The sequence below is a fragment of the Zalophus californianus genome, chromosome 5, assembly GCF_009762305.2.
Source record: "Zalophus californianus isolate mZalCal1 chromosome 5, mZalCal1.pri.v2, whole genome shotgun sequence".
NCBI classification, from domain to species: domain Eukaryota; kingdom Metazoa; phylum Chordata; class Mammalia; order Carnivora; family Otariidae; genus Zalophus; species Zalophus californianus.
This window is the reverse complement of record NC_045599.1, coordinates 103,529,010-103,599,137: the sequence shown is the minus strand read 5'-3', so window position 1 is coordinate 103,599,137 and position 70,128 is coordinate 103,529,010. Positions and strand designations below refer to the sequence as shown.

At 41.8% G+C, this 70,128-nt stretch overlaps 5 protein-coding genes and 1 pseudogene across 14 annotated transcripts in view; 2 read left to right on the top strand and 4 right to left on the bottom strand.

Annotated features, from left to right (window-relative positions):
- The window catches only part of C1QTNF2 (C1q and TNF related 2), an 18,720-nt gene extending 12,990 nt beyond the window's left edge, over positions 1-5,730 (bottom strand). Inside the window, exon 1 of one of the 2 annotated variants that reach the window (XM_027606338.1) lies at positions 5,680-5,730. The gene's annotated coding sequence lies outside the window, so the exon portion shown is untranslated. Of the gene's footprint in view, positions 1-5,221; positions 5,281-5,679 lie in introns of those variants that run through there. The other variant, XM_027606339.1, reaches the window with a different exon arrangement.
- Positions 1-5,888, top strand: part of LOC113928504 — a 6,712-nt pseudogene extending 824 nt beyond the window's left edge.
- A 12,837-nt stretch (positions 5,889-18,725) lies between these two features.
- Positions 18,726-28,860, bottom strand: ZBED8 (zinc finger BED-type containing 8). 2 transcript variants are annotated; one of them, XM_027607163.2, is made up of 3 exons: positions 28,433-28,860; positions 23,247-25,076; positions 18,726-19,386 (listed from the first exon to the last, which is right to left on the bottom strand). In XM_027607163.2, exons 2-3 carry the CDS (start codon positions 25,025-25,027, stop codon positions 19,248-19,250), a joined length of 1,920 nt encoding a protein of 639 aa, XP_027462964.1. In that variant the 5' UTR covers positions 25,028-25,076; positions 28,433-28,860; the 3' UTR covers positions 18,726-19,247. The 2 variants fall into 2 exon arrangements, with proteins under 2 accessions (XP_027462964.1, XP_027462965.1); XM_027607164.2 differs by lacking the exon at positions 18,726-19,386 and having other exon boundaries at positions 22,542-25,076.
- A 1,502-nt stretch (positions 28,861-30,362) lies between these two features.
- On the bottom strand, positions 30,363-46,790 carry SLU7 (SLU7 homolog, splicing factor). Of its 2 annotated transcripts, none has more exons than XM_027606692.1 (16): positions 46,675-46,790; positions 44,107-44,292; positions 43,281-43,434; positions 42,633-42,713; positions 42,172-42,336; positions 40,983-41,051; positions 37,944-37,991; positions 37,637-37,768; positions 37,270-37,367; positions 36,264-36,331; positions 35,990-36,129; positions 34,956-35,117; positions 33,314-33,418; positions 33,085-33,156; positions 32,855-32,971; positions 30,363-32,202 (listed from the first exon to the last, which is right to left on the bottom strand). In XM_027606692.1, the coding sequence occupies exons 2-16, from the start codon at positions 44,274-44,276 to the stop codon at positions 32,023-32,025; spliced, it is 1,761 nt and encodes a 586-aa protein (XP_027462493.1). In that variant the 5' UTR covers positions 44,277-44,292; positions 46,675-46,790; the 3' UTR covers positions 30,363-32,022. The 2 variants fall into 2 exon arrangements, with proteins under 2 accessions (XP_027462493.1, XP_027462492.1); XM_027606691.1 differs by having other exon boundaries at positions 46,559-46,697.
- Positions 46,791-46,894: 104 nt separating this feature from the next.
- Positions 46,895-58,824, top strand: PTTG1 (PTTG1 regulator of sister chromatid separation, securin). Of its 7 annotated transcripts, none has more exons than XM_027605895.1 (6): positions 46,895-47,071; positions 51,694-51,794; positions 52,144-52,325; positions 54,027-54,120; positions 57,771-57,929; positions 58,678-58,824. In XM_027605895.1, exons 2-6 carry the CDS (start codon positions 51,704-51,706, stop codon positions 58,752-58,754), a joined length of 603 nt encoding a protein of 200 aa, XP_027461696.1. In that variant the 5' UTR covers positions 46,895-47,071; positions 51,694-51,703; the 3' UTR covers positions 58,755-58,824. The 7 variants fall into 7 exon arrangements, with proteins under 7 accessions (XP_027461696.1, XP_027461692.1, XP_027461695.1 ...); XM_027605891.1 differs by having other exon boundaries at positions 46,903-47,071; positions 52,141-52,325; positions 58,678-58,817; XM_027605894.1 differs by lacking the exon at positions 46,895-47,071 and adding an exon at positions 50,833-51,289.
- Positions 58,825-68,127: 9,303 nt separating this feature from the next.
- LOC113929360 (F-actin-capping protein subunit alpha-1-like) lies at positions 68,128-69,015 on the bottom strand. The gene has a single exon (XM_027606212.2). The coding sequence runs from the start codon at positions 69,005-69,007 to the stop codon at positions 68,147-68,149; it is 861 nt and encodes a 286-aa protein (XP_027462013.1). The 5' UTR covers positions 69,008-69,015; the 3' UTR covers positions 68,128-68,146.
- Between the last annotated feature and the right edge of the window lie 1,113 nt (positions 69,016-70,128).

Genomic DNA, 70,128 nt, shown 5'->3' with positions numbered 1-70,128 from the left:
TGAAAGTAAAGCATGAGGGCACCTGGGTGGCTCAGTTGGTTAAGCGACTGCCTTCGGCTCAGGTCATGATCCTGGAGTCCCGGGATCGAGTCCCACATCGGGCTCCCTGCTCAGCAGGGAGGCTGCTTCTCCCTCCGACCCTCCCCCCTCTCATGTGCTCTCTCTCTCTCTCAAATAAATAAATAAAATCTTTAAAAAAAAAAAAAAAAAAAAAGAAAGTAAAGCATGATACAGAAATTAAGACCTTGTTTAAAATTGTAATTGTCACCAACTGCAGTCCTGATCGCTGAGTCCTGGGGCATTTCAGGCGGAGGCCCCTGCCTTCTTCTCTCTCCATTTTTCATTTAAGCTAGTTTGCTTTGTGATTCCGTCAGTTGCCACCAAAAGCAGGGAGGCTGGGCCTTCGCCCCTGCGCTGGCATTGCATTCTGAGGGAAGGACAGGGGTGCCTGCCTTGGCCCCACACCACTGAGCCACCCGGTGTGTTCATGCTCCATAATACACAGACAGGTGAGTCACCGGGACAGTGTTTAGCTCAGCCAGTAATGGGAGGCCACAAGGGATATCCTGTGCTTGGTACCATGGCTTGGCACGTGCATGCCCATGAATGGTGCATGCCACTTATTGTCCCTGAGGCCAGACACTGGGGTTCTGGAGATGAAAAGATGTGGCTGTCACCCTCACAGGGCACACAGCCTGGTTATACTGAGGGTCCAGCCGGGGTGCCCAGGAGAGAAAGCAAGCCTTGAACCTCCTTTCTCTTTGAAACAGGCCCTCTTTCCAAAGAGCACCCAGGACCAGGCAGAAGGCAAGGGAAGGAGATTGTGGGGCGAGATGATCCCTTGGAATGGTACAGAAGGGACCACCCTTGAAGACCCAGGAACTGAGGCGGGGAGCAAATTCTGAACTCCGAAGAGCTAGGGAGCAAAGGCTAAGTTTGCCTGGACTTCTCTGGGCTGCTGGTCTCCATGGAGCCTGTTCCAGTCAGGCCCTGACAGGCTTTCAGGGAAACTCTAAGGATCTGACCTGGGGCTGGCCTTTGAGAAGCACAGAGTTGGTCTGGTGCTTAGGAGTCACACATGTTCGACCTCTGCTACTGAACCCCTCCGGGCCTCAGTTTCCTTGTCTGTAAAATGGAAAAAAACATATTCTATGGTCTTGTTTAAACCATTTGAATTTGAAATAGCATGATAGAAAAATATTTATCCTTTCTCTTTATGTGTGAAATCTGAAATAACTCAACACCCCCCAAATTAAATTTTGTCAAGAACCTTACAAGGCAGCGTGACTTGTAAATGGTCAACTGTGCATGCGGCGAGAGCCACATGACAACATTATTCTAGTAGGTGAGCAAAATACCTGCCATCCTTCAGCCGGCAAATTTTGAATTACACCAATTCGAATTATTTGAGGTCTTTACTCCCTGAGTAATTAAATTGCTCATCCCTCCCTTATAGAATAATTGTGAATATTAAATGAGAAAATGCAGTAACCAGGTACCAGTAAGCCCCCGGTAATGGTCGTGTTATTCTGATATGATGATAATATGTGAAAACAATGTGAGATAGGCTATAACAGGACCAGGTTAAATGAGCAGACCTGGGTCTGCTGTTGCCTCATCTGTGACATACGAGAAAGGTGAGCTGAACACTTGTGAGCTTTGGGGCAAACAGCTCACAGGCAGTTATAACAGCTGCTACGGGTGGACAGCAAGGCACAAATGCAAAGGTGCAGGACTTCTACATGTGTGACCTACTGTCAAAGAAGTTGTAAAATTCGAATTTACTCATTCAATAGCCAGCTCTTTATTAACAATGTGCAGGGACCTCTGGTTGAAAAGGATAGAAGAGCCAGGGAGGATGGCCTGCCACTGAGGGAATAATAATCTAGACCTGATTGGCTTATCAATGGCCTGAGCTGATGCAAACTACAGACTGCACCATGCTTTTGTTGTTGTTGTTGTTGTTGTTTTAATCTGAAATTGTTGCCAGTGTAAAACGTGGGAGATTTTATGTTAAAATCAAAATTTCCAGGCACAGGCAGCCGACTCTGCGGCTGGAGCCAGGCTCCCGCAAGGTGCAATGCGCTCTCGCCAGCCCCCAGCTTGCCCTGCCTTCTGCCTGAGCTCCAGGTCTCCACCTGCGGCTAGAAATCCCGGCGGCTGGTCCACGCCTCTCCTGCCTTCGAGGACACGGGAGTTCGGAGTTGGAGCTGCACACTGTTTCCAGCACCGAGAACCTGCGACAGCTGGTCTGCAAACTCACCCCGGGGGCACATGAACAAGTCCCCGGAGCAGGTGCTGAGGCATACCCAGTGCCCACGGTGCCAGAGAGCTCTGCGTGAGTATGAACGAAGAGCGTCAGAAGCCATGTATGGAGTGCGTGCCTGCCTGCCCCCGGCACACAAGGAGGAGGAGGGAAGACGAGATGGGCAGCACTGGCCGCCTCGCCCGAGAGAAGCCTCCTGGGAACCCGCTTCCAGCAAAGACGGCTCAGGGGCAAGTGACAGTGACAACAGCATAGCAGACTTGTACCCACTCGAGTTGTTCACCAGAGAGGACCTGGGAGGGACAGAGCATGGGGACAGCACCCATGACTCTTCAACGGAGGAGGAGGGCAAGAGGCCAAGGCGCCCAAGGGAGAAGGGCCCTGGGGCCAGAGAAGAGATGGAAGGGGACCAGGAGCAGGTCCTCAGGCATTGGGAGAAGCAGTTGGGCTCACCAAAGTTCAAAAGTCATGACCATAAACCTAAGAGCTTCAGCTCTTTTAAACAGGTTAATAAAAGGTTGCTGGAAAAAGCAAAAAAATAAAAAAAAATCAAGATCTTCAGGTTTTCTTGAGAATCTGGAGGATCTGGCAACATTTGGCAGGGCACCAACTGGCTGCCCCTTGAGATGGAGTGTTATGGGCTGAAATGTGTTCCCCAAAATTCATATGTTGAAGTCCTAATCCCAGAACCTCAGAATGGGGTGATATTTGGAGGTTGGGCCTTTGAAGAGGTAAAGGGAAATAAAGTCGTACGGATGGGCCCTCTTCCACGATAAATGGCATCCTCATAAAGAGATTAGGACACAACACACAGAGGGATGACCATGAGAGGTCCCAGCAAGAAGGTGACCATCTGCAAGCCAAGGAGAGAGGCCTCAGAAGGAACTAACCCTGTCGTCACCATAATGGTAGACTTCTAGCCTCTGGAACTCGGAGAGAATAACTTTCTGTGGTTTAAGTCACCAGTCTGTGGTACTTTGTTATGGCCACCCTAGCAGACCACGACGCAGCACCTGCATTCCCCAATGTCCACAGCGCTTACCACTCCCAGATGGCATGCCTTCTGCTTGCTTTTGTGTCATGCACAGCCCCTTTCAGCATCTGAGTTGGCAACCCCTGACCTGGAGGGAAAGGGTGTTCTCCACACATGTTATGTGTTCTTACTTCAAAGCTTTGATGTTCATTTCCCCCGTTCGGCTCTCTTCACAGTTCTGTAAGGCTGATACTATCATCCTCATTTGGTAGAAGAGAAAACAGGGCTCAGAAAAGTGAAGTCATTTTTTCCAGGTCCAAGCTGGGAGGGGACCCAGGCCTGCTGACTCAGGGCACGGGGCTCATGTACCTCTGCCATGTGCTTGGGCAGAGGACCCACGAACAGAAAGCCTTAACTCACAGGGCAGCTCCCTGTGTGTGGCTGTGTTACAGAGGTAAGCCAATGCACAGATCCAGGGAGGCTTATTTCCTTGAAAAAAGATTTGGCATAGAATTCCTTTCAAAAGTAAACCTAATATAGAATTTGAACTGAAATTTGTTTTATGCAGGAGTTCATCTCATGGAGGCCAAGCCCGGTTGGCAAGCCTCTGAGCGGAAGGGAGGGTGAGGGAAGCTGTGACTGCGTACACGGACTCTGTTAGCCTATGCCGAACATTTGGGAGCAGAAAGCAGTAGAGACTGGCACAGTAGGAAAGAAGAGTCAGTCCCCGTGTCCAAGCAGCTGATGAGGAACAATACTGAGGTAGGGAAGAAGAGGGGGGTTTGCAGAGAAAGCAGCCACGTCCCGGGGGAACTTGCTGAATATTTGGTGGAGGCAGAATAGCTTCAGAGATGACCCCAGACTTGTGAAAGGAATCTCCATTTACTCGTACAGTGACATAATATGACACCGTTATGAGAGCAAAGTCAGTCCAGACATGCCGACAGAAAGATGGCCAACGTACACAAAGCAAAAAAGGCGTGTTGCAGTATGGAATGTAAAGTATGATTCTTTTTGAGTTAAAAAAAAAGACACACACACACACATATATAATTTCTGAAAGGACACAACTTCTTGATAAATGGGTTTCCTCTCAGAATTAGGAACGGGTGTGTCAGCTTTTACTTTTTACTTTCTCCCTTTTTGTACTGTCCGAATTTCTTATGATGAGCACTGTTAGTTTTGTAGCATTTAAAACAAAAGGTGACCCTAATATTTAAGTATTAGAAGGCAGGCAAAGTTGGTGTCCCTGCTAGGATGGGGAGAAGTCAGACATTTGGGAAGAAGCCAACACCGTGGTGCACTTGATGTGTTAGAATAAAGGGTAGTAGTGATGTTCTAAGAAGTGCAGGGGGTCTGAGGTGTTGGCAGTGGAAAGTGGGCTTAATGGATACAATTACCAGATAACAGAATAAATCAGAAGAGAACTGTATAGATTGGGGGGGGGGCAGAAAGGGAGGAGAGGAGAGGACAGACTTTGAACAATGCTACCTGAGCATCAGCCTTGGGTTGACATATATAAGATGTTGTTGTTATTGCTGCTGGTTCAGTGGGGGTAGGAACACGGGGTCCCTGGGAGATGGCGGGTCTAAGGGGGGAGATTTTGAAGGGTTGCAGGTAGGAGAGTTTTGTGATCAAAGAGCAGAGGAGGATGGTGCAGAGGTTGTGCAAACAAGGACTGGGAGACCACTGGGGGCCACTGCGATCTTTCAGCAGAGAGATACAGTCCTGGAATAGGACCGTGGCAGGGGGGTTGGGGAAATATGAACAAAGTAATTAAGACAAGGCTTAGAGACAAGTAGTTTGGGGGAAGACAGCTGTAAAGAACTGGATGCAAATCTCAACTTGCCACTTAGTACCTTTTGAGCTCAGTCTGCCCATCTAATAATATACTTAAAGAAGTGCTGTGAAGAGTAAATGAGATCATGCACTCCATAAATACCAACTATGATTGTTAGCTCGGGTATTGGACTCAGACTTACCAGGGTTCAAGTCCCTTTACCACCAGTTACTAGCTGTGCAACCCGAAGCAAGTCATTAACGTCTCTGAGCCTGGTTCCTCTTTGGCAGATGGGGATAACCTGTCGTCATGGAAATGAAACAGCACACCAGAGGCTGCCAGAGCCTGGCACAAAATAGGCGCTCAATAAATTGTAGAGGTGTTACTATCAACAGTTAAGCCACTTAGCACAGAGCCTGGCATACAGTGAGCGCTCCATACAGGTTAATTCATGTTATAATTCATAAGGCAGAGATCGGGAGCCAGGAACCCCGGGGTTGCCCGGCCTGCAAAGAGGGGACGTTTGCAGCACTCGACCTCCCACCCGCACAGACCCCCTGTCCCCGCCCCAGCACCACGGAGCCCTCCCGTCCCATCTGAGCTCTCCGCCCCTGCAGGAGGGCGGCGGAGGTGCGGCGCGGGTAGCGCACGGACACTCACCCTCGCAGCCTCGGCCACGTCCAGGGGCTTCCGGAACCACGAAGCTCTCGGCCGAGCTCGGCGTCCCGCCTCCCGCCGCCGCCGCTCTGCCTGCGCCCGCCCCAGGCATACTTTTCCCATCCCGTCATGGGCGGGAGCGCTCCGTTCCCGGTCACGTGGTCCGAGCTCTCCCTTCGGCATCGGTTTGGAAAAAACTTCAGCGCTGGTGACAACTTGAGTGTGTCAATGCAGGTCTCTGTGTGTAGAACTTGTCAGTGCATTGGGAGGCTTACATGCACGAGAGTGATTGCTACCCAGGTGATTGCAAGAGTGTGGGTGCGTGTGTCTGAAGAGACATCTGTATTGCTTGCACGTGAGCATTCATCTCGCTGTGGATCAGAGGGTGCGTGTGGGCAGGACAGCTATAACAGCGTAAATTCCCCAAGTACGGAATTTGCCTGTACTTGAGAGTGATTATGAATCGTGTGTGCATTTTAGTTGTGTGTGTGTGTGTGTGCATTCATAAGTGCAGGTGTCCAAACATTCATCAGGGCTCCTGTATGCACATATACACTCACATGTCCAAGATTGCAGCTCAGTGTGGAACTGAAGTGCACTTCATTTGCTGGGTGTATGCGTTGAAATGGGTGTATGAGTGTGCACAACCACATATCAGTGTGCATGTGCATGATTTCTGTGTGGCGCCTGTTAGTGCAGTGGCTCATTCTGGGTGTGTTTATATGTGACCGTGCCATGGTGTAGATTTTGTGAGTATGCACATACATAATAGTGCCCCTGCGTCCCAGCCCTCATTTCCCTCCTCCCAGAAGGTAAGGCTTCTCTGGCTTCACTGTCTCTGCCCCCTCCTCAGATTGCTGAGAGTCCCAGAACAGGCAGAGTGACCCTGTTGAGGTTGCAAGCAGACTCTAAAGGAAAGAAAAATCATAGAGGCCTGGCTTTAGCTTCTTCCTGTTCTTTCTGCTGCTCTCTTCTATGAGCTACCAGTATTTCACCCCACTGCCACAGCATCTGGCTAGCAGATGATATATGACCCACATTCAGAATTTTAATGCAGATATGCATTTGAACTCTGCTGGTTCCACCACCTAAGACAAGTCACTTACCTCATGGATGGTGTCTTATCATCTGAAAAGTGGAGAGAGTAATGATTATATTATTGTCTCGTCTCCTCCCCTCCCCCAAGTTGGGACACTCACCCATAAAGGTGTTTGGTAAGCCATTGAACTATGTAGAGAATTATTACTAATGTTACATAAACATTATCTGAGGATGGAAGTTAGCAGGCTCAACAGATCTTCATCTGACAAACATTTGATAAACATCTGTTACGTGTCAGTCCCTGAGCTAGGTGCTGGGGATATGGAGGTAAACCAGAAAGCTTTGGTGCCTGTCCTCATGGAACTTAAGAGTCTCATGGGGATGACACAACTGGATACAAGTAAAAGGAGTATTACAGAAGAGGAAAACACTGAGTATGAAACTGGGTGTTCAGGGGGAAGGCCTGGGTCTAGCCCTGAGGGAGGACTGGGACTTGTCTGGTGTAGGGGAGGTGTGAGCTCTAAACACAGAGGAAAGATGACATGTGAAGTAGGGTTTAGTGTGTTGAATCATAGATGGCTGGAAAGGGTACCTCTGTCCTCCACTCCCTCTGGGTACCTTGGTCTGTTCCCAAATATGTCGGGAATGAAAAAGGTAAGGAAACCCTGCCTCGAAGGCATGGATGCCATTCACAATCTAAAGGGCTCTAGGATAGAGTAGAAATCTCCGCGTTTTACCCATGGAAATCCACTGCCATAGAGGCTGAAGTCACTCTTGTTGGTAAGGAGATGGTTGAAGAGAAGTACAGGAAAAAGAAAAGAAGTTCAGGAAAGTGGCACCTGAGAAGCACTTAATGTATGTTTACTGGCTGAATCAATGGGCGTGGATGTTCTTCCAGCTTTTGGGGAAGACTTGGAACCAAGGTCTCCTGAAGCTGAGCAGAGTCCTCGGGGTCTTGTTCTGTGGGTCCCTGCAGTGGTGACGGCTTCATGGAACTGGAAATCCCAAATACTCATGAAATGGCTATTCTAGGAGCTGCAGGAGCTGTTTCAAGATAGAATGGGGCTCAGAACTTCCTCGCTCTAGCCTGTTTCTGTCTTTAATTCAGTCCACAAACATTTGTTACCTATTTCGAGCATGGGGACAAGGAGGTGAACTTCTGGTCTATGGGGAAAAGGAATGAGAACACAAATTGGTCTAAGAGGCATAATGCAGTAAGTGCTATAGGAAACATACAACGTGTCCGAAATGAGGAGGATTTCCCCGTTTGTTTGATTCAATTCAATTCATTTCACAATGCCATTCATGTCTAGAAAACATGCTCAGTGTATTGAGAAGATGAATGACATTCAGACATTTATGGCCATAGAGGGCTTGTAATCCAGCAGGGGCAGCCATGTGCCAGAGGTGGTAGATTGGCTTGTTCCACATCTGCCCAAACCTTTCTTGGTGTGTTTTCCTGTACTACAGAGGGTGCAAAGTTAAAAATCCATTTCCCAAACTCCTTGCTGTTGGGGTTCCCCTCGTAATTTAGGTTTGGCCAGTCCCGTGCGCTTCTGCAAACCTGAATTCAACACTGAGTTAGGAAAAACAACTGAGTTGGGTGGAGAGGAGGCAGCAGCTGGGGAGGGATCCCTTGTGCTGGTGGTGACCTACAAGGGGCAAGATAGCTCTAGAGTTTGGGCAATAACTCCTGGCCCCAGACTACACCTAAAATTATGTGTAGAGACTGGGTCCAGTGACTCCTGGAACCTCAGCTTCCAGATTGTGGCAGAAATAGTGGTTCCCTTGGGCACTCAGTACCGTGTGGTGTTCTGGGAATCATTCTCGGAGGACCAAGCCAGGCCAGAACTTGCTCTACAAGGATTCTGAGTTCACTTGATTCTATTCATTAATCCATGTTTTCTTAAAATAGCTAGAACGGTTTTGCAACTTCACATGAATCCTAACTGATACGTCATGCTGTGAACTAGAGGTGTTGTGAGTGTCAGAGACGGGGCGGGACACGAGTGTGAGCAGAATAGCAGGGAAGACATCCAGACGGCCACCTTTCTTTCCTCTTTCTGTTTCACCTTGACCCCATTCCAATCCTATAAGCAACTTTCAAACCAATTAATCGGTCAGATGTCAAACAACTACAGTGCACAAGGCACTCTGCTTTTCGTTGTGGTCAAGGCAGTGCACAAAACGAGTGAGCCCTCTGCCTCTGTGGTGCTTTTGAGGAGACAAGTGTTGAAGGAGTACTGAAACATAGAACTCACAACCGTGGCAAGAGTTACGAAGGGAAAGAAGAGGGAACTGTGGGAGAGAACAGTGGTGCAGAGTCTGTGAGAGACCTTACTTTCCTGGGAGGTCTGGGAAGATCTCTTGAGTAGGTAACATCGAAGCTGAGTCACGAAGGGTGAAAACGAGCCAGCCCTGTGAAGGTGGCAAAAGAGGAGGGAGAGAGGTGCCAGGCAGAAGGAGCCGTGTGTAAGAGCCACACTAGCCGTGCCCAACAGCTTTCTAATGCTCTCCTGGGTAATAGTCATAGGATAGAGTCTCAGCCACTTAGTGTTTCTGTAGCCTCACTAACTGGAAGCCTCTGTGATTTGACATCTTCCCAGCCACTTCTCCAATTTTTCCTGTGTCAGGATTTCTCACTCTCTGCATTACTGACACTTGAGACTCAATAAGTCTTCACTGGGGGACCTATCCTGTGCATTGTAGGATGGTTAGCAGGATCTTTGGCCTCTGCTCTCTAGATGATCGCAGCGACCCCTCTGCCTCCAGTTGTGACAACCAAAAATACCTCCAGACATTGCCAAATGTCCCAAGATGGGCAAAATCGCCCTCCACTGAGAACCACTGCCCTATGGGTAGCCCGGTTTTGGTCAGGGTCGTCTTGCTGGCTCCCACCTTCACCTTTTATGTGTCTACACCTCCACTCAGGCAGTTTCCTCCAACCACTCTTCTGCCTCTCCACAAAGCCCTACCCACGTGTCTACTAGAAATTCATAGCTTTTATCTGCCCATTATCCCTCTGTCCATTGGGGAATTCCATTTGGGTGATTCTCATGTGTACTGGGTGGTAGGGAAATAGGGGTTCATCTTGGTGCTCTGCCTGCCCTCTGGCTGCAGGAGTAGGGGCATGTGGACCAGGCAACCCTTCCTTTTGTGCCCAGTTAAGAACCCAAATGGTGGGCCTGAGATCCAAGCAGAGATCATCAGAATCTTTCCATGTGATTTCCATGAGATGGCACTTACTTTTCTTCTCAATTGTTAACTGTAAAGATAGAGCCCTGGGCTGCACTAGCCATTTTTCCTGCCATTTGGAGAGAGCCTGCTTGTGGGAGGAGTCAATGACATCAGTATAGAGATAGAAGTAGATGCAAGAAGAACTGAAAGGTGGGAGAGAGAGAGAGAGTGCTCTGACCACATAATTGGAAACATTTGTGCAGATACTTGCACTACAACATTCACAGTCTAATTTTCGTTCTCTTTCTTCAAGCCAGTGTGAGTTGTTCCTGTCAGTTAGACCATGGAAAGAGTCCTACGGCACTGTCCAATGCCTACTTCAAATCTCTCCTCTTTCATGAACGGCCTCTTAATACAGAACAATCTGAAGAAAATGCTGTCCTTGAATTCCTAACTAGTGGTTTGCTGGAGACAGCCACTAATTCTGTGCTTCTGCACTTCTCTTTCCAGTTTTGAGTCAAGGGACATCATATTTGCGTCATAGTGGGAATAATTATGCTACAGAAATCAGCAAATGCTACAAATCAAGACTCTCTTCCCCCAGCAGAGCCTTCAGCCTGTTCACCAACACAGCACTGTCTGAATGCCATCTCAGCTGGACCACCCACTTGGATATTGGTCACATACCGATTTGTAACAACTCTTGCTTTTTGAATACGGTGACGTTGGGAAGGCAAGTGCCCCTGACCCACACTGCATCTGAGTTGCCAAAGGAGTAAAGGTCCTGAGGAGTAATTTGGCCTGTGGTCTTCATTTCACATGTGGGGAAGAAGAGAACAGAGACCTTCGGTGACTTTGCAGTTCGTTGTGAAGTCAAGACAGAGAAAGTCCACAATCTTTTGACTTCCATCCATGATTAAAATGTAGGCCTTCCCAGCCTTCCTCTTTGTCCTTTTTCAGCCCTTTCTTTTCTCCAATTTTGGCACAAAAGAGGGTTTAAAATGATTGTTGAATCATTCCAAAGAGCTAATGGCCAAGACCCAAATTGTCAATGCTTACTTGCAACAGGGGACTTTGGGGCTGTGAAGTTCTCCAGGATGAGATCATTCCAGATGGGGTCTTCCTAATGTGGCAGCACTGGGGAGACAGCTGCTGAAAGAGGGGACTCGCTGCCTTTCCATAGAAAGACCGCGATGTTGGAGTGAGTGTTGTCTTCCCTGTGTATTACGTCACTTAGAATCAAACAAGACAATAGTTGAGCTGCAAGAAAGCTTGCAGATCTGTAAAAATTGAAAACACACAGTTTATTTTTGACATAGCTATGCTATTTCCACAACTTATCCTGGAAGTGTGCATAAAGATATTCATTTCAACTGTGTTTGAACTAATAAAAGACTGGAAACAATCTAAATGTTCACCATCGGGAACTAATTAAATAAATCATTATGCATACATACATAGAGGCAGAACTCTATGTACTACCATGGAATTATCTGCAAGATACCGTGTTTAGTGAGAATGATAAGGAGCGGAACAGCGGGTATAGTTTGCTATCATCCAGGTTAAAAAGAGGTGAGGAAAACACACAGAAACAGACATGAATGTATGAGCATAATCTATCTCAAGAAAGATATATGAAACATGGTGACCCAAAAAGTTGTCTCTAGAGAGGGGAACTGGAAAACAGTGGTAAAAGTAAGATTTATTATTCACTGTATGGGACAATTTGACTTTTAAACCATGGGAATCTAGTACTTATTCTATGCTCCTCCCCTCAATAAAATAAAAAAAAAATAAAGAATATGCTGTGTTACAGTCCTTAGAAATTCTTCCTTGGCTCTGATGGGTGAGTTGGATCTGGGGATGTGCCAGAGAGCTGAGAGAGTAAAAACTAGTAACCCTCCCCCTACAATTATATACTTTCTTTAAAAATAAATTCAGTCTGTTTGAGTATTCCAAGTTTGGGACAATTATTTCTCCCATTATACAGCTGAAGGAACAGAGGCGCAGAAGCCGGCCATCTTCCCAAGGTCACAGAGTGAGCGGCAGCCAGAGTTGCCATGAGAGCTCAGCTCTTGTCCAGTCATACATTCTCCTACTGGGGCCACATTCGGCCAGGCAAGGGCTTCCACAAGCACCGCAGTCTTTGCGGGAGGGAAAAGAACCAGAGAGTTTGGAGAGGCTCCTTTGGCCTAAGGTTTCAATAGAGTTAAAGCACCGAGCCAGCAAGAGTCCCAGCACAAATGAAGTCAGACCAAAATAGTTACCACTTATATTCAACAGGAAATGACCCAGAAAAGATCCAACCACTTTCCAGATGTAACTTGAAGGGCCTCAGTTGGAGAGACATTTTGGAATCTAATGCAAAAAGCTCTTGATGATGTTTCTCAAGTCGGTGTGGGGATCAGAAATGAACAGACATTTGATTTGAGGGAAATGCCCTGCTAAGAAAGTCGAAGCCTCCTGCTTTAGGGAATCAATCTTTGAGAGAGCAGCGTAGGAATGAGTATAGAAACCAAGGCCTTGCCACGTTTGGCCAGCATAATTTGGGGAGGGGCTGTGAGAAATAAAGGGTCTATCCCTGCCTTTTGGCTGGAAAGAAAAGCAGGAATTCCAGATTGAGGAAACAATGCATGATTAGACTGCATAAGTGAGATTTAGCTAGTGGCTAGAAAGAAATTTTTTATCTATCAGCTGTTGTGCAGTGAACGGAGACTAATTTCTCTAAATCCTGTATTTCAAAAGACTTCTAGAGATTTCTCTTAAACACTCAGAAGACAGCTCTACATGTCTCATCCACTTAATTTATGACTGGTATAATAAAAAAATCATTATATGTGCTACTGCTTGTGAAGAAAAAAGGTTACACATACACACACCTAACCATGGTTAGCAGAAAATAGAGAACAGAGGAACTAGTTAAATGATATGAGAAAACAACCAATTCAGAGAGTAGTTACATTCTTTGAAATTTTAATGTCATAAAAAATTAAAAGGTGTTTAATAAAATTAAGAAGATATTTTGGGGGCAATTGGAGGAACTTTGAATATGATCTGAGTATTAGTATTAGGGAGTTATTGTCAGATGTATGATGAAGTATGTCGGGGTGAAGAAACATGATGTTGAGAACTCACTTGAAAATGGCTCAGAACACACACACACACACACACACACACACACACACGCACACAGATGGTTATTAAGCTATAGTCTCTTGGAACTTGGCTGGCTCTATGTCAAGGCTGGGACTGCAAATCCTTTCTCCTTTGCCAGCAGGTCTTCTGTCAGTCAGCCAATAGGGGGCACTAGAGGGAGACTGGAAGTCTAGATTGACAAGGAACTTGCTCCTTTTCTGTTTTGCTTACTGTTACTGGCAGTGTCACCCAAACAACAGTTCCTCACCCTGGCAATGACAGAAGTATTTCCTGTGGGAGCAACTGGTTCAAGTTTCCATTTTCCCCCACAGTCTCAGAAGCAGCCTCATTATGCTTCTTCAGACATACTAGTATCAGCGGGCAGATGCCTTCTCTGTCCCAGCACCATGGGACGCTTTATCCAAGCTCTTAAGTTTTATTAGTCCCAAGCTTTTCTCCTTTCTCCCAGCCCTCGGGCTGGTAACTGCTTTCTGCATTTACTACAGTATTCCTTTTGCCTTTCCAGTTTTCTCATACCTGGTTAACAATTTTTTATAGTAAATTCTGTCTGTGAAAGTAATTGGTAGAGTTTGTGTCTCCAGACTGAACCTTGACTGATTCAAAAATTGATACCAGAAGTCTCAGGAAACAGACCTCAGAGATGGAATATTTTCAGGTGTTTGGATTTGTCTCTAGACCTGAATGCACTCTTGAGCTTCTTCTTTTTTTTTTAAGATTTTATTTATTTGAGAGAGAGAATTAGATAGAGAGAGAGCATGAGACGGGGAGGGTCCGAGGCAGAAGCAGACTCCCCGATGCGGGACTCGATCCCGGGACTCCAGGATTATGACCTGAGCCGAAGGCAGTCGCTTAACCAACTGAGCCACCCAGGCGCCCCCACTCTTGAGCTTCTTATCATGGAAATGGGATGCTGGTAACCCATGGCATGGAGTGATACTGATTAATCAAATTATTGGCTGTAGATCATTGTGATGAAGAACTTCCTGAAGCAGGTGCCTTGGGAGATCAAGTGGCTGATGGCAATAATGATAGCTAGGAGGAATGTGGGTGGCATGCCTTCTCCTGAGAGCACTGGAGTGTTCACAGAAAGAAAATGACATACGCAGCTCTTTAAAGTCTCAGCTCAAGTCCTGGTTAGGGAGATTCTCTGGTGGTCCTAAAAGTATCTCAAATCTCTTACAGCTGCAAATTGAGACACACTATTTAACTGTGAGGGTTGCGGAATTTAAATGTAAATTGAGTTCCTAGCCTATGTCTCTTAGTGCAAGTTGGGATGAGAACTGGGATAGTGTCTAATTCTAAGACTTGGAATGAAGACATCTGCATAGGCTTGCATGAAGCTAAAAATCTTAACCCCTAAGTCACTCTGAGTCTTCCTTGCCTTCACCCTCCATGACTGAGATTAGGTTTCCTTTGCTTAAAGTTCTTATATTAACCTCACCTGAGGCAGATGCCTTTCAAGGAGATGCCTTTACTCTTCAAGATCTACCCTACTACCCCTTGTTGCCACTAGACCCATAACTAGGGTCAGATCCAGAATATTACAAGGAAACAAGTTCAGAGTCTGATCCTGAAGGAAAGATTTTATAATCTAAAATAACTGCAAGATTTTTCTAATTTATATAGGCAGAAACCTGGTGAATATGTGTGGAATGGGATTCTAATAGCATTAGACCAAAGAAGGCAGAATATAACAGGCCAAATTTACTGATATGGGTGTACTTATCAGGGATTCTCTATTTAATGTGTTAACCTGTATTAAGAATTTGCTTATTTGGACTCAATAGTGACCTACATTTAAGAATGAATTTGAGATCCCAGAACTTCCCTGGCATAATGTAGAGAAAGGAATTAAAACCTTTAGGGAGAGAGAAATGTTAAGAGTAAACGTATTATGTGTGACCTTCAAACTTCCCCCACTACTGCCCGCTACTATATGGTTCAAGAGGACCCAGTGGACACTCCTTCACTAAAGTATTGAGCAATACATTAATGATATCATCAATATTCTTGAAAATCTCTGTGGCTGTTCTCTTTAAGCTGGTATGATGGTAGAAGATGCTGTCACCAATTCAATGCTGTTCATTAATTTCATCCGAATTGAAATTAATGTTTAACATAATACACAGCAGGGACAAAATGGCCATCAAAATGTTTTGACCCCCAGGGAACACTGATAGTAGCTGTTGATGGTTACTTTTATGTGTCAATTTGGCTGGGTCACTGGGTGCCCAGATGTTTGGGTAAACATTATTCTGGGTGTTTCTGCAATGGTGTTTTTGGATGAGATTAACATTCAAATTGGCAGACTTTGAGTAAAGCAGACTGCTCTCCAAAATGTGAGTGGGCCTCATCCAATTAGTTGAAGGCCTGAATAGAATAAAAAGACCAAGCTTCTCAAGCAAGAGGGGAATCTCTAGGAGACTGTCTTCAGACTGGATCTGCTTTCCTGCCTGTGTGGCTAACTAGCCCACCCTGCAGATTTTGGACTTGCCAAGCTTCCATAATTATGTGAGCCAGTTCCTTATACTAAATCTCTTCCTATGTATATACACACACACCCTATTCGTTCTGTTTCTCTGGAGAACCCTAATACAGTAGCTAGTTGGTACAGTGGACCTAGGAATGAAATAGACAGGAAGTCTACTAAATATTACTTGATCTACACATTAGGAAAAACTCTAGGTCTGGTGCTCAGAAGTCTTAACTTAAGTCACTACAGAGAGAGTCACAGTCTTTCCTCCACTTTCCAGACCTAAGCCAGCTATTGCCGGAGTCCAGCTCTAGCAGGAAAGGGTTTCTTGAAGGAAAGGACGGCGTTGGCGAGTGAGGAGACATGGACACAGGATCAGGTTGTAAGCATCTCCTCCCGATAGCCTCGGAGCGACTTTATTTATAGCTTACAATGTGTGCACCCTATCTTATCAAAGTACTTATTCCATTTCTATATGTTTTCGTCTCTTGTCCTTGCTCCATAGATACCACGGAGGATTATTCTTAATCCTTTCCCAGAGGCTGTCAGATGATGCCCGCATCCTTTTTCCCTTAATCTTATACCATTTGTTCATGTCCTCATTATCAACTCCAGTATAAGGAATGGGAGGAGCAGGGGTAAGGAAATTAATCCTATTCCAGGGCTTGCCTCGAGGGGCATACCAGAGGTGGCCTTCTATTTGTATGCAACATAGGGAGGTCCCTGTACTGTGGGAACAATGAGATTTTCCTTTCCTAGAATCCTGATGTTTCAGAGGTGCCTGAGGAATCTCATCAATAGGAATTTTTACTGGGCCTGGATCCAACAGCTCCCTTACAGATTGGAGGACATTGGGTATTTTTACTTCTTGGCCCATCGTCAGCCTTTTTGGAATCAGTTTCATTATGATTGCTTGCATAGGCATAACTAAATTTATAAATCATTTTATCATGAAACCCCAGAAAAAAATCCCATGATTATAAAGATGGCCGCAAATAAAATGAAAGGAAGTAGCAGGAGCCAGCTGGTGGAGTCTCCTGATTTTCAGGATGGTCCCTCATACTTGGACTTTGTCAAACAGCATGAGTAGCTTGGCTCAAGCCAAGCTATCGTACCCAGAGCCCCTTGACTGAAGGATATGCTGAGTTTTCTTTCTTCTTTTTTTTTTTTAAAGATTTTATTTATTTATTTGACACACAGAGAGAGACAGCAAGAGAGGGAACACAAGCAGGGGGAGTGGGAGAGGGAGAAGAAGCGGCTTCCCGTGGAACAGGGAGCCCGATGTGGGGCTTGATCCCAGGACCCCAGGATCATGACCTGAGCCGAAGGCAGGGGCTTAACGACTGAGCCACCCAGGCGCCCTATGCTGAGTTTTCTTAAGAACTCCACAACACTGTCACAGTATATACTATAAACCTTCTTTCAAGACTTCCCCAGAGCCCTGAAGTCTTTAATAGGGTGACTGTATACTGAAAAAAAAAAGTCTTCAGATCTTTTGGGCATTAATAAGCACTGGTCCTGAATTGGCAGTAATTTCTGGGACCCTAAAACACTACTCTGGTCCACCAGTTAAAGTGGGGGCTAATGGTGGTCAGGTGATGAATGGAATATTGGCCCAAGTTAAAATTACAGAGAGCCTAGTAGGTCTGTGAACCCAGTGGTCACATCTCCAGTTCTTGAATGTAATTACATTAGACATACTTTATTACTGGCAGGATCCCCAAATTTCCTCTCTGATCCATGGACTGAGGGTTATTGTTGTAAAAAGGGCCAAGTAGAAGCCCCTAGAAAGTCCTCTCCTTACCAAGCCAAGAGCAACAGCACATCCCTAGAGGAAATTGCAGAGATTAGTGCCCACTATCATTGGCTTGGTATCTGTCACATCTCCACTTAAATTTACCTGTTTGCCCTGTGCCAAAGGTCGGTGGATCTGAGAATTACGATGGATTACTGTAAACTTACACAGATGAGGACTCCAATTGCAGCTGCTGTTCCAGATGTGCTATCTTTATGAGAGAAGATCAACATAACCTTTGGCACTTCATGTACCATTAGTGATCTGGCAAATGCTTTTTATCCCCTCTCTCTATAATAATTTGCAATGACCACTGGAAGCAGCTTGTTTTTACACTGCAGAACTGAGACCACCTTTACAGTCTTCCCTTAGGGCTACATCAACCTCCTGTCATAATCTGCAGAGGTCGTGATCATCTTGACATTTCACAGTCCATCACACTGGTCCACTTCACTGATGACATGCAGATTGGATCTGATACGAAGGTAATAGCATTTCAGATGCCTTAGTAAAATGCATGTGAGGTTGGAGAGTGGGAGGTAAACCCCATAAAAATTCAGGGACTCATGCACCTCGGTGAAATTTCTGATGTGCTAATGGTCTGGAGCATGTTGCAATAGTTCTTTCCGGGTGAAATATAAGTTGCTGTCCCTTGTATCACCTCCCACTGCAACGGAGGCTTGATGCTTGGTGGGCCTTTTTGGCTTTTGGAAGCAACATATACCACATTTGAGTGTATCACTCTGACCCATTTACCATAACACTACCGGTTTTGAGTGGAGTAGAAAAGGCTCTGTAGCAAGTGTAGGGCTAGCTGCCCTGCCACCCGAAACTTAAGATCAGCAGATCCAATGACATTAAATGTGGCAAATAAGGATTCTGTATGGAACCTCTGGCAAATGCCAACAGGAGAATCGAAGCATATACCTCTAGGGTTTGGGAGCAAATCCATACCCTCTTTTGAAGTTAAGTGATTTTCCTTTTAGAAACAGCTCTATGGCACTGGGTGCTGCGTGATCCAGCAAGCCATAAGCTGGAATGTACACAGCAGTGATCTATCATCAAGTAGCAGTGGTATACAAGGAGTGGTATACAGGGAGAGATCAAGCAGGTCTAGAATGCATAAGCAAGTTGCCTGAGTAGGCGGCTCAAATCCTTTGACACCTACTCCTGTTACAAGGCTTCCTTTTTCCCAGTCTTTACCTCTGGCTGCATGAAGAGTTCCTTTTGACTAGCTGACTAACAAGAAATTTAGGTCTGGGGGCGCCTGGGTGGCTCAGTCGTTAAGCGTCTGCCTTCGGCTCAGGTCATGATCCCAGGGTCCTGGGATCGAGCCCCACATCGGGCTCCCTGCTCGGCGGGGAGCCTGCTTCTCCCTCTCCCACTCCCCCTGCTTGTGTTCCCTCTCTCGCTGTATCTCTGTCAAATAAATAAATAAATAAAATCTTTAACAAAGAAAAAGAAATTTAGGTCTAGTTTACAGTTTATTTTGCCTAATAGGCTAGTGCCAGCTGGGATCTGCAAAATCTGCTGCAGCATTACAACCTCCATCGGATATGTCTCGGAAAGATCCCAATGAAGGGACATCTTCCTGAGGAGAATCCTGAGCGGGACAATTGCTTGTCTGCTATGTCTGAACTGAGTACTACCCAGAAGTATGGATCGAAACTCTAGTATTCAAGGGCAGTTACTAATGGTTTGATGACTGTTCAGGACTTGGGAAGAACAGATATATAAGACAAGTGACAAGGTCTGGGGGCGAAGTATATAGATGGACCTCTCAGAATAGGCAAGAGAATTAAAGATTATTGTGCTCCAGGTGAATGTTCACCAAAGGACACTGTACATCCATAAGAATGTACTTTGTAGACATTCGACTATAGGGAACATAATTAACCATGAGCCCCAGCTGTTGCACTCTAAAATTCATCACACCTGTGTTGGTTCAAACGCCTCCCATGGGCTGCTTCCAGCAAATGATTGAAGAGTAGCAGGAATACTAAAGTATATATGGGTCTCTCGTGATAGCTGACCCTGGCTTGAGGACTCCTTGAAGAGCTTGCTGAACCTAAATTAAGACAGAGGAGGGGTTCTCAGTAATCAGGGCAAGATGACATACTTTGTAGCAATTAGTTAGCCTCTTTTTCCAGTCATCTTAATGACTGCTCAATGGGCCCATGTACAAGAGTGGCTATGTTGGCAAGGATGGAGGCTTAAACATAGGCTCAGAAACATGGACTTCCCCTCACCAAAACTGACCTACTGAGTGCTTGACCTGCCAATAGCAGAGACCAGAGACCAACACTGAGCCCTGATATGGGCACTTAGTGGCAGCTTACTTACATTAGATCCTTACTATCATGGAATTGATAGCAATTTACTCTCACTGGAAAAGACACATTATCTGGGTATGGCTTTGCCGTTGGTACTTCTGCCAGCCTTATTATTTTTTTTTAAAGATTTTATTTATTTTTTGACAGAGAGAGAGACAGTGAGAGAGGGAACACAAGCAGGGGGAGTGGGAGAGGGAGAAGCAGGCTTCCTGCAGAGCAGAGAGCCCGATGTGGGGCTCAATCCTAGGACCCTGGGATCATGACCTGAGCCGAAGGCAGACGCTTAATGACTTAGCCATCCAGGCGCCCCATCTGCCGGCCTTATTAACTGTCATGGAATAGCAAAGGAGTATGTGCTGACCTATCCACCCACTTGAGGTAGCCTTTGGTGGCTTAGAAAAGTAGCTGTCAAAGGTCCACATGCTCAAGTCAGTTTTAGAAAAAAAGCTATTTATATTTTCTTTCCCACCCATGTTTCCCAATGCTCCACAACAGTTCTGCCAATTTTGAGCCAGCAGAGGCCCAGGTGGGTTTTTTTTTTTTTTTTTTTTAAGATTTATTTATCTGAGAGAGAGAGAGAGAGCGCACAAGCAGGGAGAGGGGCAGAGGGAGCGGGAGAATTCTCAGATTCCCTGCTGAGTGCAGAGCCCATGTGGAGCTGGATCTCAGGACCCCAAGATCATGACCTAAGCCAAAATCAAGAGCCTGCCGCTCAACTGACTGAGCCACCTAGGTGCTCCTCCGGTGGGGTACTTTTAATTTGAACTACAAATCCTTTTTCTAGAGATGTTTAAAATCAGGTATTTGGCAAAATCTGTGGTCAAATTTACTTTCAACCAATCATGCACAAAGAGTGACATCTGCTGGTCATACAGATTATATCTTTATCCCGATCCTTTTTTGCAATTGACCAATGACCTTAATTATATAGTAAAATATAAGACAATTATCTCTTTCTGGGGAGAAGAAGAAACCAACACATGACTTGTAAGTGCCAGTATGTGTACCATTGTGGGAAATTTTTTTAAACTAAAAAATAAAATCTAAGTTTCTTTATTTTAGCAGACACCGCAGTCTCTTTAATTTGATCAGAGAAAATAAACTGTTGTAGAATTTGAAAATGAATTCAAAACTCAGCTATTCCCTTTAAAATATCCTTTGGGTTTTTGTTTCATAGCAGAAATTAATGAATTTAGTTTAAGAGAGAATTCTAGTGGACTTAATGAAAGACTGGCCTTCAAAGGTCCTTCCCTTCTGGCATTGCACCTAGCCCTGCTTTTCTGTGTTAATTTCCATGCTTCAGACATGCATACAGTGCTTCCATCCTTCTTCCTTCCTGTCTCTGGATACACATACATATGAAACTTTATACATACTCTTCCAGATTTATTCCCGTAGTAGCTGTGGAAATTCTTCCCACTGCTCTTGATGTTAGATTATACTAGAAAAAAATTAGGAACTTATATTTTGTAACTACATTTTTAGATGAAAGTCATGTTTTTATGTTTATTGATAAGAGTATTTTGATGGATGGTGATCAAGTTGAGTTTTGTGTAGAAAATACAAACTTCAACTTGTAGTACTCGGGTGGCACCTGTTAGATTCCATTCCCCTTGTCTTTTTTCTCCAATTTTTCACTATTAGAAAAATGCTGTAATTACCTGTTTTATAAATCAAACTGTGGATATCCCTGATTCTCCCCAGGATGTAAATTCCTAGAGGGAAAAATCCCCAATCAAAGGGCTACGAATAATCAACAAAGGAACTAAAATTAATACTACCATAATAAAAAATTGGGAATAGTAGGAAAGGAGATGAATGTTTTGTAAATTCAGTAATTACTTATTATCTAGAGGAGTCAATATATAACTTCTAAAGCTGATAAATCAAAACTGGCCTATATGGGGGAGTCCGGCTGGCTTGGTGGAGCACACGACTTTTGGTCTCAGGGTTGTGAGTTCGAGCCCCATGTTGAGGGTAGAGTTTACTTAATTAAAAAAAAAAAACTCAAAACTGGCATATGTATTTGATATAAACACATTACTTAGAGATAAGGGTGGAGCCACAAAATGTTAAAGCAGAAATGGTTAAGTAATTGGGCAGGAGGGCGCCTGGGTGTCTCAGTTGGTTAAGCGACTGCCTTCGGCTCAGGTCATGATCCTGGAGTCCTGGGATCGAGTTCCGCATCAGGCTCCCTGCTGCTCAGCGGGGAGTCTGCTTCTCCCTCTGACCCTCCCCCCTCTCATGCTCTCTGTCTCTCATTCTCGCTCTCTCAAATAAATAAATAAAATCTTTAAAAAAAAAAGTAATTGGGCAGGAAAGGGACTGTGGCTTTTTATTATAGGACTCATTTTTTAGCATACCACTTTGATAAGGTATTTAGGTTTTGAAATAAAAATGTAAATTTATTAAAATTTAAAACTATTTTACCAAATTATTATCCAGAAAATGTAATTTAAATTCCTACAGGAAATTTTTTGACGGCCCTGATTTACCACGGTGACTTCATGTCAATTTATTTCTTACTTATATTCTGGTCCATTCAAAAGTTTTGAACTATGTTAGGTAAATACACATAGCTTAGGATGTAAAATAAGTGGGAAAATTGGGGTAAAGGGAAAATAAGATGAGACCGGGGCCCAAAGAATCCATCAGAACCATCTGGAAGCTGGTTAAGAATGAAGGCCCTTAGGGTGCCTGGGTGGCTCAGTCGTTAAGCGTCTGCCTTTGGCTCAGGTCATGATCCCTGGGTCTTGGGGTCATGATCCCCACCTCGGGCTCCCTGCTCAGCAGGAAGCCTGCTTCTCCCTCTCACACTCCCCTTGCTTGTGTTCCCTCTCTCACTGTCTGTCAAATAAATACATAAAATCTTAAAAAAAAAAAAAAAAGAATGAAGGCCCCTGAGCTTATGCCAGATCTGCTAAATCAGAATCTCTATGGTGAGGCTCTCGGATCCTCTTTTTAGCAGCCTCAATGACTTGGAGTCCTGCTGTAATTAAAAAAAAAGACAAAGAGTGACTAATAGGATATTAGGACATTTATTAATGTCATGGTATTTAGAGCATGGGAGCTAGAGGAATGGACATTGTAAGACTAACTCCAAAGAATACATTTAAAAGTAAATCTTATATAAACTAGAACCATCCCTTTTCCAACTATAACATTTCATAATCCTTTTCTGATTGCATTAGCCTAACCATTGACAACACTCACAGAGACGCGGGGACTCAGTCTGTCATTTTGTCCTTCAACTTTTACTTTTAACATGAAGACGCATGTTCTGGGAGACCTTCTCTCTTCTCTGGGATCCATTCCTAGCCTATTGTACCACTTAGGTGGATATTCTAGTGCTTGTGTGTCTTTTTATGTATCATATCAACAGCTTCAACAGATACTTAGAAGAATTCTATGTATCCACTAGGTGGTATTTAATCTTTTCTGCTGCCTGTGTTCTTATTCTCAAAACTGTGAAAATTAAAAGTTACACATGCTAAACTTTTTCTTGGGATTTGGTATGCCATAAATATAAAAGAGACACAATTATAGCTTAATTTTACAATAAAATTAAGAATATATTAAAAATGTATCAGCTCACAGTGACTTCTGCTGTAGCTGTAGCTTTTGTTCAATGATGTCTGAGAAACGAGGAACTTTTTTTGAAATAGCCACACGAATGTCATCACTCATATTAAAGCAGCTTCTGGACTTTGTTTTAAAATGTAAAAGTGATGAAAATCCCAACTCACAAAGGTATGTAGTTGCAAATGGTATAAGGATTTCTAGAGCTGTCTTTGCCAGGCTTGGAAACACTGTGAATTGAGCACACCAGAAATCCTCAAGCTTCATTGTCTCAAATTCCATTAGGATTTGGCCACTAGCTCGTAATTCAGCAAGATCAGTTTTCATCAAATAACCATCATCGACAAAATCCAGATTAAAAAGAAATGGATCCAGTATCCATTTACTTGCCTCAGCAAGATCTCCAACAGAAAAATATCCATGGAAGAAATTGCTCAGCTGTTGCAGGTGCAGTGTTATTTCAGCTGCAATGCTTGGTGCTTCATTATCTGAAACAATGATTTCTTCAAGAAGAGGAAAGTTGGTAAAATTTCTTTTCTCAATTCGCTTTAGCCAAAATGGAAACTTCCTAACAAAAGCAGATAACTTTTCTCTAGCTGACACTGTGTTCATCCCAGTCCTTTGCATAGATGCACTAAGTTCATTCAGGTGTTTGAATAAATCTGCAAGGTATGCTAAGTGAACTTTAAACTCTTTATTTTCAAAGCCATCAACTAAGTTACTGCTTTGGTGGTGAAGAAACTGATTTATTTCTTCATACATTTCAAAAATATGGGTAAGTATTTGACCTCGGGAAAGCCACCTCATTTCAGTATGGAAAAGGAGGACACTATACTCGACTCCAATTTCTTCAAAAAAAGCCTGAAAGAGGCGATGATTTGGAGCGCGTCCTTTGATGAAATTTATTACCCTCACCACAGTAAACAGAGCATCTCTCAGTTTTGTAGGCAAGGTCTTTGTGACAAGGTCATGAGGATTCAACAAACAGTGTGTGATCACGATGTGAGGTGCCTCTTTTTTCACACAGGCAACAAATTCTGAATTTTCTGCTAGCATAGAAGAGGCACCGTCAGTACAAACAGAGCCACATACATCAAGCGCTATCTTATGCTTCAAAAAGAAGTCTCTGAAGAGATTGAACACATCTTTTCCTTTCATTGTTAACTGCAGTGGTTCACAGAATAGAAATTCTTCTATGATCTCTCTTTCTTTTATGTATCGTACAAATGCCATTAGCTGACTGCAGTCACCCATGTCCGTTGTCTCAGCAAGCTGAATACCCACTTTCAGAGGACTGGCTTTGATGTCCTCTAGAACTTGCTGTAAGATATCCTGGCTCATTTCATCAATTCTAGAATGGATCACATCATCTGATAAGGGTACCTGCTGAAGCTTCTTTTGTGCATCTGGTCCCAAAACTATTTGTGCTATTTCCAATGCACAAGGTTTTACTAATTTTTCAGCTATTGTATGAGGATTCTTCTCCTTGGCACATAAATATGCAAACTGATATGATGCTTGTAATAAGGCATCCTCGTGAGATGCAACTCCAAATGTTTTCAAGGTTTCACTCTGATCAGATGGTGTTGGCATATGCTTCAGGCTACTGAGATCATGCCCACCTACACCACCATGCTGTCTGTTAAAATGGTCAGACAATTTTGATGGTCTGAGGTCAGCATTTGAAAATATCGAGTTACACAATACACACTGTGGGCGCTGAGTTCCATCAACCTCTGTTGTACAGGTGAACCAGTAACGAACATAGTCATCATCCCATTTGCGTTTCTTCGACATGGCACCCCAAAATTCTCAGGTAGTATTCCAGAGATGCTGCAGAATTTTGCTTTGGGAGTAAAATATAACCCACATATTAAAAATCACTGGCTAACCGAATTAAAACAAAGCCACATCACATGCCATTTGTACATGTAAAGAAATATCCTGTAACATGTCAGTTCAAAGTAAACCATGACAGCATAACAGTCCAACTTAAAGCTATCAACTCACAGCTAATGCTCGGGGATAAACAACTTACCAGTAAGCTACATATGGGAGATGTGGACTTATGTGGTTGTAAATACACATAAATCCTCTATTGGTGAACTGAAGTTATGGCTTCATTTGTTTTCAATGATGTATGTTCCAAACAAATCTGGTACATTTTGTATCCCCTAAAAGGGCATCTCACTACCACCCCCTCCCCCTCCTTTCATTCTCCGCCAGGGCTGTACACACACAGGCAAGTTATGAGCAAGTGAATAGAGAAGGGCATAATTCATTAAATACTCTAAGGACATATTTTGACATAGTGACTAGTTCTTTTTCATAGTTAAGGGTTAAATAGGTCTGTAATACTCTTTGATCCTTGACTGGCTCTGACTCCAATGTAAGCAGAGAATTTCAAATGGGTCTGATTAAGTCGCCTTTGACACAGAAGTAGGATACAAATTTGGCTCAGAGCTTCCTTGCAGCTAAAGTGTAACACACTACCAGTCCATGATTCGTATTGTCCATACAGAAAAGCAAAACAAGTTGTTCAGGAGAAATCCAACTATTTTTGTTACTGAGACTTGAGAAAAATCTCTCTCATAGAAGAACACCCTTAGTTACAGTAGAAATTTCATGATGCTTTTTCATATAACTACCCCTCAGTAAAAGCAGTCAAGAAGCTGAAACAATGGAATGAAAATAAGCAGTATTCCCCAAATTAAGATTTGTTTTAATCTGAGGACAGGGATTAGAAGGTAATGGTTCCTAGGTTAGCAAATGGAGGAATCAGTGAAATCTTTTGCTAAAATGTAGATTCATGGTCCCAACTCCCAGAGATTCTGATTCCCTAGCTCTATACTAGGGACTCAGAATCTATATTCTACATAGGCATTTTGGATAATTCTTATGAATGGTAACCGGAACAGTAATCTTTAATAAGAGATGCTCATCACAATCATTAGGAACCCCTTTGAAATTATACATCTCCCTCCCTTAGAACTAATAAATCGTCTTCTCCAGAAGGGGGACAAAAGACTCTAAATCCTGGGGCATCTGGCTGGCTTATTTGGTAGAGCATGGGACTCCTGATCTTGGGGCGGTGAGTTTGAGCCCCATGCTGGGCACTGAGATTACTTAAAAAAAAAAAAAAAAAAAAGACTCTAAATCTTGTCCAGCTGATTCTAATACATGTCCTAGTGTGTATCAGATTTAGAGGAATGAAAACATATCCTTCAGGCCAACCACTAGGCTGCTGATATGCTAGGTTGGTAAATAAATAGTCTAAATGCTTTAATAGGCATTTAAGTTTCTGAGTTGATTACAACCTCCTAAGAAAGTTGAGGGACCTAGAAAGTCATGCCTTTTCTTCTTCTTCCTCCTTAGTAATGAGCAAAGGTATAACCCACAGGTAGGCTCAAATATACCTTCGAAAACAGTTCTATCTCCCAGATAAACAAGGGATCCCCTAAGTTTCTAAAGTTCTATACTACAGAATGTGGCAGAAATAACAGGGACACATTTAAATCCAAATGCCCACTTCGGCCATAAAAAAAAATCTCACAATAAGTAAGGCAAGAATATTAACTTAAAACACTAACTTTCTAGTGGCTCTGCCACAATTAGCTATAAAATGAACTTCTATGTAAGCTAATAAGTTGACATGCCATATGCCTGTTTGTTACGAGTCAGTTAAAAACTGGAAGGTATCTACCCATCAATAAAGATGATTTGAAGTTTAAAAGTTGATCTTAAGCTTTCTTTAGTCAAGTGATGACAATAGGGCCAAATGTGTTTAGAACCTCTCCTAATTGATAGTAAAATTATGACACTGGCATAAAAAATGCTTATCTTTCTATATTCTCTTATGTATATTTACCAGGTATGTTTTGGGGAGCAGGGGAAGTGAATGAAAAAGCTTTGCTTCAGTCTCATTAGAAATTATTACAGGACCAGTTAAGAGTCCGTTCCAATCCACCTTGACTATGCTACTCAAGTATGTTTTGATTGAAAATTTGCCTGTTTTGAGCAAAAGGTTTTTTGGAAAAATTCATTTGCAGTAGTCCTCCTCATCCCCCTCAAAATGGGAGAATAGGTAGCAAGAATTTTCAAGATTCTCAAAGAGGCATTTACCGCCCAAGAGACTTTCTTGTGTTTTAGAACCTCACAATTTTCACTTGCTCTTCCGTGGTATTTAGTAATCACAATATCCTAAGCTATGTAAACATTAAAAAAGCATCATCATACTAGAAAATTACTGTTCACTGGGGCACCTGGGTGGCTCAGTCGGTTAAGCATCCGACTCTTGATCTCAGCTCAGCTCTTGATCTCAGGGCTATGAGCTTGAGCCCCACGTTGGGCTCCACGCTGGGTGTGGAGCCTGCTTATAAAATGGGGAGGAAAACAAAGAAAAAGAAGGAAATTATTGTTAAACAGATGTGATAATGGTATGTTTGTGTGGAAAAAAGTACTCATTTATTAGAGATACAGACTTAGTTGTTTACAAGTGAAATGATAAGACATCTGGGATTTCCTTTGACATACTGTACTTCAGCATACACACGCATGCACACAGTGGGGTAGAGACAGAAGACCTAAGATGGGCCTTGAGTTGTTAATGAAGCTGAATGATGGGTATGCTACATTACACCATTCTCACTATTTTTATATTATGTGGGGGAATTTTCCATAGTAAACAGTAAAATAAACAAAACGCATGACCTTATTAAGATAAACAGAATTCGTTTTTAGAATGATTCCTTTGAGAGCTATCTTAAGATGCAGAGTGATAAAACAAAGTAAAATGTTTTTGCAAGTTTATGAGGTATAGGGGTAGATAGGAAAAAGTATCACTGATGAAAAGCCAGTTAAAAGTGAACATTCACATAACAGAAATCTTTGGGAAATGCTAAAATATGTATTTCAGCAGTGACAACACCCAAGTGCAGTTGTAAACCTAAAACTCCAAACCAAACACAATTCAACTTCTATCTCGCCACTGCCTCTTCCAGTCCAAGGGAGGTGCGGGTGTCTGGGGGACGGGATTTCCTTAGTACGCTTTGCAATTAAAGGCAACAGCCAGGAGAAAAGGGACGGAAATAGTGGCTGAGCAAACGCTCCAGGGGCAAACGCCTGGGCTCCTGGCTTTGTCACCTGGAGGCTGGGTCCCTTCCAAGCCTCGATTCCTCAAGTGGGGATGACAATAGTACCTACCTTAGAGGGCTGCTGGGAGCTTTAATTATGAAGCATGCATGTAAAGAAAATGCAGCTCGTAACTGGTAGGACCTGTTGGTGTATAATTAAAGACGGCACGTTCGGGAAGCAGCTCGGGCGAGCTACGGGCGCCGGCGGCGAGGAAGGGCTCCGCTCCGTCTCCACCCGCCCGTCTCCGAGCCTGGGCGCAGGCCCAAGGGATGCTCGGGCTTCTTTCAGTCGCCCGTCTCCGGCTCCAGGTCGCTCTCCGCTCGGGCTGGAGTCCAGCCACTAGGCGCCGGAACAAGTCAGGGCGGCGGCTCCTCAGGTCCGGTCCCCGAGCAGGAACCTGCGGGGCGCAGGGACACAGAAGCTTCCGCCGCGACCTCCACCCCAGCCGCGCCGGGGTTCCATCCGGGTTCTCCGTGTGGCTTCCCGCCCGCAGACGGGCTCTCCCCGCACGCAGGCGCATTAGCCACCAGCTGAGGCCTCTGCAGGCTCGAGTAAAGAGCATGCGCGTTGGCCCTCTCCAAAAAAAAAAAAAATTTTTTTTTTTTAGTTGAGTACGTGGAGCGGGGAGGTTTCTTTTGTGTCTGCCGGAAAGGATGAATCGTAGAATCCAAGGAATGGAAAGTATGGTAAAGTCCACATAGTTCTTCAGAGCACCGAAATAAATTTTGTAACACCCTAATAATTAGCATTTTCTATGTGTGATCAAGGAGTAAAGAGCCAAGTTAAACATTGAGGCAAATGCGACAGGCTGTAAACTCCATGAAGATACTCAGTGGAGACGAGCTTCTAGAGTTTGCGTCTTCATGGCCTCTTTTTCCAGATTATCTATGCAGATTATTTCTTTCCATAAATTAGAGCGTGTGGACGAATTTCCTCAGAATCACTCATTTTAGAGAAGTTTCAATTTTATTTAAAATTCGTTTTAACATGATCTTAAAGTTACAAACCCATATTGGAGAGATTTTAGAGGAAAAATCCGAAAGTAGAAACTAGAAACTCAAGCATAGACCTCCTTCCTGTGTGGGGGGTATTTACTAACAGAATTGTTACAAACTTAATGAAAGAACGATTTATTCATTTTTGTATAGTCAGTCTTGTTAGAAGCATCCCACAAGGTTGGGGAAAGGAGTAGAATCAAAGAACGGTACAGATGCATCATTTTCAGGTGTTGAGGGTGAACCTGGTAGACTGAGGCCTGCTTAAGGTTTCTGTCAAAAGAAGAAATTGCAAAAGACCAGTCTTCCTAGTCCAGAAAGCAGGGTCTTCAATACTAGAGAAAGGAGTAGGCTTTAAGAGTCAAAGATACTTGGCTTTATGTCCTGGCCCTAACACTTTTAACTCTCAGGACTTGAGCAAGCTACATGGACTTGTTAAGCCCATGTGCTTATTGTAAAATAGGGGTATTATCCATTACCTTATAAAGTTCTTTTGCAGAGATAACATACAAAAATTACAGTACATGGTTTCAGCACTCAAAAGGCAGCTATTATTGAGATAATAAAATCAAAGTTCACAGGCACCCTGGGTGGCTCAGTTGGTTAAGCGACTGCCTTCGGCTCAGGTCATGATCCTGGAGTCCGGGATCGAGTTCCGCATCAGGCTCCCTGCTCAGTGGGGAGTCTGCTTCTCCCTCTGACCCTCTCCCCTCTCATGCTATCTCGTTCTCTCTCTTAAATAAAAAAATCTTTAAAAAAAAATCAAAGTTCACATAATGAACAGTGTTCCAGGTGTTATCTTTGTTTTCCAAAATGAAGCAGAAATAAGACATTACAAAGTTCTTCCTAAAATCAGTAAATTAGGTTTCACAGAAGAGGGAACAGAGAACCAGAAAAGTTGACACATTTTTTTGTTAAAGATCCTGAAATCTTCTAATTCAAAACCCCTCCCAGTCCCATAAAGTATTTTTCTGCCAAATATTTGAAATACTACTACAAACCACTGTTTTCTTATATATCTTTATTTAAACAAAAGATAAATAAAATACAAAATAGACATCAATGTCAGACTTTATGTTGAACCACTCCATGTTAAGGTAGGAATATGAAAACGTAAGTCGACTTTCTTGAAATAGGTAAGAATGAGCTCTGTTTGCACTGCTGTTTTAATTTTGTACTAGTCTGAAACTTGATACTATATCCATAGTACCTGACAATTTGTTACTCTCTCAGCAGCACAATTTCTTGGATGGTAATGCGGTATCCTAGTGGGTTTTGGTAGCTTAGAAGCCAGTGAGTTGTTAAAAGCCAATGTACGTAATGCGGTATCCTAGTGGGTTTTGGTAGCTTAGAAGCCAGTGAGCTGTTAAAAGCCAATGTACTTATGTCAGGTGTTTGAAACAGGCTGTTTTCATTGATCTCACTCTCACTGTATTATCTTCACAATATTCTTAGGAGAGGCCTGAGGATCATGGCAGTGTCGGTTATTAATAGCCCTATAAGCTATCCTTATAATTCTTTGAAGAAACCTTCAACTTCAGGTTTTGCTTTCTGCAATTTTTACAAAAAGACACCTGCTTGCTATAAAGATTAGGTACAATGGATATTCTACAATCTTTTAAAATTTAATATTCATGATTATTACATAAAGGCAATCACAATTAAAACAACAAATAGTATCACAAACCATATTCTCTATGATAGAGGAAAGGGTTTCTGTGTCTAAAGGCTCATGTCCAGAATGGTAAAAGACCTAGCACTGATCAATCAACAGTGACTCAAAGATGACAAAAGTTATTTTTCCATTCAAAGGCTAATCCATTTAGTTCTGGGTGTAAAGTACAAGGAAATGTTTTAAAAATAAAAATTTTAGGGCGCCTGGGTGGCTCAGTTGGTTGGGCGACTGCCTTCGGCTCGGGTCGTGATCCTGGAGTCCCGGGATCGAGTCCCACATCGGGCTCCCTGCTCGGCGGGGAGTCTGCTTCTCCCTCTGACCCTCTTCCCTTTCGTGCTTTCTATCTCTCATTCTCTCTCTCTCTCAAATAAATAAAATCTTTAAAAAAAATAAAAATTTTATAACCAAGTAGAAAACAGAATTATTACTATACAGATTGACATGGGGGATAAAGTCATTCATATGTTCTACAAATTTCCTTTCAGTAACTCAACGCCCAACATAGAGTAATTTTTTTTAGCTTTAGACCAGGGAAACCTTAGAACGCAAAAACAAATGATACTCAAATAACTACAATTATAGTTACTAGTAATTTGAAAAAATGAAATGTGATTTTGAGAAAGAGTAACTCATATGCCTTTAAAATGTGTGCTAACACTAGATAAAGGGCCATAAGAATTGAGGAAATAAAGTTTGAGACTTTATAAATGTTGAGATGTTCTTGCTAGGGAGAGAGCCAGGGCCTCTTTCCACATCACCTAATATAAAACTGGAAATAAAATCTTAATATACACTTAATGTACTTCCTCTTTTTCTTCTTTGTTTCTTCAGTGTGTAAAGAAATGAATTTGCTATGAGACTTCCGGAGTTTTTATTAAAGGAGGCAGCAAGAAGAGTAGTCATGGGTTTTTCCACCTACAATCATCAGCGAGAAGCTGAAAAGAATGTATCAGCTGTGTCTACCTTGGGTGACCGTCTATAACTAGTTACTACTGCCCAAGGAAGGAAGCCATGGGGTCATCTGGTCTCTGACGTTTCATTCTATAGGCCTCCATTTCCTCTTCAGTGGGTTCCCGAGTTTCATATATGCTATTGTAAGGCCGCTTCCTCTCATCAATCTGCATGATCTCCTTGACATGAAGAAGGCGGGCCTCCTCTGCATTCAGTGCCTACAGGGAGAGGGAAAACATGAGTACCACAGCTTTACATCAGATCTCTTCTGTTCTAAAGTAGAATACCAAAAGACCCCACTGAATATAAATCACTATCAAAAACCTAGATTGTTTGAAAGAGCTTGAGCATCAGCCCTTCTACTGACAAGCTATAATCACTATTTGGCCGATACAATATTTTCATGTAGCATAAAACATTCTACCACATTTTCAATGTTAAAAAAATTTTACTTAATAACAAAGATTCAATGAGATTCATTTTACTAACAGAAGTCCACAACTGATGCTTCTGGTGGAAACTACAATTCTGACTTTTCCCAAGGACTTGCTGAAATTTACAAATTATAGAGCTAAAAGGCAATTCTTTCTGGGCAGTCAATAACTCTAAAATAAGTTTTACAAAACACATTTCTTCTGTACGTTAGTGATATTTATCAAACAGTCCAAGAAGACGGCAATACTGAGACACACAAAAATCTCCATTTGCATTCTAGACCTGATACAAGGTAACCTAAACAAATCACCCAAGCTTGGGGCTTGTTTCCTCATTTTAAAAAATGAGCTTGGGGATAGGACTAGATAATTTCTTAAGGTTACTACAAATAAAGAATCCTGTCATCACTTTGACTATTTAGAGCTCACAAAGTACCTTTTTCAATTTTTCGTGTTTCTTTTCTTCATCATCACTATCTGAACTGCTCTTTCGATGCTTCTTTTTCTTCTTCTTTTTCTTCTTCTTATCTTCTTTTAGTTTTTCCTGATGCATCTGACAGGAAGGATTGAAATCTACAGTGTTATTAATGCAAAAACAAAGCTCTGGCGTAAATTTTAAAGTCAGCGTTCTAGGACTTAATTCAGGACAAATGATTATAGACTTACCTCCATGAGGGTTTGAGGTTTTTTCACAGATTCCTCTCCGGTTATATCATTTATAATACATTCCTCTGAATTCTGTGGGAAAATATATGTAATTTGACTTGAGTATCATAGTTACCATCATTGAAGAAAAAGTTAAAATTTGAAACATGAGACAATATGTTTCCTACAGATTTTGACTTAAAGAGCTTTGGCTGTTTTACAGTTTAAGAACTAGAAGACAATTACTTACAGCAATCTCCTTGCCGGCTTCTCCAGTGCAATAGGAATACTTGAAAAAAGAGTGACAGCATTTGTATCCCCATCGGCCTTCTTTCCAGTAAGATCCCCAGATATGCTGCAGAGAGTGAGTTGTTACTTAAAAGAGGAACCTGAAACTGGGGACTCTCATTTACTGTTGAGACGAGTACAAAATAATACAGCCCTTTAAAAGGTAATTTGGGAGGAAAATTATGGGAATTCCAGGGCTAGCTAACAGGGAAAGGGTGACCTGACCTCAAGTGTAAGAAGCAGCCATTAGATTATAATGGTCTCACATTCCATTCCTAAAACTGTAAAAAAATTTAGGATTATCTGACTTCTCTTCAAAAATTAAGAACAACTGGGAAATTCTGGGCCCACAATCCCACTTGGCAAGAATTGGCTGTTGCTGACCAGTGGATGCCCCTTTTAGACAGGGTTTGTGCTCTCTCGTTTGTACAATGTGCCTGGCTCACTTCGCTCATATACAATTATTGGCCTGGCTCCTATAGGTAGTTCAGTTTTTGATCCAACTTAGACAACTGTAGTTTGAGTACTTCAAGAGTACAGCAAGTAACATGTTTTATGACGTGATGCAGAATTCATCATAAAAAAGTGTGAATTATGAATTCTGCATCACATATGTTCTTTTTTTTTTTTTTTAAGATTTTATTTATTTATTTGAGAGACAGAGAGAATGAGAGAGAAAGCACATGAGATGGGCGGAGGGTCAGAGGGAGAAGCAGACTCCCTGCTGAGCAGGGAGCCCGATGCGGGACTCGATCCAGGGACTCCAGGATCATGACCTGAGCCGAAGGCAGTCGCTTAACCAACTGAGCCACCCAGGCGCCCTGCATCACATATGTTCTTGTCAAATTATTGAACTTATAACTAATCATGTCTTTAGCTCTGAATTCCTGTTTATAGGAAATGTAGAAGACAGAGAAATAAATTGTATAGTATCACTAGGAATTAGTCAATCACAGAATATGACACAGTTTACAAAATAACTGGCCTGATCTGTTTAAGAGTTGCTATTATGAAAAAGGGGAGATAGAGAAAAAGATACATAACCACCAAAATGAACTCTGATTGGATTCTGATTCAAAACAAAAACAAACCACCTATTTAAAGGCATTTTTGTGTATACTTTAGTAATGTGATTAAGAACTAGAGATTAGATGATATTAAGGAGTCATGTCAATTTTTTTTAAAGTGTGACAATGTTAATATAGTTATGGTAGGGAATATCCTTAATTTTAGGAGTTACATGATACAGTTTCTGTGGGTGAAATATCATAATATCTGTGATTTTCAAATGTTTAGTTAAAAAAATACAAATACAAATTTTATACATATATTATATTCACATGCATACACAAACACATGCTCCAGACAAAGCATATATGGCAACATGCAAGAAATTTCTTAATCTAGGTAGTGGGTATGTGGGTGAACATAATAGTATTCTTTCACATTTTTTGTATTTTTGGAAAAATTTCATAAAACAAAATTAAAATGTAAAAAAAAAAAGAAAACAAGCACAATGATTTGCTAATGAAGTTGTAATAAGAAAATATAACCCAGAGCAAAATGCTAACAAGGACACCAAATGGTTCTGGTTTAGCACATACTGTATGATTGTGGATCTTCACGTCCTCCTCATATTTAGAGCAGGCGACAGCCCGCTCCTGTCCTTTGATGACTGTCCCATGCCTTGAATACTCCACATAATCTTCAGTCTGAGCTAAAAGCAATTCAGCTGGAGGGGCATCCAAGTGTTCTTGGCCACCATACTAAAAGAATATTGAACATTATTAAATATATTTTACAGCAAAGATTTGCACTCAAACCTCTATTGATGGGTTTATTTCCAATCAGAAACATTAAAAGAATATTCATTATGGCCTTTGTTATACAAAATACAGTAAAAAAAAAAAAAAGCCATAAAATTTTTATAGGGAAATAAAAGGTGTCTCCAGTTGCTATTTATCTGTTGAGTGTGTAGATTACAAAATGGCCATCAGTTCCTCTCATTCTTGTATGCATGCCCATTTGCCACATGACTTTGCTACTCTTCCCCTCAAGAGACAGTTTCTCCATCCTCTGAATCTGGGCCTGGCCATGTTACTTGTTCAGGCCTGTGGGAAACTGGCAAATGTGATGCAAGTAAAGCCCTGAAAAGCACTTGTGCCTTGGGACATACTTTTTGTTACTAGTGTCTGCTACCCGAGAATGCCTACTAATGCTGGACTAGCCTACCACAGGAGAGCCCACATTGGGCAGAGATGAGCTGTTCCAGGTGAGGGCTCTTAGGATAATTAACCTGCTAACTGCTAGAGACTAGAATGAGGCCATTCTAGATCATCCAGCTTCAGATGGGCAGGCCCAGTCCAGGAGACCCAGCCGATATACAAAATCATGAGAAATAACAAATGTTTATTTTAAACTACTAAGTTTTTCCATGGTTTGTTCTGCTGCAAAAGCTTCCTGATACAGCTATACCGATAATGTATACAATTGATTAAGTCAATGGGAGGGTAGGACTATTCCTAATAAATTAAAAGAGACTCTGTGTGTTGTATTCCAAATGTAAATCAAATGTTCATTAACTGGTCACTTCTCTTTAATGAGCATTCTTTTTTTTTAGCATTTTGGTCAAAATTACCTTTTCCAAGATGCTCTCTTTCTGCTGTTCTTTGAAGTCTTCTTTTTTGACTTTGAAGGACTTGTATAACAGCTCTAGTTTTGTAGGATCGGCCTGCAGATGTACTTCAGATCCCTTGTCATAGGCTTCCCAAGCAAACACTACAATGATCAAAAACATCTTAATGAGTTCTTGGCCACATTTATTGCATACTCCTTGAAAACAAGCTTTTAAAAATGCCTCCAAATTTCTTTTGAGCGGATATAAAATATCTTGACATAGAGCAAACACTTACACTGTGTCTGAGCCATGGAAATGGTATCTCCTGTGTATCTAACGAAGTTATCCCCTGCATAGCTCACTCTGTAGATGCAAATTTAAAAAACAAATTGTGAAATTTCGTCTGATCCCAGGAATTCAGCTAGATAGTTATCAAACCATTCAGAACACCTACAAACTCAACAGGAGATCGAAGAAAAGAATAGCAGCAACTCTCTGAACAGAAAAGCGACCACTTTCTGGAAGTTTCAGGGTTGTAATATCCTGGCAGAAAGGCACAATGTGGTGGCAAAAGAGTCAATTCTAGCGAGCTGCTGTAGATATGGCATCTTTGTGCCAGGTTTCCAGTTGTCAATAAATTGCATTGTTGGTCCTCAAAGCAAGATGCTCAGTTGAAACGTGTGAGAGCTCCCATCTGTGGTTCACTCATTTGGTGAGTAAGAGCATGCTAACTACCCCTTCCCAGCTGCAGCCAACAATATATGCTAGATATCAGCCAGTGGATCACCAAGCCTGGTCTTTTTTCCCCTCCACTTCAAATATTGCATTCCATCTATCTAATATTGTCACATATTCATCAGCTAGCCTCAGACTAGAGGATAAAGGAGTGATGGAAACATCCCTGGAGACTTGGAGATTTGCTTCTGGTTTTGATGGGATAGTATTCTGAGGATTCATACATTTACTGACCTCAATGACAGTGAGGTCAACATGACAATGCAGTGTGTATTGATGTGCTTCAATTCAGAAACTGCTCATTTATCGTTTATGTAAATAAAGCACTAGTCTTTCATCTTCCAATTATAACATGTTACTGAATTAATGGGATCAAAGATGAAGCTGGACTAATGTTAAAAAAAAATAAAAATAAATAAATAAATAAAAAACAAATTGTTCTTTAAGGGAAGTTAATTCTTTTCTGACCCAACCACAGATGATGTTCATTTTAACTCAGATTCAGTTTTATAATTAAAAACTCTCCTCCCCCACCTTGAAATCTATACATTTAACTTGATACTTACTCATCTGGATTCTTTCCTGCGTTGGCATAGGGATTCTCTCTCATTGCTCTAGTTTTGGGATCATAGTAAGCAGAATTTGGATCTAAATTCCGCAGATACTAGAAGGGAAAATGTTTTAAGGCTGCATTAATGTTTACTTCTGTCAAAAAAGATTTCAGCAGATTAAGTAGAGAAGTTAATCACGATCATTACATGTGTGAATGCATTTCCGAGGTATAAATGAAGAGAAAAAAAACAATATGATACTTAATCTTGGAATGATGGCCTATATCACCCATATACTGTCCAGATACCAGATGAGTAGACAAAATTTGGGGAGGGAAGACAAACATTTTTTGAATGTGTATGTTAAGTTGGCAAGGCTTACTTTTGCAATATCTTCTCGAATCCTGAGATTCCGGACAGTAATTCGTCTCTTAGAGTCAAAGTTCTGTCCAGGCATGTCAATATCATCTGCATATTTATCTTCATCCTCATCTTCACTATTATGATCTTTTTCCTGAAGGAAGGAGAAAGGAAAAACAAATTATAAGAAAAAAAGAGTAACATCTAGTTCTTGCTTTCCCTGTAACCAAACTCTTATTAACATTTCTTAAAGCTATTATTATTATTATTATTAGTCATCAGAAATTGAAAAATTTAATGTATACCCAGACAGGGTAAATATTTATTACCGTCTGAGAGTTTGGTTCCTCTTCTCCCCACTGGTGTTTTGGAGAATTCTGCATCATTCAAGAAGAAAAAGAATTTGTAATTTTACTCCACTGAATCTAGTGATTATTTAACACTTTAAATACATAGGTAAAATAATATAATTTAAATCTAACTGAACAAATCCTATTTCTCATTGTCATCAACATGTAAGTTCTGAATACAAGTATATTATTGTGAACAATTTTATCAGACTGTCTACAAAGCCAGAAAATTTCTAGAGAATTTTCAGTGATCTAGGATTATAATCACACAAAGGTAAGACGAACATTAAAATGACCAATGTACGCAATATATATTCATTTCTTATATGTTAACCACCTTCAGGCATATACCATTTTTGCTAAACCTCATTAATTTTCTAACAAATCTAAAAAGAAAATCTTACCAGGATCATGTAATAAGTATCTTTAGAGCCAAAACAGCTTTTGTAAAATTCAGGCAATGAAGGAATCTACTCAAGTGACACCATATTGTAATTTAAGGAGAGTCTGAGATCCTCATCACAAAGACGAGGTCAGGATTTTCATTGGCATTGGTCAGGATTTTCTCTAACTACACAAAAGGCCTATAGCAAAGTAGTCAGCATTTTATCATGTCCCTTTAAAAGGCTTCAAAGGTTAAAAAGAGTACCTTAGAGCATGAGTGGGGGAATGTGGAAATATGAGTGAGTATAAATATATCTATCCTCTATACAAACACAATGATTGAGATATATATATGTATCTATATATATGTAACTATACATATTGATGGGGACATAAATTTGTATAGGTTTCCTGAATGGTACCTAAGTGATATGACATCAAAATTTTAAATAAAAATACTCATTGCATCAACAATTACACATTAAGGAATTTATCCTAAGAGAATAATAGGTCAATTATATAAAGAGGTATGTACAAGAATGTGATTTACAGTGTTGTATATAATATCAAAAATCTGGGAAAAATCAAATTAATAATAGACAATTGGTTATATAAATTAGTGCACTCACTGAACACTGAACATCCATTAAAAGTGATTTTATCCAATTTGCAGGAAAAAACAATATAATTTGCTACCTTTTTTACTGTTATTGTTTAAAAAAGGGGGAGAGAAAGGTGGGAATAACATTGTATATTTGTTTTTGTTTGTGAAACTCTGAAAGGATCCCACAAGAAAAATAAAACAGATTATGGGGGGGGTGACGTTTAGAGACAGGGTAGATGGAGGCAAGAATGGGAGACTTTTTACTGCATATCTTCTTAAATTGCTTTGAGTTTTGAACCATGTAAATTTACATAAAAATAGGTCTATATTTAATGACAGATTTCAATGACATGAGCTCACTGCACTATATATTAATTGAAAGAGTAGGTGATAAATAAGTATGTAAAGATGAAATCCATGTTAAAAACATGTTGTATTATAATAACACACACATAGATATATATGGGTAGGTGGAGTGGGACCTGGAAAGGCCTACTTCAAAAGGTTAATAGTTAACATAGGAGACACTTATTTTCTTCTTTATAATTTCCTATTTTTTCACTGAGTATGTATTACTTTCAGCATCAAAAAAATATGTATCTTATTTTTTTTAATTTTATTTTTTAAGTAATCTCTACACCCAATATGGGGTTCGAACTCACAACCCCAAGATCAAGAGTTGTACTTTCTACTGACTGAACCAGCCAGGCACCCCAGAAATGTTTTTTGTTCCCACAAATTGTTAGGACAACAAAAAAAAACATTTATGCTGCCATACAGAAAGCTCAATCTCTATAGTAGACTATTCTACTGCATGTAATTAATATTAATATCCAAGTACTGAAGTGTGCAAAAATCATCAGTCCCCTATATACATTTAAGTATGCTTACTGGTGAAATAAATTAGACTGTGTTTACAACAAACAGAGAATATACTAGAATAAGAGAAACAGGCTGTTTTCCTTTTTCCAGAGTTGGTAATAATAATAGTTACCAATTACCAAGTGTTTATTTACTATGTGATACGATGCTAGGCCTCCTGGGAGGTAGGTGTTGTTGTCTCTACTTGAGATGATAAACTGAGGCTCAGAGAAATAAATTAGTTTTTCTATGGCCCCCTCGCTGGCCAAGGGCAGAGCTATATTTTAACATCTCTCTGTTAACCTGTGCTGTGAACCTGCCTGCCAGGTGGCCTCAGTGACTGCTCACTTGGTGATTATTTACTTAGGTCTGTTTGTAATTCGTACTTGCTGAGTCTTTTTTAGGAATTTAAACTCCAAATGTTTAACTTATTATTTATGTGTGCCATCAATTTGTAAAAAGAAAACTTTTAATAAGCACAATATACATTAACTATTTATTGTCATGAATAAAAAATTGGTTGCAATACATCTTTACTCTAAATTTTTACTCAGCCATAAAATTATTACAATCATTATGGAAAATGTAGAAAATACTAGTAAAAATACAAAGAAAAATTTACTAATTCTACAGTGAATGAGAATTAGTACTCTGATTTTTTTCCTATGTGATATTACAATATTTTTTTCATGTGTTATTTAAATGTAAGTGTTATTCACTGTTGTTACAAAGTATTGATAAAAGCCATTCTAAGAGCTATGCAACATTCTATCATGCAGATGTAGGACAGTTTACTTCATCAACTCCCTATTCCTGTTTAAGCTATTTCAATTTCTTGCTGTTTTAAAAAGTACTACAATGAACATCTTTGCATATGTGATTTTTTTTCTGATTACTAGAAAATTCTTTAGGATGGAAGGACCTACTGATTTAATTCCAGAAAATGTATATAAATATCTTACGGCAATTTCTTTCCAAAACGATTGTGTCAAGGTATGTTCCTTGACACAAGGTATAGAAGTGCCAGTTTTAGTCTTTCCCCTCAATCGCACTCCTCTCTTCCTAAATCTTTTCTAACTGGAGAGATATAAGATGAATTCTTGTTTTGATTTTCATTTTTTGTTTACTAAGAGTCTGAATATATTTAATGGATCATTTTTATTACTTACAGCCTGTTCCACTAATTTTCCTGAGGCTAATTCTTCTTGGAGTTTCTGGGCTTTCAGTGTTCGTTTTGCCTAACAAAAAAGGAAACATTTGAAATTTACTTTACAACATTCAAATGAACTTTTGATTTTTATATACTTAAAATCAATGTATTTATTGTTTTCAGAAAGGTCACTAAACAAGGTCATCTCTTTGAGATTTCTCGTAGCTCTATATCTATGATTTTTTTTTTTAAGAGGAAGCAAGACAGTTTATTTATTTATTTATTTATATTTATCCATTTGAGAGAGAGAGAATGAGAGATAGAAAGCACGAGAGGGAAGAGGGTCAGAGGGAGAAGCAGACTCCCCGCTGAGCAGGGAGCCTGATGCGGGACTTGATCCTGGGACTCCAGGATCATGACCTGAGCCGAAGACAGTCGCTTAACCAACTGAGCCACCCAGGCGCCCTATATCTATGGTTTCTAAATAACAGGAGTTATAAACTCCTGTTTCAACCACGCATTAATGTGGTGCCAGTGATGAAACTGCAGAGAACAAGCCCTGTCCAAAAGTGGCAGCTGTCACCTGACCCCAGATGACTGATGCCTGCCCGACAGGCCCAGAATTACCATATATTTCTTTGTTCAAGAACAGATGAAATTTGCATTATGTGAAATCCCATGATTTTTAAATGTAAACTCTACTTAAGAAAAAAAAAGGGCAGCGTGACTGTGGACTTTAAGGAATGGGGGTGAGTAGGTAAAATTATAACAAAAAAAAAAAAACTGAAGATGAATGAAAATAAAATTCAATTTTCTGAAATGCATTATTCTAGTCTCCTTTCACTTCTCTCAAATGCTACGTGAGACAACTGTAAAATAGGCCCAGACAAGATGCAGTGTGTGGGGCTGGGAAAGAGTTTATAACCTTAAAAAGCTAAAAGCCTTAGATACCTAATCCTTCTCATGCTTCCAATTTCTCATGCAACCTCAGGAAGTAAAAAACAATACAAGTATCAAATAAGAAGAAACCACTGCCAATACGGTTAGCACACTTTATTTTCACTATTCCATCAGACCTTCTACTACTATAATAAAAATGCCACCATCTCTATATTGCTCGAAGACTTGAAAAACAGAGTTGCTTAATCAATGATACAGCAAAACGTACATTCTTTAAAGAGTATGGAAAAGCAGGGAACTTTGCTCACCAGATCAACTTTGGCATATTCTTCCACAATTTTCATGTGTTCCTCTGGATTGTAGCCATTCCATCGATCCCTCTTCCCATCATAGTCAAACATCAGCTGAGGCTGGACATGTTCATCTGGAGCTATATTCGTACCTGTAAATTTTGCTCCAACTCGCCTCGGTCTCTGGGAAATAGAATAAAATCAAACCTTTTCCTAAGTTCCTGCAACCTAGAGGAAAGTTTCAGATGACCTTTACAAAGCAAGCATGAACATATCATGGGAGTTTATGGTCTGTTCAATTATCAGTTACTCTTCCCAGCAGAAAATTTTGATGGTGCTAAACTAATTTCACTCAAATTTTTATTTAACTTGTACCAAAATTTAGTAGGTAATTTTAGAAAAACAGAATTAAGCTCTTTGACAGGAAAAAAGAAAGAGGCTTTCTGACAAGTTTCTAAAATTCTCAAAAGTGAACTTACCTCAAAGCAGTCTTTCTTTTTGTGTGTCATGGCCCCACAATTTTCACATGCTCCCTTGCGGTACTTAGTAGTTATGGAATTCTATAAATGGATATAAAGACAAAATGTTTTACTTCTGAGCAAGTTACAAATAATTTTGGCTCTCATTACTATATTGTATAGTGAAGCGATTTACTCATTAAGAGAAAAACTACTTAGAGTCTCCATACTTTTATAAATGAGAAAGTTTAGGTACTTTATTTTATAGTAATAGTTTTTTTTTTTTTTTAAGTATTTTATTTATTTATTTGACAGAATAAGAGAGCAGGAGAGTGCGAGCAGGGGGAGTAGCAGAGGGAGAGGGAAAAGTAGGCCCCCCTGCCGAGCAGGGAGGCCAATGTGGGGCTCGATCCCAGGATCCTGGGATCATGACCTGAGCTGAAGGCAGTTGCTTAACCAATTGAGCCACCCAGGCGCCCCAAGAAAGTTTAAGTCCTGTAGCAACATAAACCTTATAAAACACAGAAAAGAAAGTAGTATGTATTGTGAATTTTAATCCCAAGTGAAAGGTTATATAATCTGATATAACTTGATTAAAAGTTCTTATATTAAGTTCTTAAAATAAAATCTCCATTTTCACAAGGAGATATATAAAAGCTGTCCACATACCTCTTTTACACCCCTCTTGTACCATTCTCCAGATGAGCTGTACTGCTTTTGTTTCTCTGGTTGTGGTCTCTGGTGCTTTAAAGTAGGTCTTTTTGATGGATCAATATACCATGGCACTGAAGAAATATACTGAGGTATATGAGGGTTGATGTCTCTGTAATTTAAAAAAATATATATACATTTTAAGAATAAAGTTTGAAAATAATTGGTATTACAATTACAAAGGTAGTCTATACAGACGGTAAGAACAGAGAGTGCAGTGGGAGGGTGGAGAGAGAATACGCTCCATATCTCTCCAATACAGTAAAAACAAACAAACAAACAAACAAAAAACACACACCTAAAAATAAGGAAAGTAATTTATTTTAGAGTGAAAGAATTTCCAATATAGCAACTAAGAAAAGTGATAGAACTGAAGTCGGGAGAGAGAGAAGGAAGATAGGGATGTATGCTAGTAGATAAATCTTAAAAAAGCAAGAAGCTAGCTAATGATGCCTAGAGTTGATTAAAATAATGATGTGGATACGTTATTTAGAGATGTGGAGGTATCACCCGGAAAAACTCAAAATAGAAAGATTTAAAAGTAGTCACTTTTGCAGAGTGGGACAGGAAGTGCAAAGAGTTGAAAGCGATGACTGCTGTTCATTAGAAGCCCTTTGATACTTTATTAAATCTTAATATATGAATTTGATAAAATAATAAAAACAGAAAGGATGTAAATGGTAAAAAGTTTCCCGTCAAAGCAAAAGATGAGAAAATGCTAAACTAAGTAGACATAAATTTGAATTTTGAATGAACAGATCATGCAGACAATGAATGTACTTACTTTCCTTCTTCATCAACTTCTGCTGGAGCATTACCCAGTTTTCGCTGTTCTTCTAGCTCCTTCTTCTTTCTCCAGTCCTCTCTGGTCATCTTCTTTGGTTCTTCCAGACTCATTTCTTTGGACCCCGACAGGGGGGCCGCATTAACTGCATCCACAGCTGCAGCTGACATGGTTATCTGGACCCCTCTGTGGGAGAAAAAAAAAAAAATATATATATATATGTATATATATATATATACATATATATATATTAGTATAAACTAGGCCTTCATGAGTTCATCAGTGAAACTATCAAAAGTACACCCTAATAACACATCCTGCAGTCTCATTTATACATAATATTTCAAATGTTCTTATAGTATCTGTGAGGGAAGGGTCTCTTTCCCCTCTACAAAAAGTCTCTATATACTGTTTGCAGTTCCTCCCTCAACTCTAATTTACAGATGGAGAGAAACATACACACGTGTACTTAAAATTTCATAAGACTCTTTCTCTCCTTAATACTCCTGAATTTCTCTATGTGTCTCAAACTTTTCTAGCACATTAACCCTACATGAGTAAACAGTGTCCTATTTTCCTTAAAGACGAAATGGCTTAAGAGTTATCTATATCCATGGCCTCTATTTTCCCATCTTCTACTTCCTTCCTCAGTCACTCTAATTTAGCTTCTACCTCCTATCTCTCTGAAGAGTTACCACTAAGTTATCATTGATCAATGTGCTAAATCCACTAGATATTTTTCAGTTCTTTTCCTTCCCTTTTTAAAAAATATTTTATTTAAAATTTATTTTAAAGATTTTATTTATATATTTGTGTGTGTGTGTATGTGTGTGTGTGGGGGGAGAATGAGCAGGGAGGGGGCAGAGGGAAAAGCAGACTCCCCGCTGAGCAGGGAGCCTGACATGGAGCTCTATCCCAGGACCTGGGATCACTTAACTCACTGGGCCACCCAGGGGACCCAAGATTTATTTATTTTAGAGGGAAAGAGAGCACGCGCACAGGCGTGGGGGGGCGGGCAGAGGGAGAGGGAGGGAGAAAAGTGGACTCCCTGCTGAGTGGGCACCTGAACAGACATGAAGCTCAATCCCAGGACCCTAAGAGCATGACATCAGCTGAAATCAGGAGTTGGATGCTCAACCAACTGAGCCACCCAGGTGCCCCTTGTTGAAACATTCTTATCTTTTGGCTTAAGTGACACTATTTGAAACATTCCCTTCTTGAAACATTCTTATCTCTTGGCTTAAGTGACACTATTATCTCTTGGTTTTTCTTGAATCTCTCCTGCTGCTCCTGCCTTCATCTATTTCTGTCTAGTTATTTAATTTTGGATTCCACAAGGCTTAATCCTAGAGTCTCTTTCATCACTCTGGACTCCATCAGTAGACAAGCTCATCTATTTCTAAGGCTTAAATAGCCACAATATACCACTGTTAGCTCTCCAACTTATTTCTTCTCTCCAGATATTTTATAAGCTTCAGATACATATATTCCAACTGCTTACTTCACAGCATCTCCATTTAGAGGGTCTCAGAGACACCCAAACTCAACAAAGCTTAATTCAAACTCATGATCTTCTCCATGGAAAATACCACTCATACCTTTACATATGTGTTCCAGCTAAGCTCCATAAATATTTAATCACTAAGTATTTTTTTTCATCTTATGAATAGCATTCAAATTTATTTACTTCTCTCTATTCTCAATGCTACCATTTTAATATGTTATTACTTTTCCTTCCTTATTGGTCTCCTGTCCTTCTTTCCAATCAGTTCTCCACACTGCAGTGTTATTTTTTTTAGAACACAAGTCTGATCATGTCACATTCCACTACACAAGCGAAAAATCCTTCAGTGTGAGGCTGTCCAAGATAAATATGTCAGCCTCACACATCACTTTAAGCGTTCCAGTTAATCATATTAAGATAGTAAAAAGAAGCTGGTAAAATTACTTTTACAATCTCTTAATTTAATCCAATATATCCAACATATTAACATGCAAGCAACATAAGAAAAAATAAAGTCTTTAAAATCTGATACAGATTGTACATGTATTCAGACTAGCCATATTTCAAGTGCTCAGGAGCCACAAGTGGCTAATAGCTGGGAAGTGAAGCTCCAATAACATCTGATAATTCTTACTCTAAAAACCGTTAAAGACACACTTCTGGTCTGGCCGGGCCTTAAAAAAAAAAAAAAAAAGTACCGAGAACACACAACAGCTTAAGCCTCAGTTACAGAGTCTGAGGCCCAGGACGGCGGCTTTCTTCTCGGTCCCCAATCCCTGTTCCCTCCTCGACCTGGAATTCAAAATTACTGTAACGATGTATCTAAGAAGTATTACTATCCGCTCAGGTCATGATCCCAGGGTTCTGGGATCCAGTACCCCCCCACCCCCCAACCATCGGGCTCCTTGCTCAGCGTGGAACCTGCTTCTCCCTCTTTGGGCCACTCACCCGCTTGTGCGTGCCGACGCTCTCTCTGACAGAATCTTAAGTAGGCACTCCGGTCTATTTTCCGGAGTTTTCCAGCTTCACCTCCTCCCCATCCCCAAATTCCCACATTTCCTTACCCAGTCAGGCCACAGCCGACCCCAACACCACCCGACAAAAACGAAGTCAATCCGTCAATGTTTACTTCCTGGCTTTCCGCCCTCTCCCGGCAGCCACTGCGGTAGTTTCCGGGCGAGCTACACATGCGCACTAACATTTTTTGGGGGGGGGGGGCTTCAGGGTCCCACGCGATGTTGTTATCGCGAGATGTTTTTACCTCGGGAAAGAGAAAGGGGTTAGTTTGAGCTGCTCTAGAAGTTTGAAATGTTTTTTGCAGAATCTTAGGACGTTAAAAAAAAAAGAAAGTACTGGGAACACACAACAGCTTAAGCCTTTCTACAGAACTATGTAATGAATGGGGAAGTTCGTGACATATTAATTAAAAAAAGTCAGACACTGCGTAACACTGGGGGCGTGGTGAGTAAAAAGAGTCTTTAGTTCCTCGAAATTACATCATACAGAGTGAAAAAGACACTAAAATGATTATTCAAATAATTTACAGTTGTAAAAAGTCTCTGTGAAAGGAATACCAGATGCTATGAGAACATAAGGCACTATTTGGTAATTGACATTCTGCACCGAAGTGATCTTGTGTTTTATCATTAGAAAAAAAATACTATAAAACAATTTCTATTTTGGGAAAACAATAGTATCTATGACATCCCAACCCTCTTTTTTTTTTTTTTTAAGATTTGTTTATTTATTTGAGAGAGAGAGTGAGAAGCAGACTCCCTACTGAGCAGAGAGCCCGACATGGGGCTGGATCCCAGGCCCCTGAGATCTTGACCTGAGTGGAAGGCAGACGCTTAACCAGCTGAGCCACGCAGGCAACCCCCAACCCTCCTTTTAAAGTACATGTATGGGGAGGCCTGGGTGGCTCAGTTGGTTAAGCTCTACCTTCTGCTCAGGTCATGATCCCAGGGTTCTGGGATCCAGTACCCCCCATCTCCCGCAGCCATCGGCTCCTTGCTCGGCGTGGAGCCTGCTTCTTCCTCTTTGGGCCACACACCCTGTTTGTGCATGCAGACTCTCTCTCTGACGAATAAATAAAATCTTAAAAAAAAAAGTACAAGTATGAGGGTGCTTGGGTGGCTCAGTTGGTTAAATGTCTGCCTTCTGCTCAGGTCATGATCCCAGAGTCCTGGGATCAAGCCCGCGCCTGGTATTGGGGCTCCCTGCTTAGCGGGAAGTCAGCTTCTCTCTCTCCCTCTGCCCCTCCCCCCTGCTCATTCTCTCTTTATCTCAAAAAGAAAAAATAAAAATCTTTAAAAAAAAGTACATGTATGAAGTAAGACAAAATACTGGGAAAAAAGCAGTAATTTTGGTAGAATTTTTTATGTTTTTTCTTCTATGTGCTGTTGTCATTTTTAAAATTTTTCAAGATATCATGTATCGCATTTATGTATTTATTTATTTATAGAGAGACAGAGAGAGGGTGAGCAGGGGGACGGGCAGAGGGACAGGGAGAAAATCCCCAAGCGGACTCCTCACTTAGCACAGAGCCTATTGCAGGGCTCGATCCTGGAACCCCAAGATCATGACCTGAGTTGAAATCAAGACTGTTGTTTAGCCGAGTGAGCCGCCCAGGTGCTCCATCATGTGTTGCTTTTGGAAGTAGAAGTGAGGGGCACCTGGGTGGCTCAGTCAATTAAGCGTCTGCCTTCGGCTTCTGGAGTCCTAGAATTGAGCCCCAAGTCAGGCTTCCTGCTCAGTGGGGAGTCTGCTCCTCCCCTCTCCCCCCTCATGCTCTCTCTCTCAAATAAATAAATCTTAAAAACATGTAAAAGTGAAAATAGCTTACATCCTTGTCTCAAAGCCTCTCACAATATAATCTAAGTTTTTTCTTATTAAAGATTTGCAGGGCCTAGAGTTTAGGAATGTAAATACTAATTTTGATTTTGCAGGGCAATAGGTGAGGGAACAGAAAGAGTTAGAGAATAGCCTGAATAGTTAGTGAATAGTCTCTGAATAACCCAAAACCCTTTTGTTTTCATCTCTTTCAACAATTCCTGAAATCCGCTTGGAAGTGGTGAGGCCTGTTTTAACACTCCCAGGCAACCAGCTAGGGAACACATCTCCCAGGGGAATCATACGTGTACTAGAAGAGAAGGAAGAACCTTTTGTAAGGTTTGGGTTCCCCCTGGAAGATTCAGAGGAGAGTATAGGGAAGCAAGGGGTCAGTTCTAGATGGGTTGCTGTTTGTAAATCAGGATTAGAATAAACTGGGATTGATTAGGATCTAGGTGCTGTGATAAATTGAGAGTGTTTACTAATTGGGTAATCTAGTAAGAGTAGGGAGTAGTAAAGCGGGTCTGGGGCATCACTGGTGACAAAACAATAATCTTTCAAAGAGGGGGTGGTCAAAGCATACAGTTGACCTTGGGAGACACAGTGTTTCCTGTTGTAAGGGGAAGACTTAACCAGGGGAGATACAAATCTTGCACCCGAAGACCTTAGGAGATAGAGGATCCCCACTTCGAAGCTGTAGGTGATGTACAGCTATGGTTTCAAAGTGAACGCTTTTGTGTGCTGATGATGCCAGATAAAGTTGAAATATTTAGCGGGAGATACAGGGGGAGAGTGAAGAGGGGGGTGAGAACAAAAGGAAAAGGGCAGGGAAGGGGCCATAAGGGTGTGCATGGTTTTTGCTCTTTTTACCTTCTTTTTTTTATTTTTTAAAGATTTTATTTATTTATTTGACAGAGACACAGCGAGGGAGGGAACACGAGCAGGGGAGGGGGAGGGGGAGAGGGGAGAGGGAGGCCTCCTGGGGGGAGGGGGAGAGGGGAGAGGGAGGCCTCCTGCGGAGCAGGGAGCTCGATGCGGGGCTCGATGCGGGGCTCGATGCGGGGCTCGATGCGGGGCTCGATGCGGGGCTCGATGCGGGGCTCGATGCCGGGCTCGATCCCAGGACGCTGGGGTCATGACCTGAGCCGAAGGCAGATGCTCAACGACTGAGCCACGCAGGCGCCCCTCCTTTTTACCTTCTTGAATTAGGATCTTTTCTCCTTGATGCCTAGCCCAGTGTCTGGCACTTAATCAACATTCAATAAATACCTACTGAATGAATTAATCCTTCAACCAATTTTGGTTCCGAAATGCCAGGAAAAGGGCCAGTGAACTGACATATATTGAGAACTGCATCTATGCTAGGTGTAGTGCTAATTCTTTTGTGAAATAATGTAGGCTCAACTTACCTACAAGTTAGAATGCATCTAGTGACCTGTGGGGAGTAGGTCAGTGTTGGTCTTTTGATTTTATTCCTTTACCTTGTATTTGTTTAATCTATTTCCACTTACTATAGAAATATGAAAAGGTCATTAATTTTTTCAAGCATAGTTTCTCCCCATATCTTGGAAATTGGAATTCCTTGTCTATATTTTTATTATTTTTATTATTCCCCAGATCTTTTTCTCCCTCTTGTGCCCTCCACCACCAGGCCTTTCCAGGCAGCTGTGACGAATGTTTTGTTAAGATACAGAGGTTTAACATAAGGTTAAGAGGCTTAAAATAAGTCCCATTAAATGATAGAATTTGAAAGGAAGCCTGAATTATGTACTCCTTAGGATCATCATTTTGTTCATAACCCAGATTCTTGATGCTATAATAGAAACAGGATCCTAGCTTGAAATATTGAGGGTAGTTCTCTAGTTAGGGAATAGTCAGTCCATTCTTAATCACAAGCCTAACAGAAAGACTCGAACATTGCTGTTTGATCTGTTTGTATTTACATTGCTTCTTAACCTTTAAAGATTTATTTATTTGAGAGAGAGAGAGCTGTGAGCGATGGGGGAGGGGCAGAGGGGGAGAGAGAGAAAGAGAGAGAGAAAAAAAATCCTGAAGCAGGCTCCCCGCTGAGCGTGGGCGGGGGGGGGGGGGGGGGGGGGGGGCCTTGATCCCAAGACCCTCAGATCTTGACCTGAGCCAATAATCAAGAGCAGGCCACTTAACCGACTGAGCCACCCAGTGCTCTGCTAGAGTTCTTTAGAGAGAATCTGAGTTGTTTTAGCACTTGACTGTATTTTTTTCACATATCTAATTGAAATACAACTATATGTATCCATAATTCCTCATTTTTCCAATGACTGCAATCCCTTTCCTCCAGGGCTGCATCTACTTTTTTATTTGATCTGCTCTATTTACTCTTTGGGCAGATAGTTAATTGAAGACTTTAGGAAAATAGTTCTGTCCCCACTTTGCCTTGACTGAACCCCACAGTCTTTTCATTTAAGAACTTCCTGGCCACCTAAGTGTCTCAGGAAAAAAACCCCAAACTCTGTATCTTGATATCATAATAATCATTTATTTCCTGGAATTGAAGACCATATTCACTCCCTTTCTATCTCTGTGAGGAGCAGGTTAACAACACCTAGAAGTAAAGGTGTCAGCAGGTTTGGTTTTTTTCTTCCCACGAAGCAAGCTACAAACTTCCCGGGAAAGCTTTCCAGGCGGTGCCGCGGTAGCTTGGGTTCCTCCCATTGGTTCTTTCTGGGAGCCTCCGCCCACCCACGGTCCCGCCTCCTGGGAAGATGAACCAATAGGGGCGTGAGTTGTGGTTTAAACTCGGAGTCCGGCGAGGGCGCTCGAGACCGAATCTTGGTTGAATTTGGCTGTGGATTCCGACGTGGGTGGACGGTGAGGTCGTGAGTGGCTGGGCGCGCGGATCTCGTGAGGAAGGAGGTGGGCTGGAGGCCGGAGGGCCTGGGGGTCGGGGGTTGGGGCTTCCCGGGGTCGTCTGTAGCGCCGAGCCGCCTTGAGCCACGGCCTCGGACTGCTTGCGCAGCCCTCGTTCTGATGAGTACCAGGACCTGTGCCAGCCCCAAACCGCCGACTCTTCTGGAACTTAGAGCCTCCGGCGTAGGCTTCAAGAGTTAAGAGCTGGATTAAATGCCTTTTGGCTCAAGAACGGGCTTCGCTCGCTCCTTCGCTCTAGTTTTTACGTGGACGTGCCCAGGGTAGAAAGTTTGGTCTGTGCTACACCTTCGCTTCTCTCATCCTCCCTAACCCCCCCGGGTCTAATATGAGTTTCATACCCGCAGCTAGTCCAGAATGGCTACCCTGATCTTTGTTGATAAGGAAAATGGAGAACCAGGCACCCGTGTGGCTCCCAAGGACGGGCTGAAGCCGGGGTCTAGGCCTCGTAAGTATACAGGCTGCAAAGCGAGTTACAGGTATTGTGAATCAATTGTGGGCGTGGCCCGGAGTTGGAGAAGCATTCCGTGTACTTCGTTGGCAACTTGAGTCAGGTATTACCGAATACCTCTATTGCAACGTGCTTGTTAGGGGTCTCTTTTTCATGTTCAGTGCCTTAGATTATTTAAGAGGGTACAGAACTGAAGTACTGTTGGGCATACGGCCATGCCACCGTCAAAAGTGGGGGTTGAATTTGGGGATGAGAATGAGGCCAGGTTGATATACACAGTCAGCCTTCAAGTTGCACAGGTGTTTATTGCCTGCCTAATCTTATGGTAAGTCTTTTTCTTCAGCAGTCAAAGCTTTAGATGGGAGATCTCAGGTTTCAACACCACATGTAGGCAAAATGTTTGATGCTCAAGCAGCCTTACCTAAAGTTGCCAGAAAGGCTTTGGGAACTGTCAACAGAGCCACAGAAAACTCAGTAAAGACTAATGGATCTCTCAAACAGAAGCAGCCGACCTTCTCTGCCAAAAAGGTAAGTGTTGGCTGCAAAGTCACTGTTGAAACACTCTAGTACTTTTTTTTTTTAAGATTTTATTTAGTCATTTGACAGCGACACAGCGAGAGAGGGAACACAAGCAGGGGGAGTGGGAGAGGGAGAAGCAGGCTTCCTGCAGAGCAGGGAGCCCCATGTGGGGCTCTATCCCAGGACCCTGGGATCATGACCTAAGCCTAAGGCAGACACTTAAGGACTGACCCACCCAGGCGCCCCCACTCTAGCACTTTTGACTCTTAAAATGACTATTGGCATCCTACCTTGCTTTCTCTCGTGAATACAAGGAGATAGAGGCTACCAAACGTAGATTAAGGGGAGGGAAGCATACTCTGTGGTCTTCCTCTGTGCCTTGAGATCAGAAGTCTCAGAAGCAGCTGGTGAATATTTTTGCCTCACCTGCTCTTAACTAGTGTCAAAGCGGATTGGTTGGTAGCATCTACTTATGGATACAGAAAGTACTGAGAGGGAGGGTCCTTTGCAGGAGGTCAGGGAGCTAATATAATAGCTCAGGTGCTACCATCCCCCCCCCCCCCCCCCGCCTCCTTGAGCAAGCACCAGGTACTTTACTTTGCTAGCATGTTGATTTTTGTGTGTGTGCATGAGCTGAAGGTCTGTGCATCCCAGACTGAGGAGACTTTGCTGTGAAAGATGACTCAGCACGTAGACTTACACTTCATTTGATAAAATAAATGGTTTTACTATGTATTAGGGAAAAAATAGTACTTTATATTAAAATAAGACTTGTGTGGTTTAGGACAAGATATCTTTTAAAGATTTTATTTATTTATTTAATTTGAGAGAGAAAGAGAGAGAGAGAGAAAGCACATGAGATGGGAGGGTCAGAGGGAGAAGCAGACTCCCTGATGAGCAGGAAGCCCGATGCGGGACTCCATCCCGGGACTTCAGGATCATGACCTGAGCCGAAGGCAGTCACTTAAACAACTGAGCCACCCAGGCGCCCAGGACAAGATATCTTTTAGAAAACTGAGTAAGAGAAATGTTAAGTTCAAGTATTGCAAGGCTATGGCAAAAATAATGAGAATGTGACAGAGAACTGAAGTATGGGAAACCCTACTTTAAGGATTTCCTCTAGGTATGCACATATGACATAAAGTTGGATCAAGAATTTGCAGGCTTCTGCTTTGGCCTGCTATGGTAGACTGCTTATCTGCCAATTTTAGACTAGGTAGTTATCCAGGCTTCTAAAGTCCTTGACTGTCTCTTGCTGACTCTTACTCAGTGTGTATATTTCAATTTATATTAACCAAGCAAATAATTAAGGTAACACTGATGGAAACACAGATGGAAATCACCCTTCCAAAAGCCAAAAATGGCTGCTAGGATTAGCTTCTATTTGGGTGACTCATGCTGTTTTCTCTGACAGGTTGAGTGACTGAGTTGATTAGCTCTGAATTAACTCTGCCTACTTGGTGACATATGTTAAGAGCTGCGGATACTTAAATTTCAGACTTAAACTCATGAACCGTGCTACTAGAATTGCTTGCTGAATTGTATTGGTATGTAATTATGAGAACTAAGAATTATGGTTTTTTAGAAGTCAGCATGAAATTGAAAACTGGTGAAGCAGTCACATGTCTTAAAGAAGACTATGATCTTTTGTTCTAATCAGTTGACAAGGCTTCCCCTTTCACTAATTCATATTTTCTTGGGTGGTTTTAGGTGACTGAGAAGACTATCAAAGCAAAAAGCTCTGTTCCTGCCTCGGATGACACCTATCCAGAAATAGAAAAATTCTTTCCCTTCAATCCTTTAGGTAGTATTCTTTTGGTATTACAAAAATGCTTTAGTCTTGAGTGTCTCTTAGAATCCAATTCAAGTCTAATTTGATATGGATATGAATATGACCTATGACCCAAAACTGTAATAAGACTGTCTGAATCTGGGTTTCTTTGTTTTTTGTTAAAGATTTTATTTATTTATTTGACGGAGAGAGAGACAGTGAGAGCAGGAACACAAGCAGGGGGAGTGGGAGAGGGAGAAGCAGGCTTCCTGTGGAGCAGGGAGCCCAATGCGGGGCTCGATCCCACGACCCCGGGATCATGACCTGAGCCGAAGGCAGTCGCTTAACCACCTGAGCCACCCAGGTGCCCCAAGAATCTGGGTTTCTTTGAATAAAAGTACTTGTTGGTGGATTTATTTGTAAGGAACATCTTAGGTCAGAAGAGGAATTTGCGCAGATGTAGAGAACATTGTTTCCTCAAATACTTACCACATAAGGGAGATAAGATGTGTTCACTAACATTGAACAAGTCTAAAGTGGACCGTATTCCTAGCAAGCCTTTTAAAAAGTGAGTTTAATGTCAAGTTGAACAATATCTGAAAAAATCCACATAGTCTGTGATAATGTGTGTATTTTTACTCCTTCAACCTGCTACATGTATCCAAAGTATTTTCTGTTATAGAAGCACCTTTTCAAGCTTTAATTTTCTTCAGTTTGAGGAGAGGCTACTGTATCCAGGCTTTGGATGCAGTGGTTAACAAGCCAGGCCCCACCTTGAGGGAGCCCATAATTTGGAGGGAAAGGCAAACACTGAAAAAATCCTCTCACTGTAAGTGTGAGAAGGAGAACACCAGCCCATTAGGGGGATCTAAACCTCACCTGGAAGAGCAGGGAAGGTTTCTCTCAGGACGTGACATGATGTGGCCTTTTAAAAGGTATGGGGGGCGGGGGGCAAGGCAGAGCAGCGCACTTAAGTGTGTGCAGAGATCCTGAGGTAGAGCAAAGGACTGGAGTGGTTCTGGAAGCTGGCATTTTTGTTTGGCCTTTCAGCCAAAGGGCATTTAGTCATTCTGTACCTCCAGGTTGTCGCTGGCTTTTATATAATACAATTCTGCAGTTAGAGTTCTTGAAATTGTATTGTTGTGAGTTTGTGAGGATAGCTGGGGAGTAAACTTTAAGGATTGCTGAGTCTCCGATGGTATGTGATTAAGATTTGATAAAATGAAGTGCTTCTATGCTAATGATTACCATTTAACCATTAAGGAAAATGAGGTAGATTTGTGCATATTGATCAGGAAGGAGGACTGCAATATGCTGTGTTTGAGGAAACATATGCCAAGTTGCCCTCCAAAATAGCATAAATTACTGAATCCACCTACAGTGGTTGAGGATGCCTGCTTCTCTAATCTCTAACAGCAAATGTTTTAAAACTCTTCTCAAAAAGGCAGTGACTATCTGTTTTAAATTGGGGAGCATGTATGTGTAGTGAGCATATTTGATTATTGGCCTTCTGTAGCTTTTTTTTTTAACTTCCTGTTGGTATCTTTGTTTTCCTTTGATAATAGGTCTTTCTTTCCTTTTTTCTTTTCCTTAATAGCTTTTGTGGATACAGGAAATTTAACCTTATTATGTTGCAGATTTTTTTTCCTCTGGAGTCTTGTCTATTTATGGTTTCCTTTATAATTCAGTGTTGTTGTTTTTTTAAGATTTTATTTATTTACTTGAGAGAGACTGAGCACAGGCAGGGGGAGGGGCAGAGGGAGAAGCAGACTCCCTGCTGAGCAGGGAGCCCGATGTGGGGCTCAATCCTGGGACTCTGGGATCCCGAGCTGAAGGCAGATGCTTAACCAACTGAGCCACTTGGGCGCACCGTATAATTGAGGGGTTTTAGGTTAAGTAGTCACCTATCACTCAATTCCTTTTTAATTTCTGGGTTTTAGTAGTCTTGAAAAGAGTAGACTGATTCCTAGTATTTAGGCTTTAGAGAACTTTCACACTTCAGAAAATAATGGTTCTCCTTCCATCTTCCTTCTTTTGAGGAAATGCTAAACCCCTTGAAAAGAGGAAAGAATCCATATTTAAATTCTATTTTTGTTACTGTCAAAAATTTGTTGTATTTTCTTTTTTAATTAAAAAAATTTTTTTAACCTTTCCGCCCAATATAGGGCTTGAACTCATGACCCTGAGATCAATAATATCATGCTCTACCAACTGAGCCAGGCTGGTGCCCCCCCCAAAAAATCTTTAAATAATCCTAAGAAATAAGGCACTTGGATTATAAGAAGGAGTGTTACTTAACCCAATAGTTCTCAAATTTGTTTTAGGACTTCTACAACTCTTAAAAGTTAGTGAAGACCCCAAAGAACTTTTGTTTGTGTGGTGTTTATCAATTTTAATCCCTAATGCAGGAAATTTAAATAAAAAAATGAATTCCTTAAAAACCCATTACATTAATGTAGGTAACTTTTTTTTAACATAAAATAACTTTTCTAAAACATTTAGAAGAATTGCATGATTTTATATTTTTGAAAACTTGCTTAATTTGGCTTAACATAAAACCACCTGGATTCTCCTCTGATTCTGCATTCAATCTATTGCATCTCCTTTGGTTGAAGTACATGAAGAAAATCTGGCCTCATGCAGATACGCAGTTAAGAAAGGGAAGAGCATTTCAATAGTCTTTTCAGATAAGTGTGGAGAGTTTTCTTTCATACCGCACTAAAACCCAACAAGTGGCAGTTTCTGAATGTATGGTTGCAATATGTAATCTGAAACCCTTTCAGTGAACATTTTGTACTCTGACAATAAAATCCACTGTGCTGTTCTGCACTTTGAATCAATTTTTGCATTTATCACACATTGATCATTTAGAAATAATGATTCACTGAGAAATGTAGATCATCCAAATATTAAAGTGTTTCATTATGCAATATCAAACACACATTCATTAATGTCACCACTGATCTCATCAGAAAGGTGTAAGTATTAGGAAGTTGGCAAGCTAATGATTGTGGATAAGTTTTCCAAAATTCTAGTGGTTTTTTTTTTTTTTTCTTGAAATGATCATTGGCAACGAATACTGTGTTTCATGAAGTGATAGACTTCTTTCATTCTTCTGAGAAAATGTGCTACAAATACCCAAGTCTGAGTAACCAGTTTGTCTTTCCATTGCTATTTCAACTAAACAGTGTTCCAGGAAAAAGTCCTCTAGTTTAGCTTGCAAACCAAATAATCACACAAATCTTTTTTTCTTGGACCTCACCTGGTACTTTGGCATGCAGCAGAAAGTGCTTTATGGTGTTCTTATTTCATTGTACAGAATACTAAAAAGACCACTGTTCCTCAGGGTTGAGAGCTAATAAAATTAATACTTCCTACTGCAGATGGTAAAGTGAGATCTGAAGCTGGCAATGTTTTACTGCAGGTGAATGGTACTGAGGAGTATAGGGACTATAAAATATAGTTTATCACCACCACCTTGACTTGTGCTGAAACACAGCAGTTCCGTCCATTGTTGATTTTGTACCATCACCACGAATGTCAACACAGCTGAAGAAGGTGTTAATGTTACTGAGCACATAGTTTGACCTCATAGACCCACTGAAAGGGTCTCAGACCCCCAGGGGGCCACTGACTGCTCTGAGAACCACTGCCCTGATAAAGTGCTTTTGTCTTTGTGGCAGATTTTGAGAGTTTTGACCTGCCTGAAGAGCACCAGATTGCACGCCTCCCCTTGAGTGGAGTGCCTCTCATGATCCTTGATGAGGAGAGGGAACTCGAGAAGCTGTTGCACCTGGGCCCCCCTTCACCTCTGAAGATGCCCTCTTCACCATGGGAGTCGAGTAAGTGAACAAGTGCCCTTCTAGAAGGGCTGTGAATTATTTGAGTCATAATATTTCCATTATCATATAGAAGGTTAGCCTACGAGTAATTTCTATTTCAAACCTCAGAGATGAGGTTTTAGAATAATGAAAACTGCTTTCAATTGGTATTGTTTTCAGTCCCAAATGCCCAGGTAACATTAAGTCCTTCTGGAATCTGGACAGTTCTAGATACAGGAAACAAAATTAAATTTAGGATATAGCTTCTTAGCTTATGACTTGAAGTGTAAGAAACTTGTTTGGAACAAGAATTCTAAGTTCTACCCAAAGCTAATCTAGGATTAAGACACCTGAGCACAATAGCACAGAATGGCAAAACCTTCTTACTGCCAAGGTTGGAAGTCTCGGTTCTAGCTGGTGATCAAAAGCTATCAGCGGTATGTTTTCTTTTTGTTCTGATGGGATAACGTATACTATTTTATAAATTATGTTAGTGATATTGTTGGCTCTTACCTGGGTCTCTAAGAACAGTAGAGTTTCAGGTAGGTCTAAGACTTATTTCCAAATGAAGGTTAATTCTGGGATCTTAGCCACATTTCAAGAAGTAAGTGTGTGTGGGTATGTGTGTCTAGCTGGGGTGGGGGTAGGGATTCATTAGACAAAGTTGAAAATAAGAATTTACGAGTAAAATTGACAACCAATGTCTGTGTTGAGATGGACAATGACTAAAGCGTTTGCTGATATTGAATACGAAATTCCTGTTTTCTAGATCTGTTGCAGTCTCCAAGCATTCTGTCGACCCTGGATGTTGAATTGCCACCTGTTTGCTATGACTTAGATATTTAAATTTCTTAGCACTCAGTAGTTTGTGTGTATGTTTTGTATTAATAAAGCAATTCTTTAACAGACTCTTCCTAATCTCGCAGTTGGTATTCTTTGGAATTTGCTTAAAACAGTATGAAAATTAGTGGAAGTGTTTGACAAGGGTCTATAATCTGACAATAGAAGTATATCTGATTTGAAAAACTTACCTTAAAACCCTTTGGTTTGTTTTAACAGCTTATTTTAGACTCTGCCACTGTTCTCCCTGAAACATACACCTTTCAATGTGTACTTTACTGCCTTTCCGTGGCCATTAACTAGTGACAGTTATTAGATCTCTTAATTAGAAGAGCCACTTCCAGCTCATTAAATATCTATTGCTAAACATTCTTTATTGCTGGTTCTATTTGGTTTCTAATGACTTTAATACTCACTATTCAGTAATCAGAATTTGAAAGGCTCTAAATCTGAGAACTCTACCTCCCTGGAATTTTCAATTAGGTTCTTTGAAGATTGCAGCAGATAATTTACGGTTAGTAATATCCACTCTTCACCTATAGGAAACTCTGTTTAGTTGCTTACACTGTATTGGGACCGGTTTTAAGTATTTATTATTTATTTAAAGATTTTATTTATTCATTTGACAGAGCGAGATAGCGAGAGCAGGAACACAAGCAGGGGGAATGGGAGAGGGTGAAGCAGACTCCCTGCTGAGCAGGGAGCCCCATGTGGGGCTCGATCCCAGGACCCCAGGATCATGACCTGAGCAGAAGGCAGACGCTTAACAACTGAGCCACCCAGGCGCCCCTGTTTTAGGTATTTAATAAGTATTATTGTGTTTTAAGTTTATGACCCTATTTTTCAGATGAGGACCGTGAAGCGCAGAAATTCATTGATATGCCAAAGACCTGAAGAGCTATTACTTTGATTCCAAATCTGGGATTGGAATCAAAATATCAGATTGTAGATGGTTGCTCATGGATTTTCTTTTTTGGAGGGCTGGGATGGAGGATATTAAAAATTGTTGTCACCATTTAAAATTCCAAAGTTTCACATACCTCTGGTTTTGGAGCATCTCTTGGAAAAGGAAATCTGGCCCTTGTTTCATACACTTGGATTGGCAGTGGAGTGCTGGCTGCCTTTTAGGTGGAGTGTGGGCTTTGTCCTACAGACCCTTCATGAAGTGGCCCGAAGGGACAACTGAAGTGTTCCTTCTACTGTCTCTTCTCGCTCTAGCTCCCTTCATTCCCTTTACTTCCCTGGGCCATGTAGTCTAATTGAATTGATCCTTGCATAATACCAGCCTATGTAGGAAGCCTTTCCCCTGTAAGGTCTGTAGCATCTGTAGTCAGAATTCGACACCTCTTCTATCATTATTGCAGTTGGTATTCTATGGAATTTGCTTGAAACTGAAAGCTAGTGGAAGTCTAAGGTCTTAATAGTCTAAGGTCTGTAATCTGACAATAGTCTGTCTTATTGAAAAACTTAAAAAAACACTTCAGTTTATTTAATTTTATTTATTTTATTGCAATAGAGCAGGAGAGGGAAAGAACAAATCTTAAGCAGGCTCCATGCCCAGCGCTGAGCCTGATGCAGCCCGATCTCACGACCCTGAGCTGAAATCAAGAGTTGGACCCTTAACTGATTGAGCCACCCAGGTGCCCCTTAAACGGTTTATTTTAGAAGCTGCCATTTTTCCCTGAAACATACACCCCTCAATGTGTACTTTATTCCCTCCATTGTTAGGAAGTGAACAAGGAAGTGGCAAGATAGGCGTGAAATACTAGGAACACATACACTGATTAAAATTTTTATCTTCTAAATATAACTGAATCAGTCAGAATTTCTGTAATTAGTAGACTTCTGAAAGAGAAAAAAAATAAGACTATTAGGACACTTGGTTTTAAAGAAGAGTATTAGATCTAGCATCCTCAGATATAGCAGGGCGGTATGAAAAGCAAACATGATTCTGAGTGGTTTTCATACTCTATAATAAATTTAGAAGCTTTGGAAAGGGGTCTCTTGTGATGGAAAGAACAAAGGACTGAGAGCATAGCAGCTAGTTAGTCCTTTACCAGCTAGTTGACTGTCCTTGGTCAGCTCGAGCATGGAGTGATCTCTCTTCATCTGCTGTTAATCCAAATACAAAGTGCTTGTGGTACCTGGGTGGTTCAATCTGTCTGACTCGATTTCCACTCTTGATTTCGGCTGAGGTCATGATCCCAGGATCCTGGGATCTAGCCCCTTGTCAGGCTCCACGCTCAGCACAGAGTCTGCTTCTCTCTCGCCCTCCCCTGTTCCTCTCCCCTCGCTCTCTAGTGTGCGTGCTCTTGCACTCTCTCAAATAAGTAAAATCTTAAAAAAGGTACAAGTGCTTAATGTTGGTTGAGACTGAGAACTTTAGACAGATGCTTCTCCATTAACATAATTTTTGCGGGGATTGCTGCTATTTGTATACATTTTACTAAGTGTAATGTGTTTTGCTTCATTACTCGAAAAAGCTTACTAGATGTCGTGTTTGCAATTCTAGTCTGTCCAAGCAGTAATGCTCTAAGTTGGTTGTTTTTGGGGTAGACAGTTGCACCACACTGGACCTTAAGGGTGCCCTGATTTATGTAAGGTTCACCCATACCTAGCGTACTTTTCCACTGGCATTTTTCAGGCTTCAAATTCCAATGAAACTTCAATAGGAACACAAAGCTTTTTATTTATTTATTTATTTTAAAGATTTTATTTATTTGAGAGAGAGAATGAGTGAGAGAACACGAGAGGGGGGAGGGTCAGAGGGAGAAGCAGACTTCCTGCTGAGCAGGGAGCCTGATGCGGGACTCGATCCCAGGACTCCAGGATCATGACCTGAGCCGAAGGCAGTCGTTTAACCAACTGAGCCACCCAGGTGCCCCGGAACACAAAGCTTTTTAAATATGTTAATGTAAATATTCTGTCAGACCAATTCTGAGCAATGGTACCAAGTCACAGAAGGGTCAGTACAACCATCAGAATTCCCAAGTTGACTTTGTTCTTTCCATTAGTTTAACCAATCATGTACTCAGGCCCCTCTGTGCTAGGGACCAAGGCTGTGATATGTGATAGTTAAGTAACACATTGCCCCTGCTCTTGGGCCTGTTGTCCAGTGGGGGACTGGCCGGAAATGCTGTCAGGCTACAGGAACATGAATCCAGGGGTGGGAAGAACCAGCTGCTGGGGAGCACTTTCCAGCCCAGTTTAGGGAAGGGCAGGAGAGGCTTCCTGAGGAGAAACATGGATGGACACTTGATGGAAGAGAAATGCTCTGGGCCGAGGAAACAGCTTCTGCAAATGCCAGGAGGCAAGAGAACACAGCCTGTTGAATGTTCAATGAAAACTAAGCTTTTCCCCTGTAAGGTCTGTAGCATCTGTAGTGAGAATTCGAGACCTTTTCCATCATTATTGCAGTTGGTATTCTATGGAATTTGCATGAAACTGAAAGCTAGTGGAAGTGTTTAAAAGCCTCGGGTTTGTAATCTGACAATAGTTTGTCTTATTGAAAAACTTAAAACCCTTCGGTTTTAACTACCCCCCACCTTTTTTTTTTTTCTTTTTCTACTTCAGGGTTGAGCAAGGAGTGTGGTTGGTTAACAAACGAGTCTGGAGAGTTAAGCAGGGGCCACATGGCTTTGTAAACTATGGCGGGGGTTTAGTGTCTGTCCTAGGGATGTTAGGTGCCGTGGAAAGGTTTTAAGGAGGGAAGTGACAGGGTCAGATTTGTGTTTCAGAACCTCACTCTGGAGGCAGGGAGACCAATCTGGAGTCTGCCGTAGATGATGATGATGATGAAATGACCTTGAAGAGGTGACAGTGGAGAATGGACTAAGGCTTTGGGAGGGATCCAGGAGTTGGATTTGGCAGGGCGGCAAATGGTGTGGAGATAGCACTGGGAAGAGTCAGCGATGCCCACAAACACCCCTCACAGGAGGGTCCCCAGTTGTGTTTATAAACATGTTTGTTGCTGCATAGTTTGTAATCAGAAAATATGATACAGATGCACATTGGAATGAAATGTATTCATTAAAAGGGATCTAGGGGAGCCTGGGTGGCTCAGTTAGTTAAGCGACTGACTCTTGATTTTGGCGCAGGTCATGATCTCAGGGTCATGAGATCGAGCCCCACGTCAGTCTCCATGCTCAGCACAGAGATTCTCCTTTCCCTCTGTCCCTCCCCCACTTGCTCGCTTGCTCTCTTTCTGAAATATTTTTTTTTAGAAAGGATCTATATATGTGGCCATGGAACGATAACCATGGAACTTTTTCATTGTCAAAAGTGGGTTACACTTTCTGCCTGTGGATGCTGCCGAGTAAGCATCGTTAAGGTCTCCCCTCCCACCGCTGTCATGTCTAAGTCAGAGTCTCCAAAGAGCTGAACAGCTGCGGAAGCTCTTCATTGGAGGTTTGAGCTTTGAAACAACTGGTGAGAGTCTGAGGAGCCATTTTGAGCAATGGGAAATGCTTACGGACTGTGTGGTAATGAGAGATCCAAACACCAAGCGCTCCAGAGGCTTTGGGTTTGTCATGTATGCCACTGTGGAGAAGGTGGAGGCAGCCATGAACGCAAGGCCACATGTGTAACCAAAGAGGGCTGTCTCGAGAAGATTCTCAAAGACCTGGTGCCCACTTAACTGTGAAAAAGATTTTTGTTGGTGGCATTAAAGAAGACACTGAAGAACATCACCTAAGAGATTATTTTGAACAGTATGGGAAAACAAGTGATCGAGATCATGACTGACCGAGGTGGTGGCAAAAAGAGAGGTTTTGCTTTTGTAACATTTGATGAGTGTGACTCTGTAGACAAGATTGTCATTCAAAAATACCATACTGTGAATGGCCACAACTGTGAAGTAAGGAAAGCCCTATCTAAGCAAGAGGTGGCTAGTGCTTCATCCAGCCAAAAAGGTCGAAGTGGTTCTGGAAACTTGGTGGTGGTCGTGGAGGTGGTTTTGGTGGGAATGACAACTTTGGTTGTGGAGGGAACTTCAGTGGTTGAGGTGGCTTTGGTGGCAGTCGAGGTGGTGGTGGCTATGTGGCAGTGGGGATGCCTATAACGGATTTGGTAATGATGGAAGCAACGTTGGAGGTGGCGGAAGCTCTAACGATTTTGGCAATTACAACAATCAATCCTCAAATTTTGGACCCATGAAAGGAGGAAATTTTAGAGGCAGGGGCTCTGGTCCCTATGGTGGTGGAGGCCAATACTTTGCCAAACCACGAAATCAAGGTGGCTGTGGTGGCTCCAGCAGCAGCAGTAGCTACGGCAGTGGCAGAAGGTTTTAATTACTGCCAGGAAACAAAGCTTAGCAGGAGAGGAGAGCCAGAGGAGGGACAGGGAAGCTACAGGTTACAACAGATTTGTGAACTCAGCCAAGCACAGTGGTGGAGGGCCTAGCTGCTACAAAGAAGACATGTTTTAGACAATACTCATGTGTATGGGCAAATAACTCGAGGACTGTATTTGTGACCAATTGTATAACAGGTTATTTTAGTTTCTGTTCTGTGGAAAGTGTAAAACATTCCAACAAAGAGTTTTAATGTAGATTTTTTTTTTTTTTTTGCACCCATGCTGTTGATTGCTAAATGTAATAGTCTGATCATGACGCTGAATTACAGAACAGGATTTAGGATCACTTTTATTTAAATACATATATTATGAGACAGAAAAGCAGAGTAACAAGAAGTAAAAAAATGAGATCATGGCTCAACATCTTAGTTACTCTGTGACCTTGGGCATGACATTTAACCTCCTGAACTTATGTTTTTTCATTCATGAGACCCATGATAGAGTTTATCTTGAAACGTTGTCAGGAGAAGTATGTGAGCTACTGCATGAACACTTAAAACCGGCTTGACTTGTAATAAGCCTTTTAGTTACAATTATGGTTAGGTTATTTGTGAGCATAAAAATATCCATAAAACCATCCATTCATGCCTTACCGAAGTTATCTTGTGTGTGCATATGGGAGACTAGCTTAGTTTAAACTTATAAAAATTTATATATTAATAGGATTATACCATTTAAAGAAAGAGAAAATGCTCCTTCCTCTGGAGGCTGGAGAGATTGTCTGAGGTAATACCTTTTTTTATTTTTTTTAAGATTTTATTTATGAGAGGGAAGAGAGAAAGCAGAGGGAGAAGCAGACTCCTTGCTGAGCAGGGAGCCCAGTGCGGGACTCCATCCCAGGACCCCGGGATCATGACCTGAGCTGAAGGCAGATGCTTCACCAACTGAGCTACCCAGGCACCCAGTAATACTTTTTTTTTTTTTAAAGAAAAACATATAGTCCATTTGTCTTTATAAGAGTCAAACGAATCCCTATGTTCTTGCCCACGGGTTTTATTGTGGGGTTGGGGGCGTCAGGTTTGAGCCTTACCTTGAGCCCCTAAGGTTCTGAGATGCCTGAACAACCAGTTTGTGACTTGGGTTGGGGCTGGTGCAGCTGATTCTGAAATGGCTCGAAAGGAGGCTGGGGTAGGAGTTGGTGCTTTGGTGTTAGTGCCTTTAGAGAGCTGAAGGTCATTCCTGGGGCAAATCACCCAGTGGGGCCAGTCGGCATCTGTACAGATTCAGGATCAACCAACTTTGTGTGTGTTGACCTGGGCATGCAACATTGCCTGGCAGTTTTACACTAATGTTCATTCTCCCACTTTGAGGCCACTGTATTCCTACCTCTCCACTCTTTAAACTTGGAATCTTTCTTTTTTTTTTTTTTTTTTAAAGATTTTTTATTTATTTATTTGACAGAGAGAGAGACAGCGAGAGCAGGAACACAAGCAGGGGGAGTGGGAGAGGAGAAGCAGGCTTCCTGCAGAGCAGGGAGCCCGATGCGGGGCTCGATCCCTCATGGCCTGAGCCAAAGGCAGACGCTTAACCATCTGAGCCACCCAGGTGCCCCTAAATTTGAATCTGCTACCACCCCTGCCTCTCAGGTGCTGAACGTCCCCCTAGTAGAGGCTACACGAGCCAACAGTCAGGAATGTCCTCTTCTCACTGACATTTATTCTACAACATCATGGAGCTCCAGAGGCGCAATCGGTTAGCGCACGGTACTTAAACAACATCTTGCAACAGTGCTGTCCTTCCTGGTTCATGTCCGCTCTTTGGTATCTCCCCCTCCCACTCTCCCATGTGTGTTTTGGGGAGGGCCTCCAGCCTCTGCAGTCTCCCTCTTATACCTAAAACTCCTTTGTCTCCACCTCTTTCTGATTGTAAGGGCTCAGTCTTGGTCTCTTTCCTGACAAAGTCCCTGTGTGATCTTGCGCACTCCTGCGGTTTGAAATCCCACCTCTGTGCTATGTTGGTGTCTCTAATCAGGTCTCTCCCCTGAACTCTCTGTAGTTGCTTACTAGATCTCGAGTCTCCTCTGTCTAAATTGGAGCTCCAGTTTTTCCCCTCTCCACTCTGCCCCTTGCTAGCCTTCTCTACTTTAATAAATGCTGTTTACTCCTGCCACAAACCTGCTACCCTTGTCACCTCCATGTCTTCCCATACCCATCCCCACCGCAAGCCTGATGATTCTAGTATATCTTCCCATTGTTCACTGCTTTCCCACCCCTCAAATGCAAACTAATTTCTTGTGATGACCAAAGCCCTCTAACGAGCTGTTTTGCTTCTGCTCATGCCCCTTCCAACCCATTCTCCACCATCGCCAGAGTGACATTTCATTTATTTATTTATTTTTTTTAAGAACAAAACAGGTATATTTCTATTGGACTACCTGATACAGAGGATAGTGTGATATGAATGGATAGTATGAATGACACATAATACAAATATATTTTATTTGAAATAAACAAAAATGCTTACACAGCTCAACAAGTCACTTGGAAACAAACTTGCTTGACTGTATTACTGAGCAAAAACAAAGCTGAAGGACAAACACCCTTCTTTTTTGACATTTATTTGGAGATAGGTAGGAAGACACTACTTGGTTTTTTATTTTATTTTTTTTTTTTAAAGATTTTATTTATTTGAGAGAGAGAGAGAGAATGAGAGATAGAGAGCACGAGAGGGAAGAGGGTCAGAGGGAGAAGCAGACTCCCCACTGAGCGGGGAGCCCGACGCGGGACTCGATCCCGGGACTCCAGGACCATGACCTGAGCCGAAGGCAGTCGCTTAACCAACTGAGCCACCCAGGCGCCCTCTACTTGGTTTTTTAAAAACTGACCTTCCCTTAAGGCCTGGTCATAGAAGTGTAAACAATGTAAATGAATCCACCAATACCAGTTGTCATATCATATCTATGTCACCTGTGTATTCTGAGATCGCACATATACCTGCCAATATACCTGGGAAGCGTTGCTATATCACAGTTACATTTTCTTGGCAGGCAGAACTGAGGAAGAGTAATTTGGAACAAGTTTTACATTACATCCTATTTAGAACAAATCACTAGTATTCCCTTAAATGACAGGTTACAATAGAAAGATACTGCCTGGAACCTATCCTTTTCACTTTGGTTCATTTTTAGTTTTTGTTTGTGATTTACATAGTTGTTTGATTCATTGGCTTATAGTACAATCCTGCCACAAAGTATTAAAGCACAAGATACCTATTATTCCTTCAACATCTGCATTTTTCAAGTTTTATACTCTATTATATCCCTAGTATGTCAGCAGTTCTTGAATAATAAAAAATAATAATAAATGGGTAAAACCCTTCTAAAAATGCAGATGTCTGTAACTATAATGGTACTAGATGGGAAGGAGACAACGAGGGAAGAGAAAAAAAGCAAACACGTTCATGTGCAGGGAATGTGGTTCAAGTCTTTGGATTTAAAAACAACTTCCGTAGAGAAGCTGACTATAATGGAATTTCTAGAAAACTTCCTTTGCTCCCACAAAAGGACCTGAAAAGCCCAATCCAAACTTTTGAAAACTACAGTTATGAGATGCTATAAATGATGATCAAAGCAGTTGGAGGGAGAAGGATGAATGTGTCTTCCACTCAGCTAGTTTGTAGCATAGCCTCTTTAGCTGTTGGTGGATCAGTAAAAACCACTGAAGTACCAGAAGTGCTTTGAAGGACAGGGGTAGAAAAGTACTGAGCATATGACCTGTCTATATCAGTAACAGGGCTTCATGGCTAGGAAATTTTCTAAACAGTAAAATGACTCCAGGATAGATCTCTCTCTCTCTCTCTCCATCATTAAATGTGGCAGAATTAAAAAAAAAAATTACAAGTAGATGTAGTGAAAACAGAAAATTACAAGGCAGAGAACACAAAAGAATCAAGACAATGCTATAGGTTCAACAGTATTCCATGAGGCTAGAAAACCTGTAAGCTCTGAAAGCCCTAGCAAAATATCACTCTTTTTTATAAATCACTTATTTATCATATGACCGCATGTTGAATCCTTTCCACATACTGAAGAATCCTACATTCAGCCTTTAAGCATTCTGCATTTCTTTGCCAATCTTGTAGCTGAGTATCTTGTTCCAGTCGATTTTGGTGTGGGTAACTGGAAGCTGCTGGCGCAAGGCCTTGAATGTGGTGTCTGACATTGTTTGATAGTTTTCACTAATTGCTGTCTGATATTCATTTTCTGCATGTTCTATGATTTTAATAAACTCCTTGGCAGTTTGGACTTCATTTGAAACAGTTACTGAATCCTGTACATCTTTATGACTAACCAACTGAACATTGCCATCTTCGTAATAGTGAACCTGAATCTTAAGTACTCCAACCACCTGGGCTGTAGGTGGTGTGATGGTGAACTTCCACTCTGATCTCCAACGACCATTCCAGAAGTTTTTAGGCTGAAACTGGTGGCTTTCAATACATGTAATAATGGTCTGTTGCCCATCTATAGTTTTAGCATAAACAGTACAGAAGCCATTGGAATAATGATCTTTCACATAGGCCCTTAGAGCACTGTCACGGGATTCTCTCCAAGACTTCAGACCTCCATCTATGTCCTCTGGCTGGGGGTCACTTGCTTCTTTCCGTAAGTGATCAAACTTAAAGGAAATTTTGTTTCTTGGATCTAAAAATCTGCTATTCCCCAGGTCACCATGTTCTGTAATTAAGACCTGATCTTCATAACCTTCTATCTTCACAGGTGTGAACTGATCCATGTTATACTGGGCAAATGCATGTGCTGCCCCTTCCCTGAGGAGATTGTCATTATTAAGCAGTAGCCGGACATCACTGAACACTTCATTAAATTCCCCTAGGGGTGCATGAGTGATGAATTTAGCAGCTATGCGTACCTTCTCCTCATCCGACACCTGGTCCTCGAAGTCGGCCATCTTGGGCTGCTCTGCGACATTTTATTTTTTTTAAGATTTATTTACTAGAGAGAAAACACACGCAGTAGGGGGAGGAGCAAGAGAGGGAATCTCAAGCAGACTCCTCGGAGCCTGACGCAGGGCTCAATCCCACAACCCTGAGATCATGACCTGAGCTGAAAACAAGAGTTGGATGCCTGACTGACTGAGCCACCCAGGTGCCCCAGAGTGACATTTTATTTACTTATTTTTTTAAAGATTGTATTTGAGAGAGAGCACAAATGGTGGGGGGAGGGGCAGGGGGAGAAGCAGGCTCCCCGCTGAGCAGGGAGCCTGAAGCGGGGCTTGATCCCAGGACCCTGAGATCATGACTTGAGCTGAAGGCAGATGCTTAACCGACTGAGCCACCCAGGCGCCCCCAGAGTGACATTTAAAATGCAACTCTAATTATTCTTTGCTTGAAGCCTTCCAGTAGATTTTTACTGTGCCTTTGGTAACAGGTGAACTCCTCTTGGCCTGTGAGGCCTTGCACGATCTAGGCCCCACCTGGTGTTTGGTTGTCCCCTGTTCCAGACTCCTTCCCCTGACCTTGTAGTTCCTGAGACACTATTCCTGCCCCTGGTGTGGCCCCTGCAGGAGGAATGCATCCCTGTTGCCTCCTGAATTGCATTTGCTCTGATTCTTCTGCCCATTGCTGATTGCACCTGAGGGAGCAGGGGGGAGCTCTGAGGCAGAGGGAGTGCTTGCTTCCTTCATCCGTGCCACCTGGTCCTCTTTGGTTCCTCACCTGAGCAGTCACCCCGTCCTGCCACTTCCACTGCTTGCATATTTCAGAAGGGCTCCATTCTTCCCATTGTTACTGGTATTCCTCTTCAGGCCACCATTTCTCCCCCGGGATGTTTTAACAGCTCCTTCTACCTGCTTTCATATGATTTCCCCAAAGCCATTCTCCAGGCACAGCCAGGGTGAGTGTTCCATTCATCAAATGTGATGGTGTCATTTCAGATGTAGTTTTCAACTCTAGGAGCTTGATTTCATTTTTTTTTTTTTAATACTCCGTTTCTGCCTAACTCTGAACATATGAAATACAGTTAGCTCTGTTTAAACGTCCTCGTCTGCTAATTCTAACATCTGTTGTCAGG

Coding starts and splice junctions, on each gene's coding strand:
- ZBED8 (XM_027607163.2), bottom strand. CDS start 25,027: ATGTCGAAGAAACGCAAATGGGATGATGACTATGTTCGTTACTGGTTC. Junction 19,387..23,246: donor CAGCTACAGCAGAAGTCACT/GTGAGCTGATAC, acceptor GTCTTAATTTAG/GTTCAGCAAGCTCTTCAAGG.
- SLU7 (XM_027606692.1), bottom strand. CDS start 44,276: ATGTCAGCTGCAGCTGTGGATGCAGTTAATGCGGCCCCCCTGTCGGGG. Junction 43,435..44,106: donor GAAGTTGATGAAGAAGGAAA/GTAAGTACATTC, acceptor TTTAAATTACAG/AGACATCAACCCTCATATAC. Junction 33,157..33,313: donor AAGCCGGCAAGGAGATTGCT/GTAAGTAATTGT, acceptor ATTTTCCCACAG/AATTCAGAGGAATGTATTAT.
- PTTG1 (XM_027605891.1), top strand. CDS start 51,704: ATGGCTACCCTGATCTTTGTTGATAAGGAAAATGGAGAACCAGGCACC. Junction 51,795..52,140: donor GAAGCCGGGGTCTAGGCCTC/GTAAGTATACAG, acceptor CTTTTTCTTCAG/CAGTCAAAGCTTTAGATGGG. Junction 57,930..58,677: donor CTCTTCACCATGGGAGTCGA/GTAAGTGAACAA, acceptor CCTGTTTTCTAG/ATCTGTTGCAGTCTCCAAGC.
- LOC113929360 (XM_027606212.2), bottom strand. CDS start 69,007: ATGGCCGACTTCGAGGACCAGGTGTCGGATGAGGAGAAGGTACGCATA.